The sequence below is a fragment of the Podarcis melisellensis genome (assembly GCF_964234715.1).
Source record: "Podarcis melisellensis genome assembly, chromosome: 8".
NCBI lineage: Eukaryota > Metazoa > Chordata > Lepidosauria > Squamata > Lacertidae > Podarcis > Podarcis melisellensis.
Genome location: NC_138540.1, coordinates 37760422 through 37832167, shown reverse-complemented (window position 1 = coordinate 37832167; position 71746 = coordinate 37760422). Strand labels below are relative to the sequence as shown.

The 71746-nt window shown below is 43.5% G+C and overlaps 3 protein-coding genes and 1 long non-coding RNA gene across 5 annotated transcripts in view; 2 read left to right on the top strand and 2 right to left on the bottom strand.

The window, feature by feature from the left end:
• The window catches only part of HSD17B2 (hydroxysteroid 17-beta dehydrogenase 2), a 14438-nt gene extending 7976 nt beyond the window's left edge, over positions 1-6462 (top strand). For both annotated transcript variants that reach the window (XM_081924099.1, XM_081924098.1), the window contains 2 exons: positions 2445-2582; positions 5611-6462. In XM_081924099.1, the coding sequence (XP_081780225.1) occupies positions 2445-2582; positions 5611-5969 (497 nt within the window). In that variant the 3' untranslated portion in view covers positions 5970-6462. The remainder of the gene's footprint in view (positions 1-2444; positions 2583-5610) is intronic.
• Positions 6463-34366: 27904 nt separating this feature from the next.
• Positions 34367-48129, top strand: LOC309375802 (uncharacterized protein). Its single transcript, XM_081921725.1, has 3 exons — positions 34367-34722; positions 39910-40806; positions 43757-48129. The coding sequence occupies exons 2-3, from the start codon at positions 39931-39933 to the stop codon at positions 44663-44665; spliced, it is 1785 nt and encodes a 594-aa protein (XP_081777851.1). The 5' UTR covers positions 34367-34722; positions 39910-39930; the 3' UTR covers positions 44666-48129.
• A 780-nt stretch (positions 48130-48909) lies between these two features.
• On the bottom strand, positions 48910-63201 carry MPHOSPH6 (M-phase phosphoprotein 6). Its single transcript, XM_081924132.1, has 5 exons — positions 63024-63201; positions 54591-54703; positions 53751-53841; positions 52165-52265; positions 48910-49657 (listed from the first exon to the last, which is right to left on the bottom strand). Exons 1-5 carry the CDS (start codon positions 63072-63074, stop codon positions 49516-49518), a joined length of 498 nt encoding a protein of 165 aa, XP_081780258.1. The 5' UTR covers positions 63075-63201; the 3' UTR covers positions 48910-49515.
• LOC309377185 lies at positions 50751-51475 on the bottom strand. The gene is made up of 2 exons (XR_014171477.1): positions 51172-51475; positions 50751-51017 (listed from the first exon to the last, which is right to left on the bottom strand). It is a non-coding gene; the product is annotated as an uncharacterized lncRNA (long non-coding RNA).
• Positions 63202-71746: the final 8545 nt, after the last annotated feature.

The window sequence follows — 71746 nt, the reverse complement described above, 5'->3', positions numbered from 1 at the left end:
CTGGTGCATACTGTTAAAGACATTAATTGTCCTTAGCTTTAATTTTTTGACAGTTCTAATAAAGACAATGTAGCAATTTTTCCAAACATATTACTTAAAAATGGACCCTATTTCAGAGCCATAAGAAGATAACATTATGAGATGTGTTCCTACATAATAGGGAACAGCGCATTATGCATCTTTTAGAAATCTCACTTCTCTTTGGGGGCCTGTTAAACATTTGAAATAATGGAAACATGACTTGCTCGAGGCACTGTTGTCCGCGAGCCAAGGAAATTTGTGTTTAAATCTCTTCAGACTACAAGGTTTCCTTCCTGACAGTCGGGATTGATGAAGACAGGGTAAAGCGAGGCAATTGGAAACTTGTTAAAAATGTTCCTTTGCCTCCTGTCTGTTGCTTTAGGCTCCATCTCCAGCAATGGCAGGAGTCCAATTGCTGAGCCAAATGGCGTATGTATTCATCAATTTCAGCAGGTGAAAAAATCCGGTTTGTCAAAAGTGTCAGCATCACTTTCAGTTTTGCAAAATGAGAAAACAGCCAACTGAAGAGCATTTGGAACAACAAGCTGATAAATATGCAACCAAAATATGCACAAACTCACTGACTAACTTCCTGTTGTATGTGTGTACTTGTAGAGATCATGAAAAATGTAGTTGGGTTTGCATTATAATGGAAACCTGCCTCATTTTTCCAGAAGATGTATTTCCAGATGAATACATCAACAGAAATACAGCTATCCCTGAAAACTGTGCTTCTCCAAATTTTGCCACCAAGTGCATATTAGAGAAAATCGGGGGAAATGCATAATTTAATGGAAATAACATACAAAGATGTGTTTATATTTGGAGAAACGGCTTGCAAAAAAATGTGAATATCAGGCAAAATTGAAAAACAAAAGTTATGTGTATTAATTGTTATTGCTGCAGCAACAAGCAAACTGTTTGTACAGATGCATCCAGATCAGTGTTATATTTCTAGAAAAGTTGGTGCCGGAACCTACCATGCACGCCTCCTTGCTCTCTTATAATGGCAATGGCGCCAACCTGAGAGGAGCTGGAACAGAGTTCTGGTGAGTGCCGGCTGGGGAAAAAAAGCCCTTATCAAGATTGGTGATCTATCAGTGCACAAGGGCTATAACCTTAAAACACAAAGAAAAAAGAATGTTGATTGAGTGACACTGAGATTGGCCTTTTTGCAGTGTTTTATGAGTGTAAGTTTTCATTAGACATGAATGAATATGCCACTGTAGGTCTCTTTCAGCTTCTGATTTTTCCAGCCTTAAAATCAGTTCTCCACATTTCCATAACAGATCACATCATTTTAAAAAGCCCCCATGAAAATTCATCAATATGTTAGGGCAAATTTCTCATAATACACATACGTTTGTATGCAATTTTGCAAAATGTACACATTTTTGTAATTTCCCATAACATAATGCATCTTAATCTTATTTTCATTAATATGAGCATCTCCCAGTTAAACCAGAATTTGGGTGGAGTGTGATGCAGAACAGAGTAGACTAGAACAATAAATTGAAGGGAACAGAGCAAACCCATCCCTAGGGAAAATCTTAATGCAATGGTTTCATGTCAACTACGTATTGCTGGGGACACGTGGATTGGATTGGCAGTGACCATGCATCTCCCCATACCATAGCCATTGTGCAACACCAATTCCATCTGTGTCAATTGCAACAACAGTCACTGTTGCAGGAGAAACAGGGCTTTACTTTACCCTTCTGTGCATTCTTGTCACTGCCCTTTTGTTCCATTATACGCAGTCCCTGCTCACTGGAGTACATAGCAATGAGGTTTAACGAAGTCAATCTGACCTCAGTATTGGAATTACCGTAGCTAAGCAAGCTAAAGGGAGATAACTTGGATTTAGCACGTATCTCCTGAGAACAAAAACCGCTAATAAAGCAGAAACACTTATCGTTCCATCTATCTTGCTTCTTTGGAAAATTTTCAATCAGGTAATTAGAGAAGAGTTATTGCCTTCCTGCTGGTGTGCATTCAAGCAAGTACATTGAGAGCTTCAACAATCAAAGGTACAGCTTTCTGAATTAAAATTTGGAGACATTCTCCATTCCAAAAAAATAACTGCTGGAGCCGACCAAAGGCTTATCAAGTTCACCATCCTCTTTTCACACCTCCCAAACCAAGAGACAAAGTGAAGACTATCTAGCCTTTACAACCCCTAAATTTTGCCCTGCAGCTCTCCAACCAAAGGATGTGTATTTTTATAAATGTGTAGCAACATATTATTTTAGTGTGAAATTGCTTGTAAATAATGCATATGTTGGGCACAATTGGGTACAGAAATGTGTATATTAGGAGCAATGTACACGAAAATGAATATGAATTTCCATGCAGGCTATAACTAATGTTGAGCTATGCGATAATCCTTCAGTCTCAGGAGACTGTTTTTATTGCTCCCATAGGAGGTATCCCCATGCCAGGCCTTGCTGCCTACGGTGCATCCAAAGCAGCCCTATCCATGTTTTCTGGAGTCATGAGGCAAGAGCTCTCCAAATGGGGCATTAAAGTATCTGTCCTTCATCCATCAGGCTTCAAGACATGTAAGTTGCTGGTACTTCACCTGGTTATCTAGCTCACGATGGGGGGGGGGGAGAACCTCCTTGGAGTCAGCCAAAACCATGAATGGCACAGAAACACCAGTGTCACCCACAGGAATGTGCAAAGCCTGTACTTCGCTATTTAGGGTCCCAGGTGGAGTCTTAGTGATAGGTTGTATAGGGCAATACTTCTAAATCATCCTCAAAAGGGGCAGACTTTTATTTCCCCTTCCACAGAGGTGGCTGGCCTCAAAGGGTTATCTTCTTGTATAAATGCCAGTTTCCTAGAGGTCAAGGGAAGACACCCCAAAACAACTTGGGCTTATTAGATTCTAACCAGGCAGCTACCATATTTTTCGCTCCATAAGACACACCTAGTTTTTAGAGGGGGAATGCAAGGGGGGGAAATTCTTTAAAGGGAGCGCTGAGCAGAGCCTGTATGCATCCCACGCTCTGGTCAGCTGTCCCATTCACGAACCGCGAGGAACGTGTGTGCGGTGCTTGCAGGCTTTTCCCCAAGGAGGGAGAAGGGCAGCCCGTCACTGATGGGCTGCCTTTCTCCCTCGTGGAAAAGCCCCCAAGAGCCGCACACACGCTCCACGCAGCTCTTTAAAAGGAGAGCTGACCAGAGCCTGGGATGCATACATGAAGGGCCCCTTGCCCTGCGGAGGCTTCGCACGGCTAAGCCAGAAGCTAGAACAGCTAGAGGGAGCGCTCCCTCTAGCTGTTCTGGCTTCTGGGATAGCCGTGCAGTCTGCATTCGCTCCATAAGACGCATGTCAGGAAATTGCCATCGGAAGAACAGGTGGCGGTAGGGCTCCAGGAGAATAGGAGAGACTCTGCAGCAGAAGAGGGAACCAGTAGGGGGGGAGCAGGAGCTCCAAGGGGAAGGGAATCGGAGGAGAGGCTCTGGGACACTTCCAGTGAAAACAGCGGAGAGGTATCAAGGCCCCCTTTAGGAACCCCCACCCCTCGCCGGAAACTGTCACGCAGGGAATCCAGGAGACGTGTTTCCGTTAAGCAGCTTTTATGCTGGAAGCGTTTCCGCAGGCGCCCACTGTCGGATTCTACAAGCGACTGACGGAGCCATGTCAAAGGGCTCCGCTCAAGGCAGAGCTTTGCTATGCTGAGCAAACTCTGAGGGACCAACCCTTTTACGCACAAGTAGCTCATTGTCCCATCATAACGCACACACATTTCCCCTTACTTTTTAGGAGGGAAAAAGAGCGAAAAATATGGTAATTTGTTTGAGAAGGTTTATTGCCAAGGTATGATGTCTTTGAATAGCCTGTGAACTAAAATGTGCAAAAGGAAATGTGGTTAGCCGGATGATCTATCATGGTTGCGTCCTGCCTGAAATAGATCTTTTCATTCCACATTATCTTTTTGAAGCATTTGTCTTGAGGTGGCAAATTGGAACCGGTGTGCATGACTCAGAGGATAATTAAACCAGCACACATCAAGTCCAAGCATGCCATCACTTTCCCAGACAAAATTTGTATAATAGCATTTATAAATAAGTGAACTAGTCTTCAACTATCCAGGGAACTCCCGAGACCACACACACACACAGAGAGAGAGAGAGAAAGAGAAAGAGAGAGAATAATATGGATTGAAAAGATGTTCATTCATTTCTGAAGCACAGTCGCCATGGATTTGTGTGTCATTGTGGCTTTTTTCAGTTGGTTCATTTGTTCCTTGGTGGCTCTTGTGAATGGCTGAATATCTGTCCATATCACAAATAAGTCTTGCCCTGTATCAGCTGACTTTCCTAATCTCAAGGGGGAGATTGGACAGTATCTATTTCGCTCAGAGATTAGAACTAGAATAGGGAAAGTGGTGGAATTCACTCTAGGCAGACAGAGCATCAAACAGGCCCATAGCACACTTGTCTTCTCTCTTTGCAAAGCAGCAGCAGCAGCAGCAGCAGCAGCAGCAGCAGCAGCAGTAGTATACTGCCCTTTATCCACAGATGGGGTGGTTCACAACATACAAGTACAATATATAGAAATCATTATATAAATATACTCATTTATACATAAGAAAACCAATACTCCTTCCCCTCCCACAACACATTTAAAAGGGCATTCCATGAAGAACCTTAATCGCAGTGACTTTCTGCAGATTTCACCAATACTGGTGTTTGTGTTTCTTAATTTTTTTTAGAATAGGACATTTGTTCCTATATGATTTAGTCAGCTACTCTCATCATCTTCACTGTCTGCTAACTGGGCACTGCTGAAATGAGTATTTGCTTCAGTTTGGGCCTCATTGATTTACTGTTGAGGCAATTAGCTTAGCCATTAACCACCATTAACATCCATTGTTTTATCGTTAACATTTCTCTCACCTTTCTGTCCACCATGACTTTGCCAAACACACACAAAAAGGGCTGTCATTGTCCTACATCTTAATGTGGAATTTATTACTGTAACCAAAAAATGAGCTTTATTTGTATTTTGTGTGCATCAAAATGTGAGATGTATGCAGATATTTTTATAAGAACATTGATCATTATGACATTATAATAAATGGTCATTTTTCCTACCATCCAGTTTATGCTTATTAATACATGCAAAAATATAATATGCATTCAAAAATGACAAAAGGGCGGCAACTCCATTTTTTATGTGTGTGTCCATCACCTCCTCATTGTCACTTGAACAGACAGTAACCCTGAGGCAAGATATATACTTCAGTGGGCAACTGCCAGCTCATTGAGTTGTCATCATAAAAAAATGTAAGCAATAATATTATTTTCAAGAGGCTAAAGGACCAGCTTGGGAATGATTAAAAATAGCAAAATGAGAACTGAAGCAAAATGGTATGGGCACTGAGTCCATGGAACAAACTGGTACCAGGATTCGGATTACATCCCTAATCTAGCATGCATATGTTCCAATCTGTCACCTGGGGTAGTTCCTTTAGGAACCCCATATTCCTCTTTTTCTAGTTATTTTATTTTCATCAGAACACCTGATGTCCTATTATGAAGCCTAGATGTTCAGCAGTGTTTTGTTCTGTCTTCCAGGTATCCAGGGAACTCCGGAGATCTGGAATAAGGCAGAACGCACCCTTCTTGAGAATCTCATGCCTGATGTGAAGCAAGATTATGGCGAAGAATACATCCTCAAGATGAAGATGGCTCTCAATGGCATGCAATGTTTTTCCACGTCAGATCTCTCTCCCGTGCTTTGTGATGTTTTACACGCATTATTGGCAGAGCGCCCATGTGGTTTATACACTCCAGGCAAGAATGCTTACAAATACCTGCTCTTCTTCTGCTATTCTCCTCTCTGGTTTTATGACTTTTGCATAAGGAAAATGTTCAGCACCTCAAACATGCCCAGCGCTCTTAGAGCAGCAGAGAAAGCAAACAAGAACTTGTAGGCAGATACTGCCTGACTTAGTCATTTGTGTGTCAGGCTATTTAGCTGCCTTGTGAATGTTGGGAATCTTGCATTTCATGTGTTAAAAACACATTGGATGGATAAAAGAGGAGAATGTTTAGATTTAAGGCAGAAACCCTCTCTATTCTGTTCATTGCACCTCTTATCTACTATTTTTGATACCTTTTTCTCTTGAGTTAGGCTGAACTGAAACTCCTTTTTAAAAACATTTTATTAATTTTCCAAATATAACAAAAATAAAATTAAGAAACAATACAAAATAAAAACAAAATAAATTGACTTCTCCCTAGTCCCTTCCTTGGTTCCATTGTTAATCAACATACCACATGTCCATTGTAAAATTTGAGAACCATTTAAATTACTTATTATCCATTCATATAAAATTACAAGTAATCCTAAAACCCTGCTAATGTATTAACCTGTGTACAATGCTTCTGTATATATGCAATAAACATCTTCCATTCTTCCTTAAATTTGTTGTCGTCTCTTCCTCTTAGCTTCATTGTCAATTTTGCCATTTCAGCATGTTCCATTAATTTAACTTGCCAATCTTCTTTAGTTGGGACACCTTCTTCTTTCCAATATTGTGCTAATAATGTCCTTGCAGCTGTAGTTGCATACATAAATAAGTTCTTTTGTGATTTTGGTAAGTCCACTCCTATAGGTAAGCTTCTGGTTCTTTAACAAAGGTTATTTTAAACATCTTCTTCAATTCATTATAAATCATTTTCCAATATTTCTTTATGATTTTGCAATCCCATCACACATGGAAAAATGTCCCTTCTATTGTTTTACATTTCCAACACTTGCTTTCCTTAGTTTTGTACATTTTTGTTATTTATTTTATTTTTTATGCTTTTGCTAATTTAACTGGCATTAGATACCATCTAGGGACGTGGGTGGCACTGTGGGTTAAACCACAGAGCCTAGGACGTGCTGATCAGAAGGTTGGGGGTTCGAATCCCCCCGACCGTTGCTCAGTCCTTGCTCCTGCCAACCTAGCAGTTCGAAAGCACGTCAAAGTGCAAGTAGATAAATAGGTACCACTCTGGAGGGAAGATAAATGGTGTTTCCGTGCACTGCTCTGGTTCGCCAGAAGCGGCTTAGTCATGCTGGCCACATGACCCGGAAGCTGTACGCTGGCTCCCTCGGCCAATAAAGCGAGATGAGCACCGCAACCCCAGAGTCGGTCACGACTGGACCTAATGTTCAGGGGTCCCTTTACCTTTACCTTTAGATAACATCTATACATCATTTTCATATGGTTTTCCTAATCGCCACACATGCTGCAAATTTTATCTCATTTTCCCCATAGTTTTCCCCATTCCTCCATCTGGATATTGTGTCCCACATCTTCTGCCCATTTAATCATAACTGATTTAACCTCTTCATCTTTCGTTTCCCATGTACAACAGATTGTACATTTTTTATATTAATTTCGTATCATTTTCTATTATTTCTCTCTGAAAAGTTGAAATTTCATATGGTAATCCTATCTTTTTATCCTTCTTAAATACTTCATTTAACTGAAAATATTGCAACCAATTTGTTACATTCTCTCTAACTTCATTAAATTCTTTCAGTTTTAATTGGTTTTCTGATTCAATTAACAACTCTCTATACGTATGAGTATTCAGAGCGAGGCCAGCAAATACTATACCAGTTCCCCTCCACTCATTCAGCGAATGCAGCTGTGTCATTTGAGCAGTACGTAATAGATGGTTTCTGATCGGGTGAGATCACCCATAAACCAATCCAAGCAAGAGGCAGAAGCAGCAGCCTCGGTGAGGATCTTTTGATCTACGTATTTTGAGCAGAAATAGTTACAAGCCCGAAATCACTAGCCCTCAAATTGATTGCCACACTGGAATGTGTGGAAACGCAGAAACTGGCAAATGACAATTTAATGGAAAGCTTGTACAATTAAAAGCAGCTTTGTCATTGGCTAGAATGCTTGGAATTCTGCCACACCCACTGGAAAGCACCAATGGCATTATAACATAAAAACCTTGTTCACCCTAGGTTGGGCTGACCCAGGTCATCCTGGCAACAGTGTGGTCAGGTCATGCTGGTTTCTATAAAACTCGCAATAGGTTTTCATCAACCCATCCTGACTGAGAATGGCATCCTGAGAAGCTACAGTTGTTTACTGACTCCTGCACTCATAATAATTCTTAATGGTGCCACCTAACCTGGGTTACCTTGACATGGGTTGCACAAGCTGTACCTCAAGGCAACCCCATTCACTTCTGCAACTCCCAAGCTAATAGATTCCTCCATGGAACACCGAGACCAAAGTGGAAGATTATTTAAAAGGACCACAAGCGTGTCATTAACACTACAAACAATAATTTGTGTTATGTCTGGGCAAGCTCCAAGATATGCATGCCAGGTAGGCAGATAAAAAAGGGTGTGTTCTAAATGTTCAGCAGGCAGCCGCCAGCTTACCGTAAATCAAATCTGTCATTTTTTACTGAGGAAAAAGCACAGCATTATTTCTTCAAAAACATTGCTGGTGGTTTCCTTTTTGATTTCCATGAGTCAAGCTATCAGTGTAAGTTGTCCTGCGGCACCAGTTGGCCAGCCTCTTCTCAGAGCTGATGAAAGGGTGTTGCTAGCCCATAATATTCTGGTGACTTTCTCTCTCTTGAAGCAAAGATGGCCAGAGCGCTCATTGATGGTTGGAGGAGATGTGGAAGAGATCTCACAGCCGCTGCCATCACCATTATCAGGAAGGAGCAAACTAGACGTGTGTGAAAGAAAGGACAAAGCTGCCATTCTAGGGAGAGATGTGAAAAGAGAGAATAATTTGATCTCTATAAGCTGACAGCAGCAGACCCTCCAAGTGTCCCTATTTTCCAGGGATGGCCCTAATTTAGAGAAGCTGTTTCGGTTTCTAATTTGATCCCAGAATGTCCCTATTTTCATTGGAGAAATGTTGGAGGGTATGGAGTTATCCAATCCCCAAGCCATTTGAAGGCAATCCTGTATAGAGAAGTTTTTAAAATGTGTATTGTTTTATTATGCTTTTGTATATGTTGGAAGCTTCCCAGAGTGCTGGGGCAACCCAACAAGATGTGGGGGGTATAAATAGTAAAATTATCATTATGGAATGGGATGTCCTTATTTTCATCAGATAAATGTTGGAGGGTATGCAGCAATTTGGGGAGCTGCCATTCTCTCTGCAGATCTGGTTTCAGGTCGGTGGGTTTTTGGCTGTTGGGGTGTTGAAACAGGGCATCTGCCCATGTATGTTTGTAAATAAACGCAAGTATTTCAAAAAGCTAACAAGCCTCCACAGACTGTTTCCAAAGGAAACCAAACCCCAACATTCACCCCACCCTGATATGGGGAAAATCTGCAGAAAATGGTGTGGTGAGTGCACCCAGCTGTAACATGCCTGACCAGACTTTGTAAGATTCAGATCATGTTCCCTTGATCCATCAGTAAAGTTGCTCTGCCTGTCTGCAGTTCAATGCCCACTTACTTGGGAGTAATCCCCATTGAACTCAGTGAAAGTTACTTCAGAGTAGTCATTGTAAGAGTGTGCAGTAAGACACTCATGGATGCCCCCAGATTCTGACCTTGAGAGCCTAGATTCAGCAGACTGTACGAATTTTTTTACATCGCAATCCTGACCATGTCTACTCAGAAGGAGGCCTGCTGAGTTCAGCAAGGTTTACTCCCACATAAGTAGTGTTAGGATTGCAGCCTGAGTCGTCTAGATGTCATTGCCATGTCTGAGTGATGCACCTCAGCTTGTAGACAGAGTAAGAAAAACTTTTAACATGCTAATTTATAGATGATATAAAGATAAAGGAGCTTTTGGATGAAAGACATAGGCAAAGGGAAAAAATAAAAATCAGTAACAAAACACAGTGCCAAAAAACACACCATCAAATACATTTCAGTTATACAACATGTTTTAATATGTTCACCTGTGTTTACACCTTTGCTTCTTAAAAACAAAAACAACCCCCCCCACACACACATCATCCAGACCTGTAACACTATTAGAATACCTTCCTAGATGAGGACTTTTCGGCTCATGCTATTTGATAATTCTTTGCCAACAGCCATAATCACTCCCATAACAGCAAACTCAGGTGGTGAGTGCCAAGAGGATTTAAATTAGAATGGGATCACTGGGGAACAAAAAGAAGTGATGTGTTTGGGAGAACTTCAAGATTTGCAGAAATATGACTACAATAAAAATGCCTAATGGGGCAAAACAAAAACTGCATAAGAACTGAGCATGCTCAGTAGTCACTGAGTTACAGGAGGGAATGATGGTAACCAACTTGGATGGCTTTAGAGGAGAAATGGACAAATTTGTGGAGGAGAAGGCCTATCAATGGCTACTATCCACGATGGCTGTTCTCTGCCTCCATGGTTGGAGGCACTAATGCTTCAGAATACCAGGTGTTCTTGTGCTCAGGTTCTGCCTGCAGGTTTCCCACAGGCACCTGGGTGGCACCTGTAATAACAGGATGCTGGAATTGATGGGAACTTGGCCTCATCCACCCAGCTCTTCCCATGTTCTTAATGTTGAGCGTAAACTGGAAGAGGAAAGGTGGAAGGGAGAAAGAAAGTCTGCTTGAGCACCTTTCATATTATAGCTGAGCTCCTTTCATATTATAGCTTCCAGGAGCTGTTGGACTATAACTCCCATCCTTCCTGGCCATTGGTCATGCTGGTTACAGCTGATGAGGGCTGGAGCCCAGCCATCTTAGACAAAAGGCCTATCTAGTCCAGCATTCTGTTCTCAGAGTAGGTAACTAGAAGCCTCTGAAAAGCCCATGAGCAGGAACTGAAAGCCACAGACCTCTGCCCACCTGCAATCCCTAGCAAGTAGTATTCACAAACATACAGCCTCACATAGTGGAGGTAGAACATAGTGATCATAGCTACTAGCTATTGATAATCTTATCCACCATGAATTTTTTGAATACTATCTAAAAGCCCTTCACATTAGCAACAATCACCACGTCTTGTGGTAGTCAGTTGCATAGTTTAGTTCTGCAACTATGTGAAAAAGTACTTCCTTTTGCTGGTCCAACATTCAGCTTCATTGGATGATCTGAGTGCCAGCTATTTCAGTGGGTGGCAAGCATGACTATGGTTCCATCTCTGAAGGTGCATTCATATGCAGGGAATGTGGAGTTAGTTTTCCTGTTTAGACTAAATGTGATCCAACATGTCTCACATTATAACTTAATTAAAGAAGACCAAAGGGAGAACAAATGAAACAAAGCAAATATAATATAATTGCTATGACTTTTTTGTGTATAGAAACATGCAATGCTATCACCTTGTACCTAACTTGTGTGGCTGGCAGAAGTGAATGAAAGGTGGGGTGGGGGAAGGGCGTAGTAGGCTTAAATAAAAACCCAGGAGTTTCCTAGACATTTCTTAATAATAATAATAATAATAATAATAATAATAATAATAATAATAATAATAAATGAACAAATGACTCTAGACGACAGTTGATCTTGTTAAGGTTTCATCAAGAGATTTAGTGGAACTTCTAAAGATGATTCATTTGAGAGAGATCAGTGGGCATGTGATTAAGGGATCATGGCGATGAAAGAAACCCCAAAAGGTGACTCAGCTGAACCTTGCCCACAATGTGAGACAGATCCTGGGAGCTAAGAATAATAATATTGTGTGATGAATGTGTGTGTGTGTGTGTGTGTGTGTGTGTGTGTGTGTGAGAGAGAGAGAGAGAGAGAGAGAGAGAGAGAGAGAGAGAGAGAGAGAGAGAGAGAGAGAGAGAGAGAGAAGTTGAATTCAGGGATAAATATGAGTTGTTTGGAAAACCCCAGTAGTTTTAACAATTCCCACAGTAGTTTAACAATCCCTCTTCACAAGGAACTCTAGGAATTGTAGCTCCAGGAGAGGAAAAGTGTCTCCTAACAACCCTCTTCACCTTCAACAAACTTCAGCTCCCAGGATTCTTAGGGGGAAGCCATGACTGTTTGAAGTGGTATCACAAGGCTTCAAATGAATGGTATGTGTAACCAAAGTCCACGTCCTCCCATAATTCTCTCCAGCAATCACACAAAGTTAACTGGAAACAAGGTTTGGGGGAAAAGAAAAAGAAAAAAAGGATGAATGTAGCCAGGCCACACATTTCACATAAATTGCAAAATGGCAAATGGGACTTTATGACAGCTCTCCGTGTTGTATAATGAATGGCCTATAGTATTCCACAGTGGCAGCGGACCTTAAGCAATGTCACTGAAAGCACAATGTCACACTTTAATGGTGCATATTCTAAAGAGGCAGTGCTGTGGGGAAAGGTCTGCCTCTCCAAAGAGGCTGTGGCATTCAGCAATCTTTCCAAAGACACCCCAAAGGTAGCTCACACATCACCTCCCACATAAGTGACATCTTAACTTGTTTCTCAGACTACGAGGACAAATGATAAGGATCGAAATGTACCCAGGTGAGAACATAGTTTGTTCTCACCTTTCTCAATGTGGGCAGACATCATTTGGAAACACTGATGGAAATCTGAGTTTCTGAAAACAGGATAGCTTTGTGAGAAGACAGCGAGAGCCCATCTAATCCAGCGTGTGGTTACACCTGGGGAAAGTCACACACAGTTGTGTTTGATGCGTGCGTCAGCTCAGAACAGTTTGCATTCTTATTATTACACAGCAGCCCAGTCTCTGAGCAGTGAGAAAATCCCGGGGTTTCAGGCTTTTAACCCAGATTCTCTTTCCTCGGAATGAAAGTCAGTGGAGATTGTGGTATCTATACGGTTTTATTTACACATATATACAGCCTGAGCATAGGATGGAGGGGTTCACAGCATTAACACACCAACAGATCTTACTTATCCATTAGCCACAGCTTTGGGTCCAGGAAAGAGCAAGCATGCCTTTGTGTTTCCAGCTCAGCTCACATACACTCTAGCTACTGTTCTTCTTCCTTGCAGCCAGGAGAGGGGCTTTGGGACAAAGACCAACCCATCAGCCTGGAGGGCACCATCACTCACAGCTAGCTCTTGCAATCTAGCTCGTTCTTTTGGAATGCTGTCCTGGAAACTGCAGTGTCCAGTTAAGGTCACTGTCTTACAAATAAACTTATTTGAATGGTTCTACAAGCTTGTCTGTTAGATTCCAACCCACACTAGATTCAGACTCCCAAGAACTGGAAAGCACTCGGTGCATCATCCAGTCTGGTTCCCCCAAACCCACTACTACTACTACTAGGTAAAGGTAAAGGGTAAAGGGACCCCTGACTATTAGGTCCAGTCGTGACCGACTCTGGGGTTGCGGTGCTCATCTCGCTTTATTGGCTGAGGAAGCCGGTGTTAGTCCACAGACAGCTTCCGGGTCATGTGGCCAGCATGACTAAGCTGCTTCTGGTGAAGCAGCGCAGCGCACGGAAACGCCGTTTAGCTTCCCGCCAGAGTGGTACATATTTATCTACTTGCACTTTGACGGGCTTTCGAACTGCTAGGTTGGCAGGAGCAGGGACCGAGCAATGGGAGCTCACCCCGTTGCAGAGATTCGAACCACGACCTTCTGATCGGCAAGTCCTAGGCTCTGTGGTTTAACCCACAGCGCCACCTGTGTCCCTTCACTACTGCTACTACTACATCATAATTCAATATGTTTTCTGCCCTTCGCTATCATGACCCAGGGTGGGTTACAACAATTAAAAATGGGAAATGGTTGAAACAGATTGCAGTTGCTGGAATGGCTGGGCATGTCTCAGGAGTCAAAGGCCAGGTACCCTAGATTGATTTGGAACATTTTGAATCCACTCACTGATATGCTGCATCAGGGATCTTTTTCAGTCTGGGTTTTTGTTGCTTTGCTCCCACAACAGCTTCAACCAGGAGCCATTAATCTGAGTGGTAAGAATTTGAGATTCCTGCAGCACAACCTGTAAAGTCCATGATTCTTCTTTAACTTAGCACAATGCTGGTTCCCCAGGAGTTCCCCCCCCCCATCCCTTTTCTTTTCTTTTTTCCAGGGGGCAGTGAAGGAAGGATCACAGAATTTAATGCCTAGTAATTAGGGATAGAAAATGTCTTGTCCCCCCCCCCCATAAATCTTTTTTCATCCACGGAGTCTGCCATAACATGTCACCTGGGAAAGTGTGCAGCAAAGTACATGCTGTCCTGCTGTTGGATTTAAAAAGATGAAGATGTTCTTTTTTGTTTGGAGAACGTTGGTTGTTGCCCAAGGCTTATCCTCAGCCAAGGAAGGTGTTAGTTCATCGGTTCCACTCTGTTGGAAATCCAGGCCTAGTCCCAGGGACTCAGTTTCTGAGAATCACCTGGGACAACTTCCCAGTGATTATTCTGCAAGGCAGCGAAACAAAGCGGGGGGGGGGGGGAGGGAAGGAAGGAAGGAGATCTGCTTCAGAATGCGATTAGGGAGAAATAACTGGTAAAAACTTCCATGTGGGGTTGTTCCTCACCTTCAGTCTTGGCACAGCTGTCCAATCTTCCTGGGTTCTTGGCTCTTTGACTTTTGCTCAATCATAGCTGGGACTGTGTGTTTTCTGTGGTTCTTTTACTAACCAGAAAGGGTGACCAAAATGATCAATGGGGTGGAGCGACCCCTCTGTGAATCATAGAATCACCACCTCTCCATGATTAGTAGATGCCAAACATACCCAGTTAAGCATTCAGCAGCTATTTCATTTCATTTCTTCCTTGATATATCTGAACCTTGTTAGTATTTGAGTGTATAGCTGTGCTGCCAAAACCTTGTATTAAGGGACCGGTTTCTAAAATATACACAGCCTTATTTTAAATATGAGCCACTTGCACCAGTGTTAGGAACCATCTATGAATAATTTCCACATTGTTTTCTCCAACAGAGGCCAAGAATGAAAGGGGGGGGGGGGGAAACCAGTTTTGTGGACCAGAGTTTATTCCATATCAGTTTCTTCCCTCAAGGTTTTTTTTCACATAGCATCTTCTAATCAGTTAGCCCTCGCTAACTCTGAAAAAGACCTGGAGGGAAGAAACTGATATGGAATGAACTCTGGTCCACAAAACCAAAGAAGGAAACTCCACCACACTCCTTGGCAGCAAATTCCACTGTCGAACAGCTCTTACTGTCAGGAAGTTCTTCCTAATGTTTAGGTGGAATCTTCTTTCTTGTAGTTTGGAACCATTGCTCCGTGTCCACTTCTCTGGAGCAGCAGAAAACAACCTTTCTCCCTCCTCTATGTGACATCCTTTTATATATTTGAATATGGCTATCATATCACCCCTTAACCTCCTCTTCTCCAGGCTAAACATGCCCAGCTCCCTTAGCCGTTCCTCATAAGGCATCGTTTCCAGGCCTTTGACCATTTTGGTTGCCCTCCTCTGGACACGTTCCAGTTTGTCAGTGTCCTTCTTGAACTGTGGTGCCCAGAACTGGACGCAGTACTCCAGGTGAGGTCTGACCAGAGCAGAATACAGTGGCACTATTACTTCCCTTGATCTAGATGCTATACTACTATTGATGCAGCCCATAATTGCATTGGCTTTTTTAGCTGCTGCGTCACACTGTTGGCTCATGTCAAGTTTGTGGTCAACCAAGACTCCTAGATCCTTTTCACATGTACTCTCTCAGTGGCGTAGCGTGGGTTGTCAGCACCCAGGGGAAAGCAAGTGATTTGCGCCCCCTAACCCGTAGATTTGTGCCCCTTAACCCGTGGATTTGCGCCCCCTAACCCGTGGATTTGCACCCCCTAACCCTAACCCCCAGATGTTGTGCCCAGTGTGGCCGGCCCCCCTGCACCCCCCACGCTACGCCACTGACTGCTCTCAAGCCAGGTGTCACCCATCTTGTATTTGTGCCTCTCATTTTTTTTGCCCAAGTGCAATACTTTACATTTCTCCCTGTTAAAATTCATCTTGTTTGTTTTGGCCCAGTTCTCTAATCTGTCAAGGTCGTTTTGAAGTGTGATCCTGTCCTCTGGGGTGTTAGCCACCCCTCCCAGTTTGGTGTCATCTGCAAATTTGATCAGGATGCCCTTGAGTCCATCATCCAAGTCGTTGATAAAGATGTTGAATAAGACCAGGCCCAAGACAGAACCCTGTGGCACCCCACTAGTCACTCTTCTCCAGGATGTAGAGCAACCATTGATGAGCACCCTTTGGGTTCGGTCAGTCAGCCAGTTACAAATCCACTGAGTGGTAGCATAGTCAAGACCGCATTTTACCAGCTTCTTTACAAGCTTCTTTACAAGAAAGCTTGCAGCGTTTGGGACTTCTTAGTTTAGAGACAAGGTGAGTAGCAAGAGACATGACTGACATTTATAAGATTATTATGCATGACCTGGAGAAAGCAGGTAGAGAAAAGTTTTACTCCCTCTCTCATAACACTACAACTTGTAGACCTCTGATGAAGCTGAATGTTGGAAGATTCAGGAGAGAGAAAAGAAGTACCGGTACTTTTTTCAGACAGTGCATAGTTCTGTTATGGAACTTGCTCCCACAGGAGGCAGCAATGGCCACTAGCTTAGATGGCTATATACAAAGGATTGGACAGATTCATGGAGAAGACCGTGTGAGGTTGTCTGCTGGTAACACTCATTTTTCACCCCCTCTCATATTGTGTGGGCTATACAGTATGTCAGCATTCTTGTGTTCAACTTTGGCCTCTCAGCTATTTGCTATCATTCTATGTGACGGCACAGAATGTTCCCCTTGTGGGCAGAGTATATAGATCAGAGGCAGAGCACATGTGATGTTTGCAGAAGGTCAAAGGCTTGATCCCTGGTATCTCCAGTTAAAATATGGGTGGCCTCAAAGGGGGAGAAGGTTCCCTCAGACTACCCTGCCTTATCCTCCTTCATGGTCAGCCAATAGTGTTGAGGTACAGGAACATGAGGGGACCATCCATACAGGAGTGATGATGCAACCTGCAGGAATGCCAGGGTAACTGATATTGATGCACCCTCCTTGTTCTGACAAGTGAACAAAAGCTTTCAAGTTTGTGACAGATGTGCAATCAAGCAGAGGCTGGGTAAATGTTTCTTTTTTCTTGACGGGGCTCCTATTTCATGCTAGAAGTTTAAATGGTAATAATTACTTACAAGCATGCATGCACCTCTAATTAAGCACTAAAGGTTGAATTTCAGTGGGATGAATGCCTTTTATTAAAGTTCTCTGTGTTTTACAAATTGGATCCCTGCAGCCAGAAACCAGAAATACTGAGTTTCACTGCAGCTTACTAACTATGTAGAGGATTGTAGTTAGGCCACAGGGTTGGGGGTCAAGGTCTACCCAGCCAAATTACAGCCACTCTTTGCCAGCTCACTATTCTGATCCTAATAAACAAGACACTGTGTTATTTACCATTGCTATTTTGATACATACAGTTAAATATCTAGGATCAACACAGCTGCCTGCATTTTTGGATTCACCTTTGGAATGAGGCTCTTGGAAGGTTGGGGGCAATCACAAGGATCTCTTTAATTTCAAAATTTAGCACTACACTACTGCAGCCACTTTTGAGGTCCTGCTGGCATCTGCCATTCCCAGTGCCACAGTCAGTGTCACCGTGGTCTGGGGTCACTGTGGTGGGAGGTGGGGTTAAAGATCCATGACTAGTTCTGCAGCAGGGTCCCAGCAGAATCTCTGTCCCCAGCATCCTAGAGCCACCAAAACAACACTGTGTGCTGCAAAGCTAAGCATTAAGGAACGCTGAAAACACCAGGTGCTTCAGCTTCAAGAGTATAGTGTGTAGGTTCTGTTACGTGCAGTGGAACTTCAAGGGAAACACAAAATTATTATTATTGTATAATTGTAAGATTATTGCATCATCTTAGAAGGGTGTATTCTCTTAGAAGGGGTGTGAGGTGGCATGGCTGTGACTATCTTGAAGGGACTCTGAACTTCTGCATTTGACACTAGGTAAAGGTAAAGGGACCCCTGACAGTTAAGTCCATTTGCAAACGACTCTGGGGTTGCTACGCTCATCTCGCTTTACAGGCCGAGGGAGCTGGTGTTTGTCCACAGTTTTTCCGTCCCATGTGGCCAGCATGACTAAGCCGCTTCTGGCGAAGCCAGAGCAGCACACGGAAACGCCATTTACCTTTCCGCCAGAGTGGTACCTATTTATCTACTTGCACTGTGTGCTTTCGAACTGCAAGGTTGGCAGGAGCAGGGACCGAACAATGGGAGCTCACCCCATTGCTGGGCTTCAAACCGCCGACCTTCTGATCGGCAAGTCCAAGCGGCACAGTGGTTTAAACCACAGCACCACCCGCGTCCCATTTGCCACTACCAGAGCTTTTTCCTAAAAAATTACTACTACTACTACTACTATTATTATTATTATTTAGGGGTGCTCTCATTTTGACTCAAGAAAACCACCATTTATAGTTCAAATCGGGGGAAATAAATACAGTAAATGGACAAAAGTACAAAGATTCATAAAATGTTTAGGGGTATGTATACCCCTGCGTACCCCCAGAACAAAAGCACTGGTCACTACTGGTCACAGTGGCCAGCAGCTAGAGGATGTGTTGTTTTATTAGAGAAACAGGGTAGCACTAGATCAGTGCTGGAGAACTTCTGGCTTGCAGGCGATGTTGGGCTTGCCAGCCCTCCCCATTTGACTCACCAGGCCATTTAAGAAGCACATAAAAAGAGCCCTTCTGCTGCAGAGCCGACTCCATGGGGCCTCAAAAATTCGTTTGGGGGGGCTCTGCCCCCCCCCAATAATTTAAGAAAATTATTAGTTATATTATGGTTTGTAAAATCACAAAATTATGTTGGTATTTTTTATTTTCCTTGTTTGACGATAGTTACCTTTTAAAATACATTCAGTAATGAGTTAAAACAAAGCCACTCCCGATCTAGAGAGGGGGTGGGGTTGCGGGCTCTCGACCCATCAACAATCTCGCGGGGCTGGCGTCAGCCCCACGAGAAGCGGGGATTCCCCCTAGCTCATTAATATTCATCGCCCACGGCGGCAGCCAATCGGCTGCCGCAAAGGGCAGGCCCTCACAGGTTCACTTAAGGTCGGGGCAGCCCGGGGCTCGCCCCTTTCGTTCCCCCAGCAGCAGCGGTTTGGAGGTCTTGGGCCCCCCCAATATTTTTTATAAGTCGGTATGGGCCCCCGCCCCCCCAATATTTTTTATAAGTCGGCGCCCCTGCTTCTGCATCAGCCCAGTGGTCCATCTACTCCAACACCCTGTTTTCGCATGCCTGTGGGGAGCCCACAAGAAGGACCTGGAGCACAAGAGGACTCTCCCCTCCTGCAGTTTTCAGAAGCAGTACTTCATCCGACAGTGGAGGCAGAGCAGAGCCATCATGGCTAGTGGCCATCGCTAGCCCTCTCCTCTGTGAATTTGCCTAATCGTCTTTTAAAGCTATGTAGGTTGATAGTTATCACTGCCTCCTGTGGAAGCAGGTTCCTTTAACCATGCCCTACAGTATGTGAAAAAATCCTTTCTTTTATCTCTCATAAATCGTCCAACATTCAGCTTCCTCAGACGTCCATAAGTTCTAGAGAGGATAGAGAAAGAAAATGCAAGGATCAAGGGGCCTGTGCAGGCAAGGTGTATATTCTTTACTTAAGAGCTGTGAAAACGAATAGCAATGTGTGGTTGTTGTTTTTTAGTTGTGGTTTTTTGTTTTTTTTACAGAGATAGCCAGAAAATAGAGTTAAGAAACTTTGGCAGCAGTTCATTTTACACTGTACAGACCAATTACGGCCGCTGTCAGGCAGAATGGAATTTACCACCCTGGGAAGGCGTGAAAAGTTTAAAGGTGTTCTTGCAAATCACAGAGCAAGCCACATGAAAATGAGATCTAATCCCCACCCGCTTCACCCAGCTCTGAGAAACTATCTCTCAAGATTTGGTAAGCTGGGTGGATTTTTTGTGTTATTTTCTTAAGGGCTGAAGATAGCACTGCAAAGAAGCTATAAATACAAGGCAGTTGAAGGCCTGGCTGTTTTATAAGGACATAAAAAGAGCCTGCTGTATCAGCGTCCTGTTCTCACGGTGGCTAACCAGAAGCCCCAAAGCAGGTCCACAGCACAGCAACACAGGTTTCCAGAAACTGTGGTTTCCAGAAACTGGTATTCAGAACCATGGCTGTCTCTGACCATGGAGGCAAAGAATAGCCAGCATGGCTAGCCTTCTTCTTGATAGCCTTTTCTACTTCCATGAATTTGTCCAATCCTCTTTTAATGTCCTCCAGTTTGGTGGCCATCACTGCCTCTTGTGGGAGTGGGTTCCGTAATTTAACTATGCTGTGTGAAGAAGGACTTCCTTTCGTCTGTTCCAAATCTTCCAACATTCAAGGGAAATAGGGTTAATTGCCACCATGGCCAATTTGGTTGCTAACATGTGCTCTTGTTTTTCCTCTAAGGAATTAGACACAGAGGAGGAGGAAAAGGAATAAGCTTCAAAATGCAAATTTGTGCTAATCAATCCTGTGTGCCTTTAGTACAGTCAACACAGACTTCCTGAGAAAAACCTCAACAGGCAGTTTCTTTCCATTAGGCAACACTCCCCCCCCCCGTGCGCTTCTTTCTTTCTTTCTTTCTTTCTTTCTTTCTTTCTTTCTTTCTTTCTTTCTTTCTTTCTTTCTTTCTTTCTTTCTTTCTTCAGACCTGTTCTGGCTGTGCTGTGATTTACAGGGGCCATTGGAGCATATATTGCATTCCTCTGATGGATTTGCAGGACTGAGAAGGACATCCTCTGGGAGACACTAAGGAAGAGTAGTTTTGCAAAGGCAGGGCACGTGGAAGGTCAGGCACAGATTAGAATCCTCTTCCTGGCTGGCCTTAACTAACTGGGATTTATACAAGGGATCGTGCCTCAGCTTCAGCCTGCAACAGAAGTGGGGAGGGGGTGAGTGTTAAATGCTCTACTCCCCACACTGCTTCTCTGCTGGGAATACCTCACTCCCCAGAGCTCTTTATCCAAGGAAGCGTTCAATAGGGATTTTAAACACATATTTACATGTTCAGTAATATCTTGCTTAATCAAGAAGAGCGGGCTGCTAACCTTCCCTCAGGTATCTGATCCAACCCCTTACCACTGTTATATAGTGCGGCCTTTGGAGGGTTGCCCATGAGGCTGACAGGGTAACACCTTTCTGTTAGAGATGTGCGTAAAATCCTTTTGCCAGGCACACCGTTTCCTCGTATTCCTTGGATCTAATGCTGATTCTACCAGAAACACACACAAACTCACACAGGCTTGGGTTTGCTGACACAATGGAAATGTGGAGGTGTACCATGAAATATCCAAACTAATATATGCTCTCTGCTAATTGCCTCAGTATTTGGGCGAGCTCAGCTCACAGGCCAAGAAATTGATAAAATATGGCATTAATAGCCACCCTTGGCAAATGGCAAAGGATTAAACTTTAACTCGGTGTGTGAATTGAGCTAAAGTTCAACCAGACACAATTTAATCAGTAAACCGCTAATTAACTAGCGGTTTACTTCAGCTAGTTAACATCTGTACACTTCTGGCAATGGACACCCTGTTTGACTGATTCTGGGGCCATCTCTTAGATTAGGCACAATGAGGCAGCTGCCTTAGGTGATAGCTACTGAGAAGGAGGGAGGCAGGTCAGCAGCAGCAGCCCCCCATTCTTCTAAACCCTAAGCCAGTCTGTTCTGCACCCCCTAAGCTAGCCCATAGCCCATAGTGGAGCAAGTCATTTGGGTGCCTGGGGAGGTGTACATGCCCTGTGTCCAGGGGCGGGGCCAGCTGCCCGCAGGAGCGGGGTGAGCCAGGGCAGGACGCTTTGTGGGCCTCTGAGGAGTCTGCCTGCCTCCTCCCACTCAGCCGCCCTACAGCTGAGGGGGTGGCAGTAGGCAGACCATTTGGGGCAGCACGGAGCCTGTGGGTACCCAAACCACTGCGTCACTCCCAGGAGAAACACGTGGCTCAGGTGTGCTGCAGGCCCCACGGCGAGTGCCGCCTGGCATTTTGTCAACCCCCCCTCAGTGGTGACACCCGGGGCAGCCCAGCCCCTTCCTCCGCTCCTGCCCATAGCAAGTGGGCAGCCCTAATGTGACTTAAAGGTAAAGGTAAAGGTACCCCTGCCCGTACGGGCCAGTCTTGCCAGACTCTGGGGTTGTGCGCCTATCTCACTCAAGAGGCCAGGGGCCAGCGCTGTCCGGAGACACTTCCGGGTCACATGGCCAGCGTGACATCGCTGCTCTGGCGAGCCAGAGCTGCACACGGAAACGCCGTTTACCTTCCCGCTGGTAAGCGGTCCCTATTTATCTACTTGCACCCGAGGGTGCTTTCGAACTGCTAGGTTGGCAGGCGCTGGGACCGAGCAGCGGGAGCGCACCCCGCAGCAGGGATTCGAACCGCCGACCTTTCGATCGACAAGTCCTAGGCGCTGAGGCTTTAACCCACAGCGCCACCTGTGTCCCCCCTAATGTGACTTACTTCAGTGTAAATCAGTACAGCAGAGGTGAGGAACTGCATCTGGCCAGTGTGTCCAAACCCTCCATCCCCATCCTGGACCAACTTTGACAGATACATTTAACTGCACAAGAACAACTTCATTCTTTCATCTTCAGACACAGTTGGCATATATCCGTATTCCTTGGCACTGCTTTTCTGTGAACTGGCACCCATCCCGAGGTGAGTGAGAAATCCATCCTCAGTTACTATGATATTGATCGTAAAACAAGAGGATTCTTGTTTTTTATTCCATTTGGCAGCTATTAAAATAAATACATGACGGAATGGGAGAGACTTGTTTCCATCAAGCCATCATCAAAGGAACTAGAGAATGACTTGACACCCATTTCTTAAAGGATTAGGGATGTTTATGGTTTAAACACATTTCCCAGTGTCAATACATGAGGAAGTCCTTTATGTACAAAGGCTTTAGAATAGAATAGAATAGAATAGAATAGAATAGAATAGAATAGAATAGAATAGAATAGAATAGAATAGAATCATAGAGTTGGAAGAGACCACAAGGGCCATCGAGTCCAACCCCCTGCCAAGCAGGAAACACCATCAGAGCACTCCCGACATATGGTTGTCAAGCCTCTGCTTAAAGACCTCCAAAGAAGGAGACTCCACCACAATCCTTGGCAGCAAATTCCACTGTCGAACAGCTCTTACTGTCAGGAAGTTCTTCCTAATGTTTAGGTGGAATCTTCTTTCTTGTAGTTTGGAACCATTGCTCAGTGTCCGCTTCTCTGAAGCAGCAGAAAACAACCTTTCTCCCTCCTCTATGTGACATCCTTTTATATATTTGAACATCCTCTTCTCCAGGCTAAACATGCCCAGCTCCCTTAGCCATTCCTCATAAGGCATTGTTTCCAGGCCTTTGACCATTTTGGTTGCCCTCCTCTGGACACATTCCAGTTTGTCAGTGTCCTTCTTGAACTGTGGTGCCCAGAACTGGACACAGTACTCCAGGTGAGGTCTGACCAGAGCAGAATACAGTGGCACTATTACTTCCCTTGATCTAGATGCTATACTCCTATTGATGCAACCCAGAATTGCATTGGCTTTTTTAGCTGCCGCGTCACACTGTTGGCTCATGTCAAGTTTGTGGTCAACCAAGACTCCTAGATCCTTTTCACATGTACTGCTCTCAAGCCATGTGTCACCCATCTTGTATTTGTGCCTCTCATTTTTTTTTGCCCAAGTGCAATACTTTACATTTCTCCCTGTTAAAATTCATCTTGTTTGTTTTGGCCCAGTTCTCTAATCTGTCAAGGTCGTTTTGAAGTGTGATCCTGTCCTCTGGGGTGTTAGCCACCCCTCCCAGTTTGGTGTCATCTGCAAATTTGATCAGGATGCCCTTGAGTCCATCATCCAAGTCGTTGATAAAGATGTTGAATAAGACCAGGCCCAAGACAGAACCCTGTGGCACCCCACTAGTCACTCTTCTCCAGGATGTAGAGCAACCATTGATGAGCACCCTTTGGGTTCGGTCAGTCAGCCAGTTACAAATCCTCTGAGTGGTAGCATAGTCAAGACCGCATTTTACCAACTTCTTTACAAGAATACCATGGGGCACCTTGTCAAATGTCTTGCTGAAATCAAGGTAGGCAACATCCACTGCGTTCCCTTCATCTACCAGGCTTGTAATTCTGTCAAAAAATGAGATCAGGTTAGTCTGACATGACTTATTTTTCAGAAATCCATGCTGACTATTGGTGATCACAGCATTCCTTTCTAGGTGCTCACAGACTGTTTGCTTAATGATCTGCTCCAGAATCTTCCCTGGTATTGATGTCAGACTGACTGGGCAGTAATTATTTGGGTCCTCTCTTTCCCCCTTTTTGAAAATAGGGACAACATTTGCCTTCCTCCAGTCTGCCGGGACTTTGCCTGTTCTCCAGGAACTCTCAAAGATGACTGCCAGTGGTTCTGAGATCACATCTGCCAGTTCTTTTAATATTCTTGGATGCAGTTCATCTGGCCCTGGAGACTTGAATACATCTAGACTAGCCAAGTATTCTTTTACTATCTCCTTAGTTATTCTGGGCTGTGTTTCCTCTGCTGAATCATTTGCTCCAAATTCTTCAGGTTGGGCATTGTTTTCTTTATCGGAGAAGACTGAGGCAAAGAAGGCATTGAGAATAATATTGTTGTAAGTGTTGGAAAGCTTAAAGAAATTCAAAGAATTTCATACAAGATTTTTTAGGAGCAGGATTTGTGGCTTTTGAACTTTTATAGACGGGGAAGTCAATTATCATGAAGACCAATGATAAGATTAAGCATTGGGCCAGTTAAAGAATGAGTGACCATTATAAAATGAAAGCTGGGGGTGTGACCCAGGTTATTCTCTTTTCCACTACACCTATTAACATATTGTAACCTGTGCAATGGTGTCTCTTCTTGAGAAGTAACTCTGTGCTTTGTGTAAATATTATACACCATTCTCTAAAACGGTTGGCTCGGAGGGGTTAGCATGCCATATAACAGGATGAACAGGTCATGGAACCAGGCCAAAGGGTGATCTGGGGAGATTGAAGATATGAATCATTCAGGCAAGGAGAAAAGGCATCACCCGGAGCACAAACAAGGAAGCAAACTCTCAAAAGCCCCTTTCAGAAGTTACCTCCGCATACTCCAAGGTGCATGGATGGTTAGTGTGTGTGTGTGTGTGTGTGTGTGTGTGTGTGTGCATACTTGGTTGGTTGCATGAAGTAGCCAATGAGCATCCATGCTGGACGCTGGAGACACAGAAGCATGCTTGCTCTGTGCTGGATCCAAAGCCATGACTAATGGAGAAGCAAGATATGTTGGGGTGTTGATGCTGTGAGCCCCTCCATCTTATGCTCAGGTTGTATATATGTGCAAATAAAACCATATATCCTAAAGGCACCAGAGTCTTCGTTGATCCTCATTCCAAGGAAACTGAACCTGAGTAAGCCCCTGGAACCCCTGAATTCTTTCACTGCTCAGAGATTGGGGTGGCATGTAGTAGTGCTTTAACAACCTGGGCTAAGTGGTTTAAAAAACAAATTGCCATCAACCTCCTCATATTTCCTCCTGCCCTATCACCCGACATGTAAATCAGAGGATAAGGTAGCTTTTAATACAAGTCTTAATGAATCTGGTTTCTTTTGTCTGAGAGATTTTTATAACCAGACTGGTTCTCTTTCACATCATCACCTCTACATGATTAGTAGATGCCGAACATTACCAGTTAAGCATTCAGCAGCTATTTCATTTCATTTCTTCCTTGATATATCTGAACCTTGTTAGTATTTGAGTGTATAGCTGTGCTGCCAAAACCTTGTATTAAGGGACCGGTTTCTAAAATATACACAGCCTTATTTTAAATATGAGCCACTTGCACCAGTGTTAGGAACCATCTATGAATAATTTCCACATTGTTTTCTCCAACAGAGGCCAAGAATGAAAGGGGGGAAAAACCAGTTTTGTGGACCAGAGTTTATTCCATATCAGTTTCTTCCCTCCAGGTATTTTTTCACATAGCATCTTCTAATCAGTTAGCCCTCACTAACTCTGAAAAAGACCTGGAGGGAAGAAACTGATATGGAATGAACTCTGGTCCACAAAACCTTTTTTTTTTTTTCATTCTTGGCCTCTGTTGGAGAAAACAATGTGGAAATTATTCAGAGATGGTTCCTAACACTGGTGCAAATGGCTCATATTCAAAACTCAGCCCTGTTGGTGACACAGTGGAGCCACAGAGACTTATAGGCATTTATGGTGGACCTGCTCTTTGGTCCAGACCTTTGGGCTGCAGTTTTCAGGAAAATTAGCACCACTGTTGGTAACTTAGTCCAGCCAGATCCAGCCCTGTGTCTCCTTACCATATCTAAAGCAAAAAACCTCTTCAGTTACATCAGAAACACTTCTCTTTTATATTTGGGTAGCTGCTTGCCTTGTTATAGCTCAGGGATGGTAAGGTGGTTTAAATTTTACAGTCGATAATTGGCTCAAAAAGGCTGTGTCTAGCGCAGTCATTGAAAGACTTACTCATCCAGTGCTATGGGGAACTTCAGAGCTTGAGGATTGTGCGGTAATTGGGGGACCTTTATTATGTATCTTAATAATTGCCTCGTCTCAATATAAGCCCCACAAAGTATGATATCATTTGGAAGTAGCTTTTATGACTTACTTTGCCCACTTATTTTTTCCCCTTTATAATGAGATGTTAATGCTCTTTCACTGGTTTTTCTATTGTAAAAATCTATATTTATTCTACTTTTTTTTGTTTATTTTCCATGTCTACTATCATCTATCTATCTATCTATCTATCTATCTATTTATCATCTATCATCTTCCTTCCTTCCTTCCTTCCTTCCTTCCTTATTCCTCCTTCCTTCCCTTTCTTTTTAAAGATGTGTATTTTTTGAATTAAAATAATTTTTTGAATAAAAAAAATTGCAAACTGATGCATAAATGTGGCAAACTAAACTTAACACTGGAAAGACAAGAAACTGAGATCCTGGGAACCTGACCAAGTCCCAGGGGCCAAATGGAGAAGTACGGAGAGCAGCATACTCCACACTGAACACAGAACACATATTCTCACAAATGTAGGAAGCTGCTTTATACTGAGTGTTGGCCCTTTGGCCATGTAGCTCAATACTGTCTACACTGACTGGCAGCAGCTCTTCTAGGTTTCAGACAGGATTCTCTCCTGTTCCTACCTGGAGATGCCAGGGATTGAATCTGGGACCTTCTGCTTACAAAGTAGAGTGACTGAGTGACAGTCCTTCCTACTGGCCAAGGAGCAACCATAGCATCACTGAGAATTGAAAGTCAAAGAGAATGTGACAAGTTCCTGTTAACATACACCCAGGCATTATCTGTAGCAAGACTGGTGAAGGAAGTGTGTAAATAAGAACCTGGAAATAGCAACAAGGATAGAATAGAAATGGAAGCACGTCCTACAAGAACATAAGAAGAGACCCTCCTGGATCATATCAAAGGCCCAGGTAAGGCTGGGAGAGAACATTCACAGCAACAATTACAAGGCTTCCTTACAAGATTTCTTGGTCCCCATTAAAGCACGTTTTCATTGTTGCTGTTGAACAATATGAGTTCTCTGTTCTTTCTATGAAAATTGCCTGCCATTCCGCCAGATGATTTTCTTCTCCAATGGACACTGTGGGACACAATACAGCAAAGTCCGCTGCCTAATATTTATGGGCAGAGAATTCCAAATAGTAGGAACATAGGAATATAAGAGGCTGCTGTATTAGGCCATTGGTCTATCTAGTCTAGCATCCTGTTCTCACAGTGACCAACCCTACCAAGATGACACTGGAAGTCCCTCCCTAATCAATGATTCTATGACCTGGTCCAATGTCACTCAGTGAATATGCCCCCCATAACAGTTTTGGTGGTACTATACAAAACAAAAATGCTATTGAGCCATCATCCCTCTTGTATGTTTGACATGGCTTGACATGCTGTTGATTTCTGCCTGCCAAGTGTGGAGCACTTTAGTGTATATAAAAAAGGTGAGGTGGACTTCATAGAGGCATATGAAACAATGCACTAGAATACATGGACCTCCAATGAAGCTGGATGTTGGCCACTGTGAGAACAGAAGACCACAAGGGCCTTTGGACTAGAAGGGCCTTATTTTCTTAAGTAGTTATGAAAGGTAAAGATCTGCTTTGCAACAAAAAATGATTTGGTGTGAAATGTATGGAAAGTGTGTGGCCTTCAAGAAATCACCATGATTTGGCCCTCCTAGAAAGTAGGAGCAACATAATATTGCTTGAGATTAATTATGTTGGATTATGTATCGCTTTTATTGCAGTTTATTAGTTTCGTGTTATCTTGCAAGCTGCTGCAGTGCCTTGTGAACTGCTCAGAATGTGCCCTGTAAATCTCAAGTGAGCCAATAAAAGAAAACTACAACTATAAAATTACTTTGCACAGAGAACAAAGAGCAATAGACGCACACAGTCATTTGTCTTAAGGGTGGTTCCAGTGAGGTAACGTGACAAATCTTTCCAGCATGTTCATTGACAAGTAGGTTCTACAAAGACACACATTCTACCTTCTGCTTGTGTTGTTTACCTCAAAAAGGGCTGACTAAAAGTTGTTCTACATGGACCTCACTTTTTTTATTGTCTCTGGTCTATCATTCCTCTAACATGGCCACATATTGTACCCAGATGAAACTATACTTCTTTGTCAGCTATGCTGGTTCTCTGCAATTCATGTATGAATTCACCAGAGTTAATGGTAAATCCAACTTTATTTTTAATGAGGCCTGCACAGAGTTCATAATTGACTCCTTCAGCCAGGACACCCCACTGAGTCACTCTCCAGGACCCGGCCTCCTGCATCGTATGGCAGCTGTTTCTCCAGAAGGGATGTGTGCCAGATACTTACCTATTTATTTATTTATTTATTTATTTATTTATTTATTTATTTATTTTTTATATTTAAGCCCCACCAGCTCTCCAAGGGACTCAAGGTGGCATACATAGTTCTCCTGCCCACACAATTTATCCCCACAGCAACCTTATGAGATAGGTTAGGCTGAGAGACAGTGACTGGCCCAAGGTCACCCTACGAGCTTCTTGTTGAGTTGATAATGCATACATTACGCCAGACAGAGGTGTATGACATACCTGTCAACTGCCCTGGAAAAAAAGGGGACATGTTTTTTTCTTGCGAGAGGACAGTGGCCGAAATGGCTGCTGTGATCTCATGCAATTTCCCACTGGCTGATGCAAATATCTAACTATGTAGAATTCTAACATTTGATCCTGATGTTGAAAGGTTTGGTATGTATTTCCCTCCAGCACAAAAATCTAGCCTTTTAAGAAAATCAAGGGGCTGGCCGCTTTTATGCTTCCATTAAAAGGTATGCACTTGTGGAATAAAGTTCTGTTCAAGCAAAGACTTCCATAACCGGAGCAGAAGGTCTGTTTCTGCTGGAGAATTGAAGGCAAGCAGCTTCCTAAACAGCACACATGAAATGATGGTGACATCTGGTGGTCATTAATGTTTCACTTGCAGCATCCGAGAGAAATCTCAATGCTGCTGAGCTACAGTCAAAACTGCAGAGTCTGAGGCAAGCTCGTGGAAAGCTAGTCTGAAGCATGGGGCAAAAGTCTTGTTAGAATCAAGTTATAGACTCAATCAAAGAAGCAGCCAGTCCCTGGCTGGGACCCCAACCAGCTTAGCCCGCCGAGGCCTGGGCAGGTATACCCAGGTGCTCCCACCCCTTGCACAGACCTGATCTGAGGCACAAAACCATGACTTACCGTAATTTTAAAGCCTATGTCTTGGGAATCTTCCCCTGCCTGAATGGTGGAGAAAGTGTGTCAAGAAAATATTTCCTCCTACCGTCTTAACACTAGAACTCATGGACATCCAAAGAAGATGAATGTCAGAAGATTTAGAACAGATAAAAGACTTCTTAATGCAGCTCATATTTAAACTGTGGAACTTGCTTCCACAGGAGGCAGTAATGGTCACTAACTTGAATGGCTTTAAAAGAGAACTGGACAAATTCACAGAGGAGAAACCTATCAATGGCTATTAGTCAGGCTTCTTGGAAGATGAATACACAGCCTGGTTTCCCAAAACATCTTGGAAGGGCAGAAGTTACTCAAAGGCGGAGGCTCCATCAAGTCCAATGCAGCCAACCCTGTCTGAATAAAGTCTTGTTAAAATCTCCAGAGAAGGTCTTTCCTCGACCCACTACCAGAGATCCAGGAATAGAAATGCCAGTGTTTTGTAGCTCCTCTACAAAATACGTTCTACCACCACGGAGCTTGCTGGCCTTCCCCAAGTCCCTGTTTGTTTATGGGCCTTGTGTTCATCAGACTCAGTCAAAGGCTCCTTGGATCATGGATTCATCAAACTGAGAAGGGTCAAAGGCCATCTGCTCCAACCCCGCTGCCCCTCTGTTGCAGTACAGAATCATTTGCACATTAACCAACATTGATAAGTTCTATTGCTACTTGTAACATTCTCAAAGAATAAGGAAATAGCATCGGAGGTGCATATTATAGTGGTGGAAAGATATATGCACCAAATATGTGTCAGAGGATTGCCAAAGCATGTGCCATCAGGACGCAACATCATCAAACAAAGCTAGAAGTCAGGTCATTTGTTATTCAGATCTAGGAATCCCCCATTACTTTCTCATACATGCTCCCTTGGGTTGGGACAACTGGCTAAAATGTTTTAAATGGTTCTAAATTTGTTTTTGTCAGGTTGATGTTGGTTAAATGTTTAGTTATTTTAATTTGGGTATAACTGTAAACTGTTTACTATTGTTATTATTGGTTTCTGTTGATTTATTGGGTTTTTTTGTTGCTCGTATAGGATATTTTGTGTTTTTATATATGTTGTAAGCCACCCAGCAAGATGGGTGGGATATATATATATATATATATATATATATGTGTGTGTGTGTGTGTGTGTGTGTGTGTGTGTGTGTGTGTGTGTGTGATTATTTGGTTTATGGTGTTTTATTAGGTATTGTTATTTATTTCATGACAAGGTATGAGAAAGTTTTGGTTCTCCAGATTTCACTGAACTACAACTCCCATCCGCACCAGTGGGCATAGCCAATTGTCAGAGATGACGGCAGCTGTAGTTCAGCAACATCCAGAGGGCAAACTGTTCCAAACACCAGATCTATGGGATTGCAGTGGTGTTAAAACTGGGCAAATGTCAGTTTCTGTTCCTTTCTGTTTCTCACTTTCTCAGAGTTAAATTCAGTTCTCCACATTTCCACATTATTTTTCAAACTTCTTTTGTAAAAGAATCCTCATGAAAATGAGTGCAAATTTCTCCTGAAATATGTATTTGAAAGTAATTTTTGTATTTCACCAAATATAATGCATTTTGGTATGTTATTTTCATCTCTCAATCTATCTATACATTTATCCTAGTGCAGGGTTTCCCAAACTTGGTTCTCCAGATGTTTTTGGGGCTACGATTCACATCATCCCTGACCACTGGTCCTGCTAGCTAGGTAAGGCTCCCTCAGCCTGGAAAGCGAGATGAGTGCTGCATCCCATAGTCCCTTGGACTGGACTTACATGTCCAGGGGTCTTTTATCTTTATCTGCTAGTTTGGGATGATAGGAGTTGTAGTCCAACAACAGCTGGAGCCCCTGCCCTAGTGCATACATTTTTTATGCACATTCAATTGCTAGAGAATTCGGAGCTGCAAAATTCAGGGAAGTAATGCTGCCCCGTGTGGTAAGCTGTTGAACTGCAAGCAGTATTTCCCTAGTAAAGCAGGTATAGGGAATCTGTGGCCCTCTAGTTGTTGCTGAACTACAACTCCCATCAGCTCCAGCATAGAATCAGATCAGAGGAGTGAAGTGATGGAAGGGACCCAAAGGGTCATCAAACCCAACCTGCTGCAGGCATGGCCAAAGGGGTGAGGGATAATGGAAGTCGTAAGATAACAAGGGAAGAATTTGTGGTGATATCTGACACACCTTTTTCTAGAAAAATAGCACTGACATATATATATATATATATATATATATATATATATATATATATATATATATACACATACATACATATACACACCATTACCCACAAACAGGCAGTACCCCAATCCAACAGGTCTACCCCCCCCAAAAAAGCCCACATTTCACAACATAGGAGTAGTGTGAGTGGGGGCTGCGAGAACCACATTGAAGAACTCAAGCATGGAGGAGGGGCAATCTCATCCTTTCTTTCCACAGTCCAAATCACCTGTCAGGAGAGTTGGCCAGGGCACAGGCCACCACCAGTGGGACACTCACCACCACTGTGCCACATGCTGGTGGCACCGTAGTTGTACCAGCAGCTGTGTCACCTCTGCTGCTTGTGGAGAAGCACTCTGGAGGACCACCACACTTATTTTCTGATTTGGTTGGGTTGTTCTCATTTTGTGTTCTGCATTCCACCCGCCCCACATACTGTCTAAACTAATGAAGAGCAGGTTAAAAGAATTTGAAATAAATGTATAAAATGCATCGATAAAAAGGTCTTTGCTGACCGCCCCACATATGACCACCTCATTATTCCATTGTTCATACAATTTTCTCATTTGAGAGGAGAACTTAAATGACCTTCTCACACCAATAGGTGGTGCTGGTGATCAGAAATCACTTCCAACACAGAAAACGAAAAGTTTAAACAGTGAGAAATCCCTCCCAAATGGACACAATAATGGTATTGTGGAGAGGTGGAGGGGGGAATGTTAGAGTGTGGACCAAAAATACACTTCAATTGTAATTGGTTCAAAAGAAGAAGAAAAGAAGAAACATGGCCCACTCACCTGTGACTCCTGAGCCTCCCCCGATCTCCTTCCCCCTTCCCCCATCATTTTGGGGAGGCTCGGGAGTCACGGGTGGGTGGCTGTTGCCCAGGAGGGGTGCAAGGTGCATGGTTTCTCTGCCAGGCAAGGTGCAAACCCCTTCTTCCCACCCCTCATGTTTTTCTAGGGACTGGTGGCAACCCTGGGCACAATGCACTCTACTGAAACATAGGGTTCTCTGCCTCCCCTGATTTGTCAAAACAAAGGGGGAAGCGGGCAGGAGATTGGGGGAGGCTCATTAGTCATGGGCGGGTAGCGTGGTTGCCCAGGAGGGGCGCAAGATGTGCGGTTTCTCTGTTGGGCAAGGCGCAGGGGGTGAGATGACTTCAATCCTCTCGGCCAACTGGAGTGGCGGCGGAACTGGCGAAGAGCTGGGCAGCTGAGCGTGAGAGATACCGTGTCCCTGACGGCCAGGAACTGCAGAAGTCAAATTGACTTTTTCTGCTCCACTCTCAAACATCCAGGGGAGCAAACTGCACTCTGCCCCTTGGCACTTCACTGCCCCCCCCCCAGCTGTAGGGCAGCTGAATGGGAGAGGGCAGGCAGACTATGGAGGCCTACGGAGGCCAGACTATGGTGTGCCCCTCCCCTCCCCTGCAAGGAGCTCAGTGATGGCACCCAGGGCGGGCTGAGAGGAGCAGTCGCCATTACACAGTGTTTGATGTTTAAAATTACCTCAGTGTTTGATGTTTAAAATACTTATTTCTTAATTTTGGGCTCAAAAAATAGGTGTCTTCTTATACATGGGCACATCTTATAGATGGGAAAATATGATAATTCCTCCTTCAAGAGCCATGGCATACCCTCCAACATTTCTCTGATGAAAATAGGAACGTTCTAAAGAAAAGCGGGACATTCTGGGATCAAATCAGAAACTGGCACAGTCCCTGGAAAATAGGGGCACTTGGAGGGTCTGCCATGGGCAGATGGTACTTCCTTCAATGAGAGCCATGAGTGAATGGTACTTCCCCCATCAGGAGCTATGGGAAGACAGCACTTCTTCCATCAGGAGCCATGGAGCATTCTGTGTGAAGGATTTTACAATTTACTGCTGTTACTCATTACATTTTTTTTCTACTCCTCAAAGAAGCTCAAGGTGGCACATGTGTTTCACCCCAGCCTGATTTTATTCTCACCCCAACCCTGTTAGGTAGGCAAAGCACAGAGATAGGGACCTCCCCGCTGATAAGAGATTTTTACACAGAGCTTGAATGGTCAGCTGTCAGGTGTGCTGTAGTAATGGGTTTCCTGCGTTGCCAGGAGGTTAGGCTAGATTAGAATTGCCATATGTCCGGAATTTGCTGGACATACCTGGAAGACTGTAGTCGGAAGCAGTGCCCAGGTGGAAATTGGCAAAATGTCTGTGAAAATCCGAATGTATGGCAACCTATGTTGGCAGTGTCATTTTTGCCCAACAACTTTTGTATATGGATTTTCATTTTTTGAAATATGGCAACCCTAGACTAGATGACACTGGAAGTCCCTCCCTGCTCAATGATTCTGTGACTTGGTCCAATGACTTGGTCCAAGTTCACTGACTTGGTTCAGTGAATATGCCCCCCATAACAGTTTGGGTGGTGGTGTACAAAGCAAAAATGACTGCAGCAGTCAGACTCACCCACTCCTGTGTATCAAAACAACTCCATCTGGTTTTACCAACCGGAAATCCAGGGTAGGACATGTTTTCTTGGCAGTGGAAAAGGGGAAGATAAGAAAACAGCTTAGGCAGTTAGAAACTGCAAAGCTCTACTCTCTCCTCGGCTTTTGCCCTCTTTGACTCAGAAGAGAGAAATAAAGGGACGCTGGGTATGGATTTCTAGGACAGATTTGACTTCTGAAACTTTTGGATTTGGTGAAACAGGAGCCAGAGGGGTTTGGGTGCCCCTCCCACTTTTTAGCAAATCATTCAAGGAGACGTGAGAAATTTGATCCTCCTGTATTCCCTGTGCAAGTGAAAGGCACTCTAGAAGGTAAGGCACTTTAGCAAACCCTGGAATCTCTTAGTGAATACAGTTTTGCTGGTGAGGGATCTCTCTCTCTCTCTCTCTCTCTCTCTCTCTCTCTCTCTCTCTCTCCCTCCCTCCCTCCCTCCCTCCCTCCCTCCCTCCGTGTATGTTTGTGTGTGTGTGTGTGTGTGTGTGTGTGTGTATGTGCATTTAATTGTATTTTGAAATTAGAGAGCATTTTCCATGTAAATGCATCACACAGGGAAGCTGACACCATTTTTTAAAATTGCAATTCCATAAAAGCAATTACAAGAGACAGGATCAGCAGTTAAAAACTATTCTTAAAAACTCTTTCTAAACACACACATACACACTTGCACAGACACAGGAAAAATGGGTGCCTGTTGCATAAGGACGAGATGAAAAGGTTCAAGGTTTATTTAGAATCGTGTCTCTTAAATATAGTAAGTCTAAACCAAAAAGGGGTTTGAAGGGATGACTCAGCTGTTTTGTTAAGACACCAACAGGATGGGAACAATATGAATCAACAATTGTGCATGCCAACTGAGTTATAATCAAGCTGCTAGGAACTGGATTTCTTCAGACTCTTTAAAAAGAAGAGTGTATAATAACAATAATAACAATAACAATAATAATATATTTTATTTGTATCCCACCCTCTCTGGCCAAGACTGGGCTCAGGGTGGCTAACATCAAAGTATATAATACATTAGAACATAAAAACAGACAATCAATTGAAATACAGCTTAAAATCAGATTTAAATTCAGAATAAAATCAGATGGCAACCCACGAATTATAACTATGGGGTTGGGAACATTAAGTGCTCACCAGGCCCAGCTATTTGTGTTGGTCTCATATGAGCCACTGAGAAGAGTTAGGCCACTTACATGCAGGGTCTTGTAAAAAGGTGGGGGGGGGATCAGACTGGGCCCTGACCAAAGGCCTGGCGGAACAGCTCCATCTTGAAGGCTCTGCAGAAAGATATCAAGTCCTGCAGGTCCCTGGTCTCTTGTGACAAAGCGTTTCACCAGGTTGGGGCCAGGGCCAAAAAGGCTCTGGCCCTAGTCAAGGCCAGCCTAACCTCCTTGAGGCCCAGGACCTCCAAGGTGTCATTGTTTGCTGACCGTAAGTTCCTCTGCGGGGCATACCAGGAGAGGCGGTCCCGTAGGTACAAGGGTCCTAGGCTGTACAGGGCTTTAAAGGTCAAAGCCAGCACCTTAAACCTGATCCTTTACTCCACCTGGAGTTAGTGCAGCTGGTATAGCACTGGATGAATGTGATTCTGTGGCGAGGACTCCATAAGGAGCCTCGCTGTGGCATTCTGCACCTACTGGAGTTTCTGGGTCAGCTTCACGGGCAGCCCTGCGTAGAGCAAATTACAATAATCAAATCTGGAGGTGACCGTTGTATGGATCACAGTGGCAAGATCAGGGCGGGAAAGGTAAGGGACCAACTGCTTAGCACAGTGAAGGTGGAAAAATGCCGCCTTTGCTGTAGCTGCAACCTGCACCTCCATAGAGAGGGAGGTGTCAAAGGTTACGCCCAGACTCCTGACAGAAGGCGCTGGTGCTAACTGTGTCCCCCCCCCAAGAGATGGGAGTTGGCTCCCCAACCCCATGTCATCCCGACCCAGCCAGAGGACTTTTGTCTTCGAAGGATTTAACTTCAACCAGCTCCCACATAACCATCCAGCCACAGCTTCCAAACATCTGGTCAGTATAGTCCATTTAGAGAAACTTTCCTGGTTTCGGAGACCTTTTAGATGGCAATGTGTATTCCATCACTTACTTCAAAATGGGTTCAGGCAAATTATTACATTTCCCCCTGACATTCCCTTATTGGATAATTTCCACGTTTTATGTGATACTCCACATGGCAAAGCCACTTCTCGAAAAGTACTGGAATCTAGTGCAAGTTGAGTGCTCATTTCCATGTTATTCACTTCCAGGGGGTGGGGGAAACTGCTTGCAAGAGCTGGAAAATTGCAGGAGATTTGTGCTGTAATTTCATGTGATGAAATCTGGTCTAGTATCCCAGGATACAGTCATTCCTGTTATTTAAAATGCTAGCGCAACAGATCAATCAGAAAGCTAAAGTTCCATAACACAACAGCTATCAAAGGGAACCTGGGATAGAATGGCTAGTGTTAAGTACACAAGAAGAGCCTCTTGGATCAGGCCATTGGCCCATCTAGTCCACCGTCCTGTTCTCCCAGTGGCACAATAATACCCACGTCTGAATGCAACCTTAGCAATGTGGGGATTGAGGGGAGAGGTCCTCCTGCTCATTCTGCTGAACCCTGGACTTCTTTCCCAAGTCCTGCCCCGATGGCACCACAGATAGGGACCAAGCTGCTTTCCATGACATATTAGTAATGACAGACTCAAGAGTTACTAAGGCAGAAGATCAGAAACCTCAGTGGGATTGCAGGAAAGGGAGTGTCACAGTGGTAAGAAATTTGACTGAGTTCTCAGCTGAAAGCAAACCTACCTAATTCACCCTCTCTGAAACAATACACAACCCAAAACGTGCTCTGAATTTTGCAATGCAGTTCGCTAACCAAATACTTTCTTCTTTATTTCATATCCTGCCTTTCCATTTTCATGCTCAAATCACTTAAAATGAAGAAAACTATGATAATAATCAATCAGTACAAAAACACACATGATAATAACAGGAGCATTCTACAAAATCAGAACGATCTGGGAGAAAACTGAGGACTGACTCCTCCATCTGCTGCTGTCTTTGGACACAATGGGACGCGGGTGGCGCTGTGGGTTAAACCACAGAGCCTAGGACTTGCCGGTCAGAAGGTTGGCACTTCAAATCCACACGATGGGGTGAGCTCCCTTTGTTCAGTCCCAGTTCTTGCCAACCTAGCAGTTCGAAAGCACAAAGTGCAAGTAGAGAAATAGGTACCGCTCGAGCGGGAAGGTAAATGGTGTTTCCATGCGCTGCTCTGGTTCACCAGAAGCAGCTTAGTCATGCTGGCCACATGACCCGGAAGCTGTCTGCGGACAAACGTCTCCCTCGGCCAATAAAGTGAGATGAGCGCCACAACCCCAGAGTCGGTCACGACTGGACCTAATGGTCAGGGGTCCCTTTACCTTTACCTTTAATGTGTTCAAATACACATATACTAGATCAGCAATGACTGATAAAAATGAATTAAATTAGGAGGGTTGGTTTGTAAAAATATGTCTTACAGAAAAGTGTATATTGGGAAAGGTACCCACTGAAATGCTGACAAATTTTCATGGGCACTTTAAAACAAGAACAACCCAGGGACATGCAGGAATATGGAGCTGAATTTAAGATTGGGACAATGAGAAACTGGAAATCGAGAGATTCACTCTTTTCTGGTGATGATTACCAAGGAATAGGCTGCTTTCAGTTTGCAAATAACCTTGGATTTTTTAAAAATTAAAAAATCCTAAACTTAAATAACAGAAAGCAAAACAGATTGACATTTCAACACTACTCTTTCCATACAAGTAATCGCAGCTCAATATACTTCTTTCAGGAGAGGGGGGTGTCGATTGGCAGAGAGTGTGTGTGTGTGACCAAAGAACCTTGCAGTGGATGGAGAAAATAAACAACAATACTGTTGTGCCAAAGTTCTACGCGAGTTAAATTAGTTATGAACCAGTGCTTTTTATTTATGTCTGCATTCAGGAAGTACACTCAAAGGAACGGGGAAAGTTGCCCTTAAAGCTTTCTGATATTTAACACTACAGCTTGACAATTGGCAGGGGGCTGTTTGTAAATAAGCCTGAACAGTCGTGTTCACCTGATTACAGGTAGCTGGGGACCACAACTGCTTTGTGAATCAACCCTTGTTCTCTTAATAATGGGTTTAGCAAAGTGGTTAGGAGACTGAGCTGCACATGACTTAGGGAGTCCCTGCTTTAAACATTATCTCTCCCATGAGATCATTTGGCAATATGAAGGCAAGCCCCCCTTTAGTCCTCTCTTCCATAATATGGGGTATAATAATACTGACCTTACAAGAGGGATGAGGAATCTGTGGTCCTCTAGAGGAATGGTGGGAGACCTTGAGCCAAGCCCAAGGGTCAAGTTAGACCTGCCTGTCATGCACCGGACATCATATGACATGAGATGAGGTGCAGATAGGCACACGACCGAGCTTAAAAGCAGGATCCACAGGCACTACGGATTTCAAACCATGGGCAGCAAAGGAAAATGGGTCCCCTGAAGTCATTGTGTCTTCATGTGGTTGACAGGTGGGAGGTCTTTCAAAGCTGGTCCACAGGACATGGAGGAGGTTAAGGATCTAGCCCACTGGCTGAATCCTGTTTCCCACTACTAGTCTAAAGGGAAAAACTCAAAAGTGTGAATGGGGATAAGCGGTTCACATTGCACCTCCCCTCCAACCTCCAAATATCCCTGTGTTCACTGAGGAAGATCTGCAGGGGACTTCCACTCACATTTGCTTGAACACGATTATGCAAACTCCTCCATGCAATGCAAGTTCTTGCTTTATCAGGGTCCTCAATTGCAGAGATTCTGCTTGTGTTCAAGTGGAGTGTGGAAATGCCATAGCTCAGTGACAGAGCATCTGTTTTGCACACAGAAGGTGCCAGGTAGAGATGGAATGTATAAGAATGGAGGGCCACTGCCAGTCAGCGTGGACAATATATGGAGCTAGATGGACCAATGGTATATGGCAGTATATGGCAGCTACCTTTGTTTCTGATCCAACACAGGGAAAACCAGAGACTCAGTATGTGGGGTGATGTGCATGGGGATGTTGGGAACAGGACTTGTGTGTGTCATTCTGTGCCTGATGAAGCTTTCATGTGTTTGGGCTAACACTTGAACACACTTTATATGTTGTTGGCACTCCACTCCCACCTGTGCCAGCCAGCATGGCCAATGACCAGAGGGGATGGGATCTGCAGTCCAACAATATCTGGAGGGCCACAGGTTCCCCAACCATGCCTTATAGAGTTAGAAGTACAGCTATATAAAACATACGTACGCTTTGTACACTTGAAAGTATCATCATTCCCAACAACTGTCAAATAGAACAGAGATCATGCAAGGAGGTAGAATAATCTAATTATGCACCTCTCTCTCTCTCTCTCTCTCTCTCTCTCTCTCTCTCTCTCTCTCTCTCTCTCTCCCTCTCCCTCTCCCTCTCTCTCTGCCCACCATCTCCGGGACAGTAGGAGGAAAAACTCATCAACATGAATATCAAGGAGTATTTTGCAAGAATTTCCTACAAAGGCCCCCAGGAATGCCTGGACTTAGAAACGTTAACAGCAGTCTTTCAACATCACATCCGATCGGTGCCGTTTGAAAACCTCAGCATGCACTGCGGCGAAACCATTCAGATAGACTTAGAATCAGTCTACGACAAAATTGTGAAGCAGAATCGTGGTGGCTGGTGCATGGAGAACAACCACCTCTTATTCTGGGTCTTTCAGACAATGGGCTACGATACCAGCCTTTTAGGAGGCTATGTTTACAGCCCTCCTCAAGACGCCTATGAGAAAGACATGAATCACCTCCTGATGAAAGTGGTGATTGACGGCAAGGCCTACATTGTGGACGGCGGCTTTGGGATAGCCTACCAAATGTGGCAGCCAATGGAACTGGTGTCTGGGAAAGATCAGCCTCAGACACCGGGCATCTTCCGCTTCACTGAAGACAATGGAGTGTGGTATTTTGACAAAATGAAGCGCAAGCAGTGCACAGTAGGTACCGACAACATATTCCCCTCCTCTGTTACCCCAGAAAACATGACCTGCAAGAAAGTTTTCTCATTTACCCTTCAGCCACGGACGATAGAAGAGTTTCGGCCTATGAACCTGCATCTTCAAACTGCTCCAGATTCCCTGTTTGTGAAGAAGTCTATCTGTAGCCTGCAGACCACCAGCGGCTTTCAGGTTTTGATTGGGTGGACGTTGACGGAAACCACATATAATTACAAGGGCCACGTGGATCTGGTGAAAAGCACCACCCTTACTGATGAGGAAGTGGAGAAAACTCTGCAGGAGCGATTCAACATAAGATTAGATAAGAAGCTTGTCCCCATTAACACCAGCTTGATATCCATGTTTTGATTTGAAGAGCTACCAGAGCTACAAACATTCAAAGCAAATTGGGAGGATGATGCTTGGATCACAGAATCATAGAATTGTAGAGTTGGAAGGGACCCTGAGGGTCATCTAGTACAACTCCCTTCAATGCAGGAATCTCAGCTAGACATGATGATGATGAATGTAATAATGTTTTTTCTCGATTAATATTTTGCCATTCCTTGCTATGATGGAGTGTGAAATCAACAGTAATTTTTATCACCAACTCATGCTGAAAATAAAGACGATAACATCAACAAAATGTAAAGGTTGCTGTGTTGCCCCATGAGAATGAATCCTAAAATGGGGGCGGGGGGAGAGATAGCAAACATTTGATGTTAGGAATGCAGATGTTAGGAAGCAGGAACATTCAATTATTGATTCACCACATTTAACAATATAAAACCCAGCTGTTAATCAGGGCAGTCTTCATCTTAGGGAGAAAAAATAGGCAAAGGCATCTTGTTTATACCATATTTCTAAAACTTTTTATTCTAGTGGGAGGGCTTTGAGAAAAGTCAAAAAGGGAGATGGGACCTGCCATGGCTCAACTGGAACCACTCAGCTATATGGGTTGCAACCAACGTTAATTCTACTTGGAGTAGACCCACTGACTGCCTTAGAGACGTTAATTTTAATAGGTCTACTTGAGAAGGATTTAGTCAGCAACAACCCATGGAAATTAATTTGTTGTTGTTTAGTCGTTTAGTCGTGTCCGACTCTTCGTGACCCCATGGATCAGAGCACGCCAGGCACTCCTGTCTTCCACTGCCTCCCGCAGTTTGGTCAAATTCATGTTCGTAGTTTCGAGAACACTGTCCAACCATCTCGTCCTTTGTCGTCCCCTTCTCCTTGTGCCCTCCATCTTTCCCAGCATCAGGGTCTTTTCCAGGGAGTCTTCTCTTCTCATGAGGTGACCAAAGTATTGGAGCCTCGGCTTCAGGATGTCCTTCCAGTGAGCATTCAGGGCTGATTTCCTTAAGAATGGATAGGTTGGATCTTCTTGCAGTCCATGGGACTCTCAAGAGTCTCCTCCATTTAGGTTCATTAATTTCAATAAGGATACTCTCACTAGAATTAAGAAGCATAAAGATCCCTGTGGTACTGGCCAAATCTAATCCAGCATCATTGGTCTCAGTGGCCAACCAGATGCCCATGAGAAGCCTACAAGCACAAAGGCACAATAGCAGCTCTACCCTCCTGCAGCTTCAGTAACTAATTCAGAAGTGTTACTGTCTCTGAGCATGGAGACACAGCATAGTCATCCCGTCTAGTAGCTATTGATGGCCTTATCCTCCATGAATTTGTCTCATCCTCTTTTCGAGCCATCCAAGTTTTTCACCATCACCATAATCGTGAGGGAGCGACTCTGCAATGCTGGATACAAGCTACTGATTTCAGTGGTCCAATGCCCCATATTACGTGTCCAGCTGTTTCTCATATCAAGCAAGCTGTTTTGTTGTGTTAGGACACCACTTTAAAAAAGTTAAGAACCAAAGTTCAATCAGTTCATGGATCAGTGGAACTGGAATATGTGCAGACATTTCAGGTGGACTTTCTCCCCTCCAAACTTTTTAATGACCAACCCCCAATAAGACGAGAGAGAGAGAGGGGAAGAACGGAAGGATTAAGATCTTTGCAGATCTGAAGCTGAAAAATTCAGCTCAGCTCTATATACACAGTACAGCAGACTGCAATCCGAAAAGCACAGGGAAATCTCAAAACAAAAACAGATAAATATCCTAACAGGTAAGATATTTTTTGTTTTGTTGTTTTTTAAAAAAAACTCTTAAGAGCAACTTTAACTGGTGTAGACCCTTGGATTTTGGATAGGCCCTACTGGTCCTCTATAGCCTGCAGATCTACATCTGGCCACAACCAAGAACCTGATCTTTTATGTCGTCGTGCTGGAATGGCCTCCTCCAGAAATAAGAAATGCACCAACTTTGAAATTATTTCATTGGATGCTGAACACTTACTTGCCTTCACTGGCTGTTGATGTTAGTCGCTGTAGAATTTTAAGCAATTCTAAGTAACTGATTGAGCTTGATTTAAAAACAGTTTGTATATTTTTGTGTTGTATTTGTTTATTTTTGAATTGCATTTTATGCAACTGTACACCATTTTGAAATGTTCCAATAGCAGTACAGTCGTACCTTGGAAGTCGAACAGTTTAGTTCCCAAACGTTTTGGCTCCCGAAGGTCACAAACCCAGAAGTGACTGTTTGCGAACTATTTTTAGAAGCCGAACATCCAACGGGGCTTCTGCAGCTTCCAACTGGCTGCAGGAACTTCCTGCAGCCATCAGAAGTCATGCTTTGGTTTTCAAACATTTTGGAAGTCAAAGGGACTTCCGGAATGGATTCCATTCAGCTTCCAAGGTACGACTGTATATAAATATCTTAAATCATATATAAATTTCTGCTGAATGTATAAAACTGCTTAGACTGAGTCAGACCATCAATCTATTTGTCCACTTTAGGTGGTGGTGGCTCTACAGGGGCTTAGGCAGAGGAAGCAGTTTTATACCAAGATCATTTGTCCATATAACATAATATTGCCTATACGGACTGGCAGTTACCCTTCCACAGTAATCTTTCATGGCCCTGCCTGGAGATGTTAAGAAACCTGGAACCTTCTGTATGCAAAGCACCTGCTCTGCTACAGCCCTTGTTACTGATGCAGAAAACACAACCTCCGTAAACAAACCAGTTCACCATACTCAACACATGCATACCAGGTTGCAAGAACAGAGCACTATCAAAGGAGAGTCTTTGTTAGGCACTTAGTAGATCTAAACAGGTATTTGTTCCTGCACTTCTCTGCTTCAGCTATGTAATTTCTTTGATGCTACTCTCCTTAAATATATTCAGAGAAACCACTGTGCAAGCTGGCAGGACGGGGAAAGAAGCCTTTCAGGCTGTCATAATTTTTAATTAGCTGCTTTAACATTTGCCTTCCAGGAAACATGAACATTGAAGAATATTTCACAAGGATTAGCTACAAAGGTTCTCTCGAAAAACTGGATTTTGGAACCTTAGCGGCGATCTTCCAGCACCACATACGAGCCGTGCCCTTTGAAAACCTTAGCATCCACTGCGGGGAGACGATTACTCTAGACTTAGATCATGTTTACAACAAGATTGTGAAGGAAAAACGAGGGGGTTGGTGCATGGAGAATAACCAGCTTTTGTCTTGGGTTCTGAAAAAGCTGGGATATAACACCACCATACTGGGAGCTTATGTTTACAACCCGCAGCAAAACACCTATGCCACTCAGATGACACATCTCATCATCAAGGTGGTCATTGACGAGAGGGCCTACATCGTTGATGCAGGCTTTGGTGTCTCCTACCAAATGTGGCAACCGTTGGAGCTGGTGTCCGGCAAAGACCAGCCACAAATGCCCGGGATCTTTCGTTTCACAGAAGACAACGGTATTTGGTACTATGAGAAAATAAGAAGGAAGCAATACATTCCCAGTCAAAACTTTGCCAACTCAGATCTCTTGGAAAAAAGGGAGCGCAGGAGTATCTACCTGTTCAGCCTCGAGCCAAGGACAGTAGAAGACTTTCGGTTCCAGTGCTCCTATCTCCAAACGTCCCCAGATTCCGTGTTTACCAAGAAATCTATCTGCAGCCTCCAGACAAATGATGGGTTTAGGGCTTTGATTGGATGGACACTTGTGGAGACAAAATTTAACTACACAGAAGGCACAGATCTGGTGAAGCACACAACACTGAGTGATGACGAGGTGGAGAAAACACTGAGAGAGAAATTTGGTATAACTCTGGAGAACAAGCTTGTTCCTATTAACATCAAAGCTACGTATACCATCTAGTGTAGAAAACAAAACACGGCACAATGCTATGCAATTGCAACAAGCTTTACCATCTTCTTAAATCCATCATTTTGTAAATTGCAGTTATGATTAAAACCTGTCCATAAGCTGTAAGCACCCCATGTTAGGCAGAAGAGGATAATTGTATATTTTGGGGTTTTTTTCACCAGCACTGACAACCATGTAGATGCAAACCAGTGACTGCAAAGTACTTAACATGTCTTGGATAATGAATTTTGAAACGATTTAAGCACTTCAAAATGGAGGAATCTGCATTTCACGTTTTATTAAGTTACATGGATCTGAATTCAAAGCAGGACTTGCTCCGATATGTACCCAGAACTAATGTGTGAACGAGGGATACTCCAGTCATTTCAATACAGGAAGCTTGTCTAAAGGAATGTTTTTAAGCAAACTGCCATCCTTTATTAACATAAAATGGGGCAGCCCTACAAAGGATACACTGCATCCATGAAAAAATGGCTCATTTGGGCTTATTAACTCTAAGGAAATGAGAATTTTAGAATTCAAATATCTTAGCTGCCAACAAGCTAGTTCACATTAAAAGCTACATGACCTAAAATGTTAGCAACAGACTGAACTCACCCTCTCTTCTTACCCCTAGAGTCTAATGCTGATCATCTTTTACGGAGCTCTGCACAGGTATTGTGAAAGGGAAGCTTTAATTAAAATACTTCATATACTCATCTCGGATTTGTTAGGGCACATACTTTTGACGAACACAATGTTTAATATAGTGAGCAGGCGGTGAAAATCCTATGTGAAGCCTTAATCTGAAAAATATGGATATTGATATAATTTTAATTACACGAACTAATATTGACAGAGGCTTTTGCTCCAGTCTCCATTTATTTCTGTTCATATATACACTGGTAACACTTGTGAGAGTTATACTTAAGTCACCAGCGCTAATGAAGTCTTGGTCTGTGTAGTTCCCCCACCAGCTTTACGGATCTGCTATTACAGTACCTTGCTTAAAATTCCTCCAAGCCAATCAAAAAATCCTTCAGCTTCATATCTCTGTAGACTATTTTGTATGTGGCTCACTGCACAGCAAGTTCTTTTTGGAGAAATGGCTTTCTGGTCCTTATGAAGCTGTCCATGTTTTGGGGGAATCCACCCTCCCCCCCCCAATTTGGAATGTTGGACTTAAAAAAAACCAAACAGCTTCTGCAACAAAAATTAAATTCCATAGAAGACAAAGAAATAAATGTGCTTCAAATGTTTAATTCTGATTTTACAACTCCACGGGGTTGAGGAGAACTGCAAAATGCCTGGAGGATCAGGCCTGCTTCCACTGTATATTCATTTCCACTATTTAAGTGAATACAAGTGGGTGAAAGTCCCAGTAAAATTTTACTTAGCAAGACGGGGATATATACCGCCTTTATCTTCAAAGGAGTTCAAGGTGGTACACAAGGTGGTTCTCCTCATTTGATCCTTACAACAACCCTGTGAGGTAGGTTAGGCTGAGACATGGTGACTGGCCCAAGGTCACCCAGTGAGCTTCATGGCTGAGTGGGGATTCAAACCCTGCTCTCCAGTTCAACACACTAACCATTATACCATACTGGATCTGAGTTTTAGATACTCTGGACCTATTTTAGGAGATGGGATGTGTTAGACTGCCCTTTTAAGCATATCAATATTTTCAGCTTTTGTTTTGGCTTCATATTGGCTTTAATTCTTGCATTAAAATTTTTGCATTAAAAGTTGTTCTGAGTTTAAATTTCATTTTCAAAAAGTGATGAATAAGTCCTAATACCATAGCTAATAAAAAAAAAGGAAAAGGACAACAACTTTCCCTCTGCCTAACTAGGCTGCTGAAAGCTTGCAGGTGGAGGAGAGCTGGAAAGGTTTTTATGAGAAAGGACTTTGAGCTCAGTTCCAGTAGAGAAAACAAATTTCTGGGTTGAAATACACTCAGATGTATCCTCTCCCTCAATTCTGTGTTCAGCCCTCACTTGACCCCAGCTAGTAGACCTCTGAGTTCTGGCAGGGGAAAGGGAGGGAGGGTGGAGAACACAAACTAGATATTGCAAGCTTGAAGTCCACCAGCACCTGCTGTAAACTACAGCAACAGGGACCAAAGTCTAATTGCATTTATGGATCAGTGAAGTCAAAGAGACAGGATTCTGCCAGGATCAGCAGAATCGGACATTTCTACGATTTGAAAAGCTTCAGTACAAAATGGGGGGGGGGCGGCAGGGAAGCTCTGTAGAAGAAGGGCTCTGGAAACATCAGCCAAAGGAATGGTGAAAGGTTCAACTGAATGGGTACAAAACCATGATGAACTTTATCGCCAAATTCAGACCATAACACATAACGAAGTCCTTCAAAAACGCATCTCTCTGAGACACTGCATTATGCCTCCTGGGCTGCATTCACGCAGCAGTTTCTTCCATTTCCCCCTTTTTGCATTATATTTGAGCTTGCAGAAATGATTCCTTACATTTCTGGAAAACTAATGGAATACGGTCAGTGCTTTTCCCCCCTAGGGGACCGTAGGGGTACGCATACCCCTAAACATTTTGTGAATCTAGGTTTGGCCTCATTGAGGGGCATTATTTCAGTATGAGTAGAAAAACGAGTTCCCTTAAACATTTTTTTAAGGAAAAAAGCACTGAATGTTGTGCAAGTTTAGGTCTCATTTCCCTGTGAATCGATTCCAGAAAAACATCTATTTGCAGCCCCCTTAACCCAGAAAATCACAGGAGTAAAGTGACACAATTTGGGGGTGGTATTCCAGAATGTGACACTTTCCTTTTTTTTTATGGGTAGGGGGCAGGATCATGGGGAACAGAAGCATGTGCGGAAAGTGTGGGGAAGTAGTGGTGTCGTCCCATGACGCTCATTGTTGTGTCACACCATACAGACTGATGTGAATGAAATTTAGGGCAACATGCTGGTATATCCGTCAAAAAGCCACAGTTTCATAGCACAACAACACTAGCATTATAACCAGGAAAATTAATGTATTTCAGAAAGCACCCTATGGGTTTCACTTAGTGAGTTTTGGCAGCCAGGATGTCAACGCAATTGCTGCTGCTGTCCTTTGAAGTGTCAGCAAAGATAAAAACGCAAGAAAAAGAAGAAGTTATGACTCCACCACTGCTAAGCATGATGCACACACACACACACACACACACACACACAATTTTATCATCCCCCTGGAAAAAAATCAGTGAAATGGTCCCCTCAGTTTATGCTCACAAAGAGGGTGGAGGATTTTAAGAGGCTACTTGGACACAGTTGTAGCTTGGATTGCTGGTGACTAACAGGGAAACAAAAACCCTCTCTACTTTCCCCCCTAAACAGGACTTGAGTCATAAGGGAAATACCGTATTTTTTGCTCTATAAGACTCACTTTTTCCCTCCTAAAAAGTAAGGGGAAATGTGTGTGCGTCTTATGGAGCGAATGCAGGCTGCGCAGCTATCCCAGAAGCCAGAACAGCAAGAGGGATTGCTGCTTTCACTGCACAGCGATCCCTCTTGCTGTTCTGGCTTCTGAGATTGAGAATATTTTTTTTCTTGTTTTCCTCCTCCAAAAACTATGTGCGTCTTGTGGTCTGGTGTGTTTTACAGAGCAAATTTATTCATTAATGAGTAAGAATGGCAAAGTGGGGCATGCTCAGAGTTGTTCTCCTCAAATGATAGTCAATAAATCATTTCCTAGCTGAAAACACATTTTTTTTCAAAAATTGGGAAAGGGAAGGGAGACGCTGTACAATCATTAACTTTTACTCCTGATCGGTGATGCTTTGTGGCCAGATTTTAAGTAATTGACCCAGCAGCATTTAATTAGCTCTGGAAAGTTAAAGAAGCTAACACATCAGATTTTTCTGACAGTAATAAGACCCCCTTCTCAAGTTAGAAAAAAGCCTTTATCTTTACACATGTGATCCGCCTTGAATAGCTAATAAGGTATTTTTGAGACCAAGGTTTTCATCTGTGTATCATAAGCGCAAAATACTCCAGGCATTGAAACAAGGCCTGGGGCCTTGTTTCAATTAACTGTCCAATTCCATCCTGCGCTGGATCCAACCCTTTTCCATGAGCACAAGGCCACTGGAAGGAATTCAATCCATAGTCTTCATGTACAAATAAATTTAATAATTGCCCAAAACTCCTTAACAGTCAATAGAAGACATACTTCTATTTGTTTTTTGCTATTATTTTTCCTGGTGAAAATGTTGATAAAGGTAATTAAACAAAATCAAATATTAGCCCAAATAAATTTATTGAGATGTGAAGCTACAAGAACAGGTGACTCTGCCTTCCCTCCCTTCTCTCTTTTACGGGTCACAGTTTTAAACAGGCAAAAGTATTGGGGCGAGGACCTTAAAACTGCCCTAGAAAATTAAAAATACACCAATAAAAATATTTTTCAAGGACATAAATCAATTACGTAAATTAACTTTTTTTAAAAAAGAAATATACTTTCTCAGCAACTCCCTGTTACCCTAGCAATATGTATAAAGAATATATATATATATTCACTATCATATAACAGGGTTGCAACTCACCTGGCTTTGACACACTGTGCATGCAGTTAAGATTCATAATCTAAAGCTGTCCTCAGCCACGTGTGACAACCTGTCTGCTTCATGCAGTGCACAGTCAGTGCTTGTGCTCTTAAATGCCTATGCTAAAAACTGTACAGAGATCAAGAGTATGTAAAATGTTCATTTATGTAGCTGCCAACTCCAAAAAAATAAAAAAATGCATCAGTCCCAGAGACACAAAGAGATCCAGGGATTTATAAAAATAACTCATATTACCATGGTCCAAAATAAGTTTTTAAAGGGCACAGAAAGCATCCAAGTGATTTAATCTTGAGGTTTCAAAAACATTTTCTTTGCTTTGGTAGGCCTCGTGTTGCTGTTTTCATCCTCTTCTATGTCTTCCACCATGTGCCGGTTCCTCTTCTTTAAGAATTTCTTCCCAATAGTTCCCACTAAAGTTTCGTACCTAGAAAAAAAACGCAGTAAGTTAAGGAAAATACTTTACCATTTGAGAACAAGACCGTGGCTCTTCCATCTCCTCTCATCCCTCCTCATTGTCCATGCTTCGCTGAGGGGCTGATGGGAGCTGGAGTTCAACAACACCTGCAGGGCCATCAGTTCCCTCTCCTTGCCTTAAGGTCTTTGAAAGCAGTAGCAGCAAAAGTGGCACCTTGCAGATGTTGTTAAGCTCCAATCAGCCAGTACAGCCAATGGTCAAGGGTGATGGAAGCTGGAGTCCAAAGTACCCGGTTGGGAGAGGATATTGTAGATGATAATCGCCATCTGAGGTCCCCCACAGGAGGTCTGGAGGGTGGCAAAATGAGAACAGGCCATATCAGTGGTGGCTCCCCACTTATGGAATGCTCTCCATGAAAAGGCTTGTCCGGCACCATCATTACATATCTTTAGGCACCAGGCAAAAAACATTCATTTATATAGCCTTTGACTTTTAACTACTGATGGCCCAATTATTGTATGGGGGGGCTATTTTAATGTAGGCTTTGGGGTGGTTTTTTGGTGGTTTTAATGTACCGTATTTTTCCCTCTATAACGCACAGATTTTTTCTCCTAAAAAGGAAGGGGAAATGTCTGTGCATGTTATAGAGCAAATGTGTGGTCCCTGGAGTCGAAAAATCAGGCAAAAATCAAATTGCGCTTCACAGAGAAGGGAAACCTGAAAAGAGGAAGCGGCTGCTTTCCTGCATTTTGCCTCAGGGTCTTACTGCCCACCCTCTTATGTTTCGTTGCTGTGTTTGCTGAAACGGAACAAAGAGCAGGGAAAGCCCCTCCCCTCCAGGCAAACAGAGGGGAAAGCAGAGTGTCGTTCCTTCTAATTCCTCTCTGTGCTCTGGTGCTGCTGAGGGAGAGGGAGAGAGAGGGGGGGGGGAGGGAGAGAGAGAGAGGGGAGAGAGAGAGAGAGAGAGAGAGAGAGAGAGAGAGAGAGAGAGAGAGAGATGGCTGGCTTGGGTGGGGGGAAACTTTTGCCTTTCTTTCCTCCCTCCCGTTAAATCCCTCTCCTGCATTCTTAGCCAGCTGCTTCTCTGCACACCCCTCTCATGTCCCTTCTTTGTTTTTCCTTCGCTCCCCACTTAAAATGTGGTTACAAAGCATAGATCCACATGGATCCTCAGGATCTTTGCATTGGGTCACCCCAAATTCACCATCAGATCACATAGCATGTCCATGGCTACAGCCTGCCCCCCCAAAATCACGCACCCACTGTTGCCTGGGGCTGCAATGGTGCAAAAACGTGGTTAAAAAGCATGGATCCACATGGATCCTCAGGATCTTTGCATTGGGTCACCCCAAATTCACCATCAGATCACCTAGCATGTCCATGGCTACAGCCTGCATCAAAAAAATCATGCACCCACTGTTGCCTGGGGCTGCAATGGTGCAAAAATGTGGTTACAAAGCATGGATCCACAGGGATTCTCAGGATCTTTGCATTGGGTCACCCCAAATTCACCATCAGATCACCTAGCATGTCCATGGCTACAGCCTGCACCAAAAAAATCACGCACCCACTGTTGCCTGGGGCTGCAATGGTGCAAAAACGTGGTTACAAAGCATGGATCCACAGGAATTCTCAGGATTTTTGCATTGGGTCACCCCAAATTCACCATCAGATCACATGTCTGTGGCCACAGCATGAAGCACAAAAATGATACATCCACTGTTTCATTCAGAATGTTTTTCCCCTTGTTTTCCTCCTCTAAAAACGATGTGCGTGTTATGGTCAGGTGCGTGTTATAGAGCGAAAAATACGGTATGTATTCCCTTTTTTTGCATAAAATATTGTAAGTCACTTTGATCTGCCAAAGAAAAAAGAGTGACTAATAAATTTAATACATAATAATAAAAGGCAGCAGTGAGTCAGATGGCCCAGTAGTTTGATTTGGGTGTAACAAAGCCTTCAATCAGCTATTATCAATGTTAGCCAACTCATTGCACAGGCGGAATGGAATGAGCTTCCAACCAACCCTCACCTGAAGCATCTTCTACTGCAGGTGCACCACTTTAAAAAATAAATAAATTGGTGTTTACTATAGAAGCTGGGGTGTTGATTTATTGGTATTCCTCTGCAAGTTTTAAAAGCGAACATACAAATGGATTTCAACAAACATTTTTCTATAAATGGTTATATATTATTCCCTTGGAGCCAACCCCCCACCCCCCGAAATGGATGGCTATAACTTGCAATAAGTTACTATTGATGTAGTTGACTTCCAGCTAGAGTGCCTGGAGAAAGCAGGTTATTTTTAAAACACACAAACCAAAACCAACAACTCATCAGATAATCTCACTTCCACTATAAAATACTCTGTTTAAGAAACAACAGCACCACACACAAGAAGAAGTGCTTTGTATGTCAAGCATGTGGTTGTTTGGGAAGTTTCCACTTTGTAAGGAGAAAAGGCAGCAACACATCTTCTGGGTAATGTCATCTGTGTCATAAATGGTAATGGTTACCTTCTGGCCATTTCTTCATCCGATACATCAGCCTCCATTGTATTATCTTCCTCTTCGATTTCTTCTGTCTTGTACTTTGAGTTCATTTGGATCATTAACTTCTGAAAACGAAAAACTGGGTTATCAGTTTCAAGCATTGCACTCCTTGAAGAATGTCAAGGGGACAGATTTGGCAATAAGAGCAACAACCATTCCCCCTCCTTTTTCTTTTTTTTAAAAGATGGGCACAGGCAGAATGTAGATTTGTGTATATAAGATTGTAACCCTTCCTTTGCCTTTATTTTATTACAAGTATAGACCACCTTCCTTCCATCACAGAGCCCATGGTGGGCGGTCTCCAATGAAGTAGTTCTGCTAGGGCAAGGATCTCTGCTTCAGCAACAGAACTTGCCCTTGCTCTCATCTCCCTATATGCCTCCTCTCACTGAAATGCTCTGGAGCTTGAAAAGAACCCCCAGAACAGATTTAGGGGGCACGTGGTGGGTGGAGAGGGAGAACTGCTTCTTTGGATAATTCCCAGGGTTTTCTAGGAAGTCTTCCAACCAGATAATACTGAGCACACTCAGCCCGGCTTAGATCCAGCAAAGTGGCCGGCCTTCTATCCAGCTGTATAATGCAGACCTGAGTTAATACAATGTCAATTTCATGGACTAGAACCAACTAGTAGCCTCCAGTCCATGAAAGTCTATGCCACAATAGACCTGCTATATCCTTCTAGGTGTCACAGAACTATTTATTGTGTGTGTTTGACGAAGCAGACTAAAATGGCTATCTCTTTGGAATGCGGCAGAGAAACTGCCTGAGCAGTAGTGTCCTCTGATCAGAAGTCTTTCTCCAGGTAATCCCACCTTCAGAGATGAGAGGCAGCTGGGGAGAGAGGGCTGTAGTGGTGGTCTCTTCTACTACAATTTGTTAGCATATCTGACCCAGGCACTTTTGCAGTGCTTCAGAGTGTACAAAGCGTTATATATATTTGTATTGATGAACGGTATGGACCAGTTGCCTTTGGCTCATCCTCAGTTACCCCTTAGCAGCAGCCAATCCATCAGGCTGCTGCCAAGGGAGAGATAGGAAGAACAATCCACTTTATTGACTCTACCAAGAGATCTGCTTCCTTTGGCCCCACCTCACTTTAAGCAGTTTCATCCCATTATGTTGATGAGAGAATTCAACAACTTTAAGAAATGTGCCTGAGCTTCCTTGCTTTCTTTTCCTCTTCCCACCCCATGCCTTTTTCCTTTTGTGTCTTTGTAAGCCTGGGGACAGTTTTCTTCTCCTTCTTTCCTTTCTATCTATTTAACTGTAAACCACTCTAACAGCCACTCGAAGAGCAAAGTAAAAATCCCAGTCCTTTAAATAACTAAATAAACAAGCCCTGTAGGTATAATCACCCCCCGTATTTATGGCAGGGGATGCGGTTACGGATGAGAGGACCTGTAGCTAATCGTGGCAGAGCTGGAATCTGCAAGTTAAGCTTTCTGTGCTTTGGGGGGGAAAAAAAGAAACATTAATGCTTCTTTGCTCACTCTTTCAACCATGATGCTACAGCAGAAGCGGAAAGGATAAAGGAGTGCCCTTGACAATACCTCCACTTCAGGGTTGAAACCTTTAAATGACATTCTGCCATACAGGAGGTCTTCACATGGCACAAAGCTTCTTTCTTCTATAATAAAGCTCCTGTAAATAAATAATAATAAAGTAGAAGTCTTAGAGAGAGTCAAACAAGCAAGGTTACCTTAGCATTGTCATAGGAGGACTGTCAGGAGATAAAGACTGATAAAGGAAAAGCCATAGCTCAGTGGCAGAGCCTTTGCTTTGCATCCAGAAGGTCTTGAGTTCAGTCTCTGGAATTCCCAGGCACTCACTCATTTGGTTTATACACTGCCTTGTCAACATAAGGACCCCTGGGTGGCAAACACATAAATAATGGTATGTTTTTAAGGCTACAAACAGCTACAAAACATTCTAAAAGCATTTAAAAACATTCTCTCAGCCAGTTTCCAGATTCCAGGGTTTCAAGGAACTGTGTCTTTCAGCCATCAAATGCCTGGGTAAACAGGAATGTTTTTAAATGCCTCTCGAACATCAATAATGAGCAAGGGAGACACAAATGGGGCACTACTACTGAAAAGGAAGGTCGTGGGTTAATGCCAGCTTGGCACCCTCCAGCAGTGGCACCACCAAGGCCTCACCTGCCGATGTTAGGATTCGAGATGGGGAAGACTCGCATCTGAAACCCTGGGCAGCAGCAGACAGTCTGTGTAGATGATACTGAGCTAGAGGGACCAACAGTCTGACTCGATATACTGCAGCTTCCTATGTCCCAAGATGCTATAGTGTTTTAGAAGGCATTTCTGGTTTTGCTCCTCATTCACGGAAGGTGTGAGGGCCGGGGGGGGGGGCACACAACAACACAACAAACTTACTCCTTTTCCTTTAGCTCCGGCAGATCCAGGAACCAATGTTCTTTGCTGATTATTTTCTTTTCCTCCTCTTCAAGCTGCTTTTTGGTTTCTGAATCCAAGCCCCTTTGCATGAACTGAAAGACAAGACACATTAAAAAAAAAGTCTCCTCCATGGGCAGAGAGTGCCGATTGTTTGATACATGAAATAGCTCCAAAATGCAATTTCTGAAGGGATGGCTAGTAGCAAATGAAGAATTTACTGGGGCATAAGCATTTGTGGAAACCCCTGTGTGGGTTTTGCATATATAATCCAGGTGCAGAGAGAAAAGTAATGGATCAAGAAATTTATTATGTTTCTCAAATATACCAATACTTGAACTCAGGTGCTAAGATGTGATGGCTAAAGGAGCCACAGCTCAGAAACAGAGCATATCCTTTGTATGCAGAAAGTTCCAGGTTCAATCTCCAGCATTTCCAGGTATAGCAAGGAAAGTCCTCTGTCTAAAAACCTGGAGAGAGACAGTCAGTCAGTGCACACAATATTGAGCCGGATTGTCTGACTCGTATAACACAGCTTCCTATGTAAAATGGTTATTTAGAAAGCAGGAAGTATCAGCCTATCTGGGGAAACTGTTGAGTTTTACAGATGGAGAAAAAATATTCTGGAAAAGTAACTTAAGAGGGCAATCTGCCCCTCTCTTTCCCCAGAGAGGCCAATGAGAACTAAATATTCTGAATGCACATATACTGCTGAACACTGGAAAGTATTTTAGCATTTCCAAAGAGCAGGGTCAGAAATCGTGGGTTTTTATTAGCTGGTACCATCTCTTGCACCATGCTGTGTTTTCATATATATTTTTGTTTAAAAAATTGTTGGCAGCTTTTCTCAGCGGTGCAAAAATTCATTTCAGAAATGCAGGGAAAGCATTATTGATGCACTGAGGTTCAGAAAGACTTCCAAACGCCCCAAGCAACTGTTTTTAAGTATGCATGAACAGCTTTCATCTTTGGGAAGTATTGCTAAGATACTGAATGAGGGCAATTGAAGTCTCTGTTAACTATTTTAATAGACCAAGCATGGAAACGGAGGAGGAAAACACTTGTGCTTCAAGAGGACTAGAAAGGTCCTAACAGCACTGTGCAAAAGCTAAATTCTGCAGTCAATGTGGCATACTGTGGTGCTTGTTCTGTAGACTTTATGTATAACTTTATATATACAGTGGTACCTCAGGTTAAGTACTTAATTCGTTCTGGAGGTCCGTTCTTGCCTGAAACTGTTCTTAACCTGAAGCACTTTAGCTAATAGGGCCCCCTGCTGCTGCCGCCCCACCGGAGCACAATTTCTGTTCTAATCCTGAAGCAAAGTTCTTAACCTGAAGCACTATTTCTGGGTTAGCAGCGTCTGTAACCTGAAGCGTATGTAACCTGAAGCGTATGTAACCCGAGGTCCCACTGTAACTCCTTGCTGAGTTGTACAAGGCCAGCACTGAGACTAAGGAGAAGGTGGCTGTAGGCAGGTAGATGAGACCTGGTGAGGCCAGTGAGGTTGGTGGGACAGCGCCTTGTTCATCCCAATGGACCACCCTCCACCACTTCTCAGAACTGGTGAAAAAGAGGGGAAGAGGAAAAGAGGATCACAAGTAAATGAAGGGAACTGGTTACTCATTCAATCGTAAATCTCAATGGGCAAATTTCCCCTATAAGTACCCAGTTAACTATCATTATATTTATGTATAAAACAAGAAATTAGACACCAAAGAGCTACAGATAAAAATACCTAACCAGTTTCAGCAGCTGCAAGGCAATTAAAACTCTGTAAATGAGCATTTGTTTGGGCTTCCAGGGCCGAAGCACCGTGTCCTGGGGGAAAATATATCAAGCTGTGAAGAAAGAACTAAGGGCGACAGAGACACTAAAATCCCCTGCTGATATGTGATGTAGCGCCATAGCCAGCAGGATGTGTGGGAAAGGAAGAGCGGGAGAGGAATCCATGCTGAGGGATATGCCAGAAACAAGCCAAAGGCCACTGCTAATTTGCATTTCATTTGCATACCAGTTGGGGTAAAACAACACACTGTTATGCTGAAACCAGTACAAAAACATATTGGGCTATATCCAACTAAGTTTTACTCAGGGCAGGCCCACTGAAATTATGGCCCTAACCCAATCACGCCTCTTGATTTCTATGGGTCTACTTTGAGTTGGACTAGCCCTGGATGCAACTCATTGAACTGGAACTTGAAAATTCTTAATACTCAGACTTCGGAACACTGGAAGCTATGTTTTGCCAAGTCAGATCATTGGCCATTTAGCTGAGTAATGTTTATAACCAGTTGTGGGCAGACTTCAGGCTTGGAGGATCTAGTTTGCCTTGTTGTGTTTTGTTTATGTTCTTGGAACATAACCCAATATCTTCTACAATAAGGGTAGGCAAACCAGCGGCCCCAGATAACACAGCCCATTGTCAAGGATGATGGGACCTGAAGTCCATCAACATCACGAGGACCTCAGGATTCCTCACCCATCCCTGAGCAGATAGGTGGCCCTCAGTAGAAAAGTCAATGTGGACAGAGTTCCTGGAGAGTCAATTTTTTTTTGAAAATCACCTACTTAGGCAGTGAAAGACTTGCAATTTTTCTATGTCCCAATTAAACCAATAAAAATATCTAATCCCCATCCTGTTAGCCAATGCTGTGACTGGTATCAGGAATCATTTCTTGAGTCAGAGAGGCTACGCTGGATCTAAAGAGGGGAGATGGAAAGGGCTGGTGTGTGGCAAGGGAATTCATGAAAGTTATGAACTTTACACAGTTATGAACCATCTCTGGTCCCGAAAGGTCTGCAACCAAGATTCAGCTGTGCTTGCAGAAGTTGTGTGCAGTTCTATTCGCCTTTTTAGAGTCTCTCTTTGTTTCTTCAAAGCTTTAGAGTTTGTGTGCATTGGGGACCTAAAGGCTCACTTGACTCTCAGCAAGCTTTGCAGCGAGGGATTTGGGAAGACAACAGGATAGAGCCTCCAGCAGAAGTTGACTTGCTGATGTTGTTTAAAACACTTTCCTGGGGAGCACTGGCAGGGGAAAAGGCCACTTTCCACTTGGATGTGGCTGCAGAAAAGCAGAAACCTTCCAGCTAGCAAACAGGGCAGGCTTCTTGCTCATAGAGAAGTCCCAGATAAGAAACTGATGGGCTTTGTTAATAATTATGGCCCAGCACTAGCAGTTAAAATAAAGAAATAAATATACATGCATTCACAGCAGGTTGTTTTCAGACAACATGGGGTTGAATCCAATGAACCGTGTAACTAGTTCAGCGTCTCTAATATTTTACAGTTAAATCAGGGACATACAGTGGTACCTCAGTTTAAAAACAGTCCTGTTTACGGACGATTTGGTTTACAAACTCCACAAAACCGGAAGTAGTGTCCCGAACTTTACCTCGGTCTAAGAACGGAATCCGAACGGTGGAAGGGCACTGGCGCCAGGAGGCCTCATTAGGGAAAGCGCGCCTCTGTTTAAGGACGGTTTCAGTTAAAGAACGAACTTCCGGAACGGATTAAGTTCGTAAACTGAGGTACCGCTGTACTTGGGTACTTCTCATTCCCTAAGAAGAACAGTTTCGCAGTTCCAGCATCCCTGCCTAACAGCACAGCCCTCCACCATGTACAGACTGCAAATGGATCATTTGACACCTTCCACATGCTACATTTGCTAATGGCCCTGCAACAGAGTGCCCTATAGTTTCTGAAGCAGGATGCGGCAGCTAAATGACTATAACAGGCAGTAAACTATAATAGTAAACAGCAAACGAACCACCTGAAGATAGGCTTTGCATTTTGAGAGCTGCAGATGAACAAAGGAAGCTGTTTTATAGAAGGTCGGACCATTGGTCCTTCCAGCACTCTCCCGGGGTTTCAGAGAGGGTTATTTCCCAGGCATAACTGGATCCCAGTTCCTGGAAGCCACGGAGGGGGTGCTCTTATCCTCAGGTCCTGCTTTCCGTTTTTTCCCTCTACCTAACCAAGTACATGTAAGTCATGAGACAGAACTGTGTTACAGTCAGCCTCTGTGTTGTCAAAAGCAAGGAACAAAGAAAGCAAAAATTTTGAAAGACAGTCAGAAGTGGTGGTGGAGGAGATGGTTTAAAAGATGTCTCTCCCCACCTTCCACCCTGGACAGCATGAGTCCAGAGTTATCGGCATGGTGAGTTTTTCGACATGAATTTTCACTCTCTTACCCACTTCTGTCATTGTAGTTAGGAAGTCTCTTTGTATTTGTTGCTAACCGAACTACAAAATGAAGCTGATCTCCCTCAAATGAACACAACTCATGTTAATGGTATTACTCTGGAGCACATGGCCTGTGGAAGTGTTCCTGACTAATCTTAGCCATGGTTGGTCAGAAGCCCCAATGATCTGACACAGTAAAATTCACTTCCAAGTAAACAGGATTGGAGATTAGGGCTCTGTCCTGAGCACGCACCACCAAAAGGAAGGCTTAATTCTGAATAAACAGGGCAATCATCGCACTGCACCCACAGTCATTTCCAGATAACCTTTTTTTAATTGCCTTCTGATGTAGGGCTACCGCTGGTACAATGTAAACTGTGGCAGACTAAAAATATTTTCTCCCCCCCCCCTTTCTTGTTTAAAAATAATAATAAAAAATATCGCCTTGCTTGTTACATGAGTTGAAGGTAATTTTAATCTCAAAGATGAAGATAAAACAGGAACGGTGCAACCACAAAACTGAAGCAAACAAACCATGAAGGCCTGGCGATATTGAGTTATAAATACTTAATGAATATTTATATTTTTAAAAATTAATGGCAATTAAACTCAAGATGTTGTTCCCTGGAAGCGGAGCGATCATCAATCACACTGCCGTGTTCTTCTTCCACTGAGTTGCGTGCTACATTATCGAACAGCGACGGAGCCCATTAGCCGCTGAGCCGAGACTAATTCCACTAAGGGCTTGACACTGGATCCGCAAATCCAAGGGCGATCGCTAGGTCAGGGCTTTATTCATCTCTCTCTCTCCCCCCCCCCGCCCCCAACCTGCCGCGCAATTACACTGAGGAGTTGTGGGAGGAAATTATGAGTAATATTAACACAGTTACAGCATTACCAGTCAATGCAAAACTCTAGGCAGCAAAAGAACATTTAGGTTGGACAAAATGCAATAAAACTGAGGGCGGATTCACACCTTACATTTAAAGCTCATGACTTCCCTCACATCCCACATGGAATTATGGGAACTGCAGTTTGTTCAGAATGCTGGGAATTGTAGCTCTGTGAGGGGGAAACAACATTCCCCAGGATTCTTTGGGAGAAGCCATCTGCTTTAAATCTGCATTGAATGTGCATTTTGGGGGCATGCAAAAGCTCTCCCCCCTGCCCCCTCTAGGAATTTTGAGTGCTGACGTTACAGGTCTTTGGAATAGACTATACTGTGGTGAAGTCATGGGAGGATATATTTTGTAGATTGGGGTATATATCTTGATCACTTTCCCAGATTGGATTACTTTACTGTGTTTTAACTTTGGATTTTATATTTTTCTTTCTGTCTGTTATGTGCTGTTTTATATTGTACATCACCTTCCAACACCTTGAACAAGGCAATTCATAAATCTAATAAATAGATTTGTTAGTGTGCATACAGCCCTATGCTGCATACAGCCTTATGCGTGCAAGCATATTTGACCCATGACATCTCCACTTTAAAGTATTAAGACCAGGGGTCTGCAACCTGCAGCCCATGAGCCACAAGCGGCCCACGGGGGTCGTTTAAATGGCCCCCGAGCCATCCCCGAACTGAGCTGCCCACTCAGTGGCACAGCACAGAGCGGGGACTCACTTCCACAGCGCCGGAAATCGCGTCTGTGCATGCGCATCTGACCCCTGGAGCGATCTCCAAAGGAGTGAACTGGCCCAGGCAAGGTAAACCTTGCCAACCCCTGATTAAGACCATAAGCTGTACCCTAGTCAATAGAATGGACAGATGGGCAGATATTTTGATGTAGCATGTGCAGTTTCCTATATCCCTAAGTTCTGATGCTTTCCCCTAGAATCCTGTATACTTCAGCTTAGTTCAAAAGCTCTGGTGGCATTCATTCTTACTCTCAGTGAGCACAAGCACAGTCCAAAATCTGTGACATTACATTTACATCCTATGTTTCCTCCAAGAATTTCAATGGGACAGATTGCCCTCCTCCTCCCCCTTCTATCCTCACAAGGGAGGGAGGTTAGGCTAAGAGACAGTGACTGGCCCAAGGTCACCTAGTAAGCACTATGGCCAAGCTTAGATTTGAACCCTGGTCTTAGGATAAGGTTCACCAATATATTCCAAGCTGTGGTGTAACTAGTAGGAGGCAGGGGATAAGGCCACTTTGTATGTGAAGTTACTGCTGAATGGAAAAAATCAAACAAAAGTCACAGAACTGGAACCACCATGGATTCTGATATTATCAGTTTGGCTCTGATAAAACATTTATACTGAAATGGAGCTTGCATTGGTAACATCAAGGATAAATGTTGCATTTTCACTTTAATTTTGAGCCACTGCATTTCAGACTTTCTGAACTCCACACCTAGTCCCTAAAACTTTTATCAGCCACTCCATACCAACCATCTGTTCTGTGGGTGTCCAGAAATCTTCATGCATACCTACAGGTGAAACTCGGAAAATTAGAATATCGTGGAAAAGTTCATTTATTTCAGTAATTCAGCTTAAAAGGTGAAACTAATATGAGATTGACTCATGACATGCAAAGTGAGATATGTCAAGCCTTTATTTGTTATAATTGTGATGATCATGGCATACAGCTGATGAAACCCCAAACTAACAATCTCAGAAAATTAGAATATTAAATGAAATCAGCAAAACAAGGATTGCAAATAGAGCAATATTGGACCTCTGAGAAGTAGAAGCATGCATATGTACTCAGTACTTGGTTTGGGCCCCTTTTGCATCAATTACTGCCTCAATGCGGCGTGGCATGGTTGCTATCAGCCTGTGGCACTGCAAATCTCTTTTCTGGTGAGAGCAGCTTTTGCATCTCATTTGGAAACCAAGGACCCAGAGTCTGGAGGAAGAATGGGGAGGCACACAATGCCAGATGCTTGAAGTCCAGTGTGAAGTTTCCAGTCTGTGTTGATTTGGGGAGCCATATCATCAGCTGGTGTTGGTCCACTGTGCTTCATTAAGTCCAGTGTCAATGCAGCCATCTACCAGGAGATTTTAGAGCACTTCATGCTTCCTTCCGCCGATGAGCTTTATGGGGATGCTGACTTCATTTTCCAGCAGGACTTTAGCACCTGCCCACACTGCCAAAAGTACCAAAACCTGGTTCAGTGCCCATGGGATTACTGTGCTTGATTGGCCAGCAAACTTGCCTGACCTGAACCCCATAGAGAATCTATGGGGCATTGCCAAGAGACAGATGAGAGACATGAGACCGAGCAATGCAGAAGAGCTGAAGGCTGCTATTGAAGCTTCCTGGTCTTCCATAACACCTTAGCAGTTTCACCTTTTAAGTTGAATTACTGAAATAAATGAACTTTTCCACGATATTCTAATTTTCCGAGTTTCACCTGTAATATTGTGTTGTAACCTAATACCTTGGGGTGAAGGGTGAGTAATAAACCGTAATTGAAACAACAATATAATTGTGTGAATTCTGCCACTTGAGAAGGAAGACTTTCTAAGAAAACAGTACATACTTTCCTTTGAGCACTGAAAAAAAACTTGGTACATGCTTCCCACTGAAAACCAGTCAATCGCATACCCCAAAATCTAAAATTTGTAAGAACACCTTGCAAAACAGGTCTGTGAAGGCAGATCAAACCTCCATGCACCTTAACTTAGGTTAGGCACTTTAAGCATAACCTAATTTGTGTTGCGGTTCAGCCCCAGGTTCCAATTTATTTCAGTCCCTGGAGGCTAGAAAACATGGGGCGGGATTATCTCTGCCTCTGAGCATAGGCAGAGAGCATTTCCAAATGCTTGCCGTACCAGAAGGAACCTGGTGTCCTAGGATAATTATACTGAGGCAGGTACTGGTGATCATGCTTGAGCCCCGGCACCTCTCTTTTCCAAGCTACAGCGCGCAGATGGGGGGGGGGTTCCTTCTCCGGCTCCACCCGAAGCCCCTCGACTCCTCTCGCGTTGCCTAAGTCAGAAGCCATTCGGCTGCGCTCGGCTTCCCTTTCCCCGCCCCGTTCCAAACACAAAGCCGTTCGGCTGACCCTTTCCTCTGAGATTCGATCCGACCTGTCTCTCCCTCGCCTATTCCCGAAGCCGCTCGGCTTCCTGTCGTCGTAAAGCAGCCGCTCGACTCTCTTCGGCTTGTCACCCGAAGCTTTTCGGAAAGGAACGAATTGGCCCCGCCCCTTCCCGAAGCCATTCGGCTCGGTTTCCTTCGGCGCCCGTTCATATAATCTCCACAGCGTGCTCTTACCTTCATGCGCAGCAGATTCTTGGACAGCTTACTCTTCACGTCCCGAGCCATGACGGCGACAGGCTGCCGCTGAGGGGCACTTTGGCTCGCTGCTGACCTTCTTAGTCTTCCCTTGCACCCACCGGGCCGCGGCCTCGCCCTCCACACGCCTCAATCTAGGGACTGTTACTGAACATGCGCTGTCCTTTGCACGCATGCCTGGTAGAGCTCTCTGACGCCTGATTGTCAGCTTCATGCCCTCACTTTGAGCCAGCCACCACCCCCTTCCCCTGACAGCGTGGAGGCATCAAACGTGGAATCATTTCTAAGAAACGTGGATTGTGCAAAATATTTCAACAAGTTAAATATGAAAAAACACAGATAGGATATTTTTCAGGGAAGAGAGGAAGGGCTGGCAAGGATGGATCGTGCTTAATATCTCTCTCTGTAGCCAGATGTGCCCTTTGCTCTTACAGTAAGAGTCTTTGTTGTTGTTTAGTCGTTTAGTCGTGTCCGACTCTTCGTGACCCCATGAACCAGAGCACGCCAGGCACTCCTGTCTTCCACTGCCTCCCGCAGTTTGGTTAAACTCATGCTGGTAGCTTCGAGAACATTATCCAACCATCTCGTCCTCTGCCATCCCCTTCTCCTTGTGCCCTCCATCTTTCCCAAATCAGGGTCTTTTCCAGGGAGTCTTCTCTTCTCATGAGGTGGCCAAAGTATTGGAGCCTCAGCTTCAGGATCTGTCCTTCCAATGAGCACTCAGGGCTGATTTCCTTAAGAATGGATAGGTTTGATCTTCTTGCAGTCAATGAGACTCCTCCAGCACCAGAATTCAAAAGCATCAATTCTTCGGCTCTCACTTCCATACATTACTACTGGGAAAACCATAGCTTTTACTATACGGTAAAAGTCTTAATAGCTGGCAAAAGAGTGAAACAGTAAAAGTCTTAATAGCTGGCAAAGAGCTGGCAGTAAGAGTCTTAATAGCTGGCAAAAGATCAATCACTGGGGCAGCAACTAGCTTCCCACACGCAGTGCACAACCAGATGCCCCTGAGAAACCTGAAAGCAGGAGCTGAGTGCAACTGTTCTCTCCCCGCCCTTCTCAGTGACAGGTATTCAGAGGTTTGCAGCTGTTGTGGCTAGTAGCCTTAACAGACTTCTTCATAAATTTGTACAATCCTCTTTTAAAGCCATGTAAGGGTCCAGGTCAAAATGTAGAAGGTGGGTTAAGTAGGAAATTCTGACCAGTCTTAATATTGCTACCTGCCTGCTCATGCTACCAAAGACCACATGTTGGTATAAAAAAGGGAGATTGTTGCAAGCAGGAGTTGAGTTTGCACAATTCACTTCATCAGAAGGAGTCATATTAGGACACAGTAAGTGAATTCTGCCTTGTCCTCTTAAGTGCAACCCACCCAATAGGATTCCCCTCTCTCCCTATCTTCGCTTGACTTGGGGAAAACACTGTTCTTAGTGCCAGATCAGGAACTGTAAAAACCAGTTAATAAACCATCAAGCTTTAATTGCCATAGCAAATAACATTCAGCAGATAGCAACACTATCGTTATAGTAAAAGATTCTGGAAGATTGTGATTTCAGACAGCTGAAATCTGTTCAGTAAGGCTCCCCATCTGGTTATCTTTGGATGAAGGAAGGACACAATTTTCTGTTCACTTTTTCTTTCTAAATGCTGTATCGAGATTTCCACTTTGTAATCACATGGAAAGATTGTGACTGGGTAGAGTGAGGAAGCCTAGTGGGTCAGATGTAGCTAAGTTCTTCTTAGGGTAAACCCACCAGAATTAATAGATTCATGTTACTCAGGCCCCATTCATTTCAATGGTTCTACTCTGAGTATTGCTAACACTGGATGCAACCCCAGCTTAGATCACCACTGTCATATTTTGGTCAGTTCACTATATAGATAAGCCAGTATCAAGCTTAAAAAATTGTAGCAGAAATGCATTGACTCCTAGCAAATCTGAAAACAGGGCAGTTATATATTTCTCTTTCTAACATATGTGTGTGTGTGTGCATGCCTTGCAAAATAACTGATGTTAATGCCAGCATCTCTTACCAGGATATCATTTTATGTTCTATTCTGTACCAAGAATGAGAATATAAATGGACTATGAACCTGCACCAGTCATAGGTAGATAGAAATTGTTGTAAGCCCAGATTGCGCACCTGGGTACTATCTGCCTTTTGCTACGCCAAGCCAGACATATGGAAAATACAGTATAACAGCTTGTGAAATATACTTGGAGTTGAGAGTGGATTTCATGCTCTTTATTCAGCTCATAGTGGTGAGGAGGAATGGAAGTTCCCCCAGAATGTCTGCTTTATATACATTATTTACACAATCGGCTCCACGTGATTGGCTAATTCCGGGATTCTCCTGTAGACCAATCAGGTTGCGGATTCACTTTCACCTGGAGCTGGATTGGGTGGCTCCTGTGGACCAATCAGACTGCTGCATTCTGAATCCTATTGTTCTAGGACCAGTCAGACTGTTGCATTCTGAATCCTATTGTTCTAGGACCAGTCAGACTGTTGCATTCTGAATCCTATTGTTCTAGGACCAATCAGACTGCTGCATTTTGGGTCCTATTCAACTCAGTACGTAACACCTTGGTTTCTCAAAACTATACAAGTCAGCAGCCGTTACCTGCATATAAGTTTGTTCTCTGTACTGGAGATAAGAAAATGATGGATCATGTTTATGTCGTGCTCACATATCATATCTCTACCTGACTGGTAGGAAAGTGCATTTCAGTTATACAATATAGCCATCTATTCCTTGTTATCCATGAGAGAATGACAATTGCACTCCGTATGGTTTTGATCCTTCTGGATTGATTGATTGATTGATTGATTGATCGATTGATCAGTAGATTTGGGGTAATGTATGTCTTGCACCTAATAGAGTTACATGGGGGGGGGAGAGTGATAGTTTCTGTCACCAAGGAGTTTATAATCTAAGGCTGCATACTTACCACTGGCCACAGCAGAAAAAGAAAACCATAGGATCAGCAGTGACTGGTGTCCATTGGGACAGGTTGGGGTGGAGGCCAAAAATGGCTTGAGCCAGAGCCAATGTCAGGCAGAGCCAATTAATTATAGTTTGGTCCTCATCATCAAACCTTTTATTGGCATCACATGCAAACATAAAAAACAAATCAATACAGAATTACCACTTCCCCAGTGGCACAAAACATTTACTAAAAGAAAGGAGGCAGAGCAGTCTATCGTCGTATCTCTAGGTCTCCAGGGAGATCAGATGTCTGCAGTGTATTTTGATGACAAAAAAACAAATAGAGATATTTAGCCACTAACTTGATGAGCACCTGATCATTCCCCAGTAATAGAAAATGTATGACCTCCAACTCTGGTTTCCATTTGGGGATACAGAGTTGATCTAGAAATTGCTGACAGAAATCAGCATATAGTTTACAATTAAGAACCATATGTGTAAGGGTTTCCACCAGGTGGTCTTCGCATGGGCAAGTTCTTTCTCTTTCCACCCTGCCTGAGAACCTTCCCCAAAGGAGGTTTGATGGATTTGAATTTAACCTGGCCAGCGAAAATGCCCTTTTTTTGTTGAGGGTTAAGCAGAAATTCAAGGTAATTGTGGTTAGTTTCATGTGCCCAAGAAAGTTGAAAATAAAGAGGGGAACCTGTTTTCTCTGCTGCTACTGTTAGTTCTTGGCGTTCAATATCCCACAACCTAGTTTTTATTATAGCCTTGGCAGATGACATTTCTCCTGCAGACTTCTACACTGAGACGAAGAAGGAGGAAGCAGATAGGCAGTGTTGCTCTCTGAACTGGATCTGAGTAAGAAGGCAGACAGGTGGGATTTGGTGAGGTTGGTAGGGCAGGGCCCCATTCACCTTGTCAGCATGTAACACCTTTGCTCTGAGACCTGCACTAGTTGCTAATCTGCTACTGGGTCAACTTAAAGGTGTTACTATTAGTTTATAAAGTCTTTAACAACTTAGGACCAGTTTACCTGTGAGAACGCCTTACCCCATATGTGTTTTATCTTTTTTGTAAACAGTTTTGAATGTTTGCTTGTTTGTTCTTTTTACTATAAATTTTATGAAATAAATAAAAGTAAGGGAACAACCCCCACTGTTGTCTACACTGAATGGCAGCAGATTCCCAGAGTTTCTTTCCCAACCCAACTCTACCTAAAGATGCTACAAATTGGACCTGGGACCTTCTGCATGCCAAGCATGTGCTGTGCCCCAGAGCTGCAGCCCCTCTTTCTATCTGTGGCACCTCCTCTTAGTCCTCATCAAAGCTTATTATCTGCAGCACATGCATGAATTCCCTGTTTCCTTTCCTTCTCCTGTCCCCCTTCCCTGTCCTCTTGTCACCCTCACGTTCTAAATTTAATCTGCAAACTCCCTGGGGAGCAGGGACCTTTCTGTTTTACTTAAGCCACCTTGCAAAGTGCCACATGGATTGATTGGCGCTGTATATAAATAAGATTAGTTGTCGCCACAAAAGACAAAAAGGGAAAACATCACAGTCTATTTGTTAACTATAAAACTGAGCCTGCGCCAGCTGCACAGGTGCCGGCTTTGCAATTTCCGAGGTCAATACGCCTGCTCCCATGACTTTAATAAACATTGATGCTGCGGGCTTGTTTCAGAGTGATTGAACCACACAAAGATTATAGGTTATGTTAGCTGGGTTCTTTTTGCTTCCTTTTTTTCTTTTCCAGAGGGGTGGATGGTGCTGATTGATTAAATTGTCATTCTTTTTTTAAAAGTTAGTTGCTGAAATATAACTCGCTATGGTTTTGTTTAAAGAGACAGCTTTTCCACATAAAGTGAACTAGCCTAGAATTTTTAAAAGAGGCGAGAGAAAGCATAACAATCTCAATCTGTTCATCACAGAGGCTACGTACCCACCATACATTTAAAACACACTTTCCCCACAGAGAAGCCTGGGAAGTGTAGTTTGTTATGGGTGCCTACAATTATAGCTTCGTGAGGGGTAAACTACGGTTCCCAGAATTGTTTTTGGGGAGGGGGGTTGCTTTAAAAGTCCTTTATATTATTGGTATCTGTGCACAGTGGTACCTCAGGTTACAGATGCTTCAGGTTACAGACTCCTCTAACTCAGAAATAGTACCTTGGGTTAAGAACTTTGCTTCAGAATGAGAACAGAAATTGTGCAGCAGCAGCACGGCGGCAGCGGGAGGCCCCATTAGCTAAAGTGGTGCTCCAGGTTAAGAATAGTTTCAGGTTAAGAACGGACCTCCCAAACGAATTAAGTTCTTAACCTGAGGTACCACTGTAGTCTAGCTTCCGGAGAAGTGTGGGTGTTTGTGTGAATAGCCCCTGTAAATAAGGAAGAGAGCAGCAGCAGTTCTTTGCTTCTTAACTAAGTCTTGCAGAGCATAAGAACCTAATTATTGTATTTTAATATTTGCTGGAAGCAGATAGGTGGGGTATAAATATATTATTATTATTATTATTATTATTATTATTATTATTATTATTATTATTACACCCCTGCTGGATCAAGCAAAAAGCTCTTCTTGACCACTCTGTTATCACAATGGCCAACCAGACGTCAACAGGACCTGAATGCAAAAGCACTTTTCCCTACGTGAGTTCCCAGCAACTGGAATTCAGAGGCATTTTCCCTTCAACTGCAGATGTAGAACATAGCCGTTGTGGCTAGTAGTCACCAATAGCCGTATTCTCCACAAAATTGCTTAATCATTTTTTAAAGCCATCCAGGTTGGTGACCATCACTGTCCCTTGAGGGGGAGTGAATTTTGTCGTGTTACTACCTGAAGTGATTGCTCATTCACTCCAGCCATCACTTCATATAACAGTAATTAAGGGACCACAGAGAAATGTGAACATCCGAAAGAATGCTACTAGCTTTGCTAATTTCTGTCAGGATGAAGAATTTTCCCATTTTCCCATGATGCATTATCAGTGTTTTTAAACTCTGGAGTACTTCATGGAAAGTTGAAATACTGATGCACTATGCAATTGTGCTAAATACAAAAAGTGCTGCAGCTAGAATCTAGCTCTCCATGATGGATCGCTGCTTTGATCCACTGTGGCAAATCCTATAGTAGCTAACACCTGTGTTGTTAGGCAGCTCTGGAAATCACAGCGGGGTCCTGATAAAAATACCAACTTTTAATGACTGTGGTGGATAGAAAGGCATTTTTTCCTGTACATATTAGTCAGCATATTGCCGCAGAGAATAAAATTGGAGTCAAGGTTAGCCATCACCAAGGAATGCCGAAACATTCCGCAGTTCTTTCTGAGTGGAAAAAAAAAGTGCTGCAGAGTTCTTTTCTCTTCCTATTTTCAGAAAAGGTAAAACATTCCTTAAAATGATTGATATTGGAACATTAGAGCCGGCATACTTTCCCTTTCAATACAGCAGTCCCTGTGTGACAGTTTCCCACATTTGCATAAGCAATTGACCTCTCATTAGCAGCTCATTAGAAAAATAGGTAACATGGCAAAAAAAACCAAAACAAACCCAAACCTAACTGTGTTGAAAAAAATGTTTCCTGTGAAATTTGAATCCAAATGATTTCAAACTGACTGCTTAACAAACACTTTGTGGATGTGTGTGTGTGCTTCATGGCCCTTTCAAAGTAGCTTAGGAAAAAATTTTCATAATAAAACCACATTCAGGGGAAGTAGAAATAGCTACATTAGGACATAATGAGAAACCGTTGTTTATTGTGATGGGAATGAGCCTAGCCCCCCCCCCCAGTAGCTCAGCAGCAAGGAGTTTAGAGGAGCTCAGTTCACTTCTGGTTTGATTAACCACAGTTTGCTGTGTTGTCAAATCCAGACATACTAGCTAAATTTAACTGTGGTTTGTTTGAAACAAGCCCACTTCAAACTGTGGTTTGTGTAGCTGGCTTGTTTCAAAAAACCTTGTTTAAGGTAAACTTTTTTTTCAACCCACAGGATGCATTTTCTTTTGGACTACCTTCTCCTTGACATGTCAGTGCTGGGTGGGACCAGAGGGAAAAGTGGGCAGAGCAAATAATGTGAAGATTACCGTAGGTTTGTATAGTAGGCTTGTTTCTGTACACACACCTGCCTGTCCTCCATCTAGGCAAGTAGGAGACCTTATCAGAGTTCAAGGACACGTTCCACCCAAGCAAATACATAAAAAGAGGGCAGTAAACTGGGCCAGTGAGGGGAGTGGCCTGAAGAGAGAGTAATGTGGCTGGAGAGGGGGATAGCATAAGTTGAGTCCTGATGGCCAGACAAATGCTAGAAGGACCACATCTGGGCGTGACCATGAGGTTCCCTGGGGGTTCATAGTTTCAAAGCAGAGATGAATTGTGGCTGATTGAAACAAGAAGCTTCTAATCTCCTCCTCATGGCTGTATCAGAAAAGCAAAGAAGAGGAAGACGAATCCTAAAAGCTAAAAAGGGAGCCAATGGAAGGCTTGTGCAAAAAGTCCCAACAATGTCCCTGCATCTTAAATCTGACATAGGTGATTCACACATGATGCACCGCCATCCCCTGCCGCTGCTTGCTACTGTCACGTAACACATACACAAACATTCAAACCACTCTTACCCATCGTTGTTTCTCTTATTTGAACTATTATCTTGTTAATATGCTGGTGCTTAACTTTACATTTCCAGTCCCTGACTAAATGAATGGAAAGGTCCCCATGCTGCTGCTGCTAAAACATGTACATTAGCAATTTGCAAACTCCCACGGAATACATTTCCATTTTTTACACATATATTAAAAGGGGTGGTGGCGGCAGTGGGAGAGATTGCAATCAGCTGATTTTGAAGTCAAAGCCTCTACTGATTTCTTGTCAGTTCTGTTTGTGCATTACTTTCACCCCAAATTTCCCAATCCTGGGTTTTCCCTCTTGCTCTCTTTTGTGGGACAACAACAAAAGCACTGATTATCTCTAACAGCACAGATCGCTTGGATCTTATCCATCAGCCCCCAAGAAAGAGAGTGAGATGCAAAAAAAAAAAAAAAAAAAAAAAAATCCCGGCCATGAAATTCTGGGTTGGCTGATGGAGCCATTTAGAATTTTCTTTCGTTATGATCCATGATTGGCTTCATTGGGCCCAAACACTCTTAGAGGAGGTGGGTGGTGGAATATTTAGCACTGAAACTCCCAACAGTAATAATTACTAGTGCAATAGTAGTGTTAATTTCTAACCAGAGACACATAGGAGCTAACTGCTAGGGACCGAGGTCCCTTCGACCTCACCAATAAAATATTTGAGCTGGCCAACACCTCCACCCACCCCAGTTGATGGACATTGCCATTCAAATGGTGTGTGCCATGTCTTGTGATCGATCATCACAGCAGGGTGGGACTTACCTGACCCCCCCATATTTTATTCAACTTTATACCCCTGGAGAGACATAATGTGGAGAGAACACAATACTTATGCTCTACCTCCACAGTTGGAAGCTGCAATGCTTCTAAATCCCAGTTGCTGAAAACCACAACAAGAGAGAGTGCTCTCATGCTCAGATTCTGCTTGTGGGTTTCCCACAGACATCTAGTTGGCCATTGTGGGGACAACAGGATGCTGGACTAGATGGGCCATTGGCTTGATCCATCAGGCTCTTCTAAAGTTAATCCAGGCTGGATCTACACTGACCTTTTTAACGCTATTAGAGCGATATTAGCTGAGTAGTTCTAAAGTGTCACAGGGCATACCGTTAAAATAAAAAGTTCATTACCTTCAGTG

Bases quoted from the DNA above. Each gene is read 5' to 3' on its own strand.
- MPHOSPH6 (XM_081924132.1), bottom strand. From the start codon at position 63,074: ATGGCTCGGGACGTGAAGAGTAAGCTGTCCAAGAATCTGCTGCGCATG. The intron at 54,704-63,023 runs GTAAGAGCACGC...CTTGTCTTTCAG, and splicing joins AGAATCTGCTGCGCATGAAG to TTCATGCAAAGGGGCTTGGA. The intron at 49,658-52,164 runs GTAACCATTACC...TTTTTTTTCTAG, and splicing joins GATGAAGAAATGGCCAGAAG to GTACGAAACTTTAGTGGGAA.
- LOC309375802 (XM_081921725.1), top strand. From the start codon at position 39,931: ATGAATATCAAGGAGTATTTTGCAAGAATTTCCTACAAAGGCCCCCAG. The intron at 40,807-43,756 runs TGATTTGAAGAG...CTGTCATAATTT, and splicing joins CCAGCTTGATATCCATGTTT to TTAATTAGCTGCTTTAACAT.